Source organism: Polypterus senegalus, chromosome 1 (assembly GCF_016835505.1).
Source record: "Polypterus senegalus isolate Bchr_013 chromosome 1, ASM1683550v1, whole genome shotgun sequence".
In the NCBI taxonomy this organism is placed as follows: Eukaryota; Metazoa; Chordata; class Cladistia; order Polypteriformes; family Polypteridae; genus Polypterus; species Polypterus senegalus.
The window spans coordinates 35956657-36028745 of NC_053154.1; the positions used below are offsets into that span (position 1 = coordinate 35956657).

At 37.9% G+C, this 72089-nt stretch overlaps 1 protein-coding gene across 1 annotated transcript; it reads left to right on the forward strand.

Moving 5' to 3' along the window:
• The first annotated feature begins 10105 nt into the window (after positions 1–10105).
• Positions 10106–46962, forward strand: mettl3 (methyltransferase like 3). The gene is made up of 11 exons (XM_039746275.1): positions 10106–10431; positions 26918–27117; positions 27285–27854; positions 27960–28135; positions 30015–30228; positions 34589–34776; positions 36816–36854; positions 37182–37290; positions 37461–37526; positions 40541–40653; positions 46777–46962. Exons 1-11 carry the CDS (start codon positions 10329–10331, stop codon positions 46886–46888), a joined length of 1890 nt encoding a protein of 629 aa, XP_039602209.1. The 5' UTR covers positions 10106–10328; the 3' UTR covers positions 46889–46962.
• The last annotated feature ends 25127 nt before the right edge of the window (positions 46963–72089 follow it).

Below are 72089 nucleotides of genomic sequence, written 5' to 3' on the forward strand. Positions count from 1 at the left end.
TCAGTAGTGCAGTCAACAGCCTCTTCAATGTTCTCACTATGTGACCCAAGCAATATATTCCAGTCTGTAGTTCCAAAGTAGTCTCTCAGAGCCTGGTCTGCCTCAGGGGACCACTTCCTGAATGAGCGTGTAGTTGTAGGTAGCTCCTTCACTCTTGGTTTGTATTGAGGCTGAAGCAGAACCAGGTTATGATCTGCTTTCCCAAGCGCAGGCAGCGGGGTGGCGCTGTATGCGTCTTTAACTTTTGCATACAGTAGGTCAATAGTCCTGTTTCCCCGGGTGTTACAATCCACATACTGGGAGAAGGCAGGTACTGTTTTGTCCAGCGTCACATGGTTAAAGTCTCCAGCGATTAGCACAAGCACCTCAGGGTGCTGCATTTGTAGTTTAGCAACAGCGGCGTGGATGATGTCACCCGTTATCTCCACGTCCGCCCGAGGAGGGATGTAAACAATAACAACAATGCCATGTCCAAACTCTCTGGGCAAGTAAAATTTACAAATATTTATGGATTTCTTATAAATATTTGTAGTACAGGCAAGTAAGTAGTGAGATGAGTTAAAAGTAATGATGGCGCACAGAATGTGCAGTTAGTCAGAATAAAAACCTACTGCCATGTGTCTGATGGTTTCTCCTGTAGAACATCAAAATATAATCTGACTCCAAAATAAGACATCTTTAAGAGGTCAGGTGTCCAGTTCACTAGGAAGGATAGAAGTTTTAATCTCCTGAATTCTTAATTCAAATACTGTATATACATTCAGGAAAAAATGCATTTTCAGCAAAATAACAAGGAAAAACTAAAATGCCTCACACAATCAGAGGCACTGAAGTGTATTTGTGGTTATTTCCCTACCTTGGTGTATCAATACTTTTCAACTACTTCAAATTATACTCCAATTTAAATAATTTAAACTGAAACATCTATGTACATAAACGACATAAGAAAGCAAGAGAATGCAATGCTATTCTTCCATGCAAAACTCCACTCTTTGGTGTTTCGATGATGGTGCTTGTCAGTCAGGCCCCTGCCACTCGCCTCTCATTTGCCTTCAGTGCCACCGTAACCCCGTAAGGACCTGCTTGAACACTTACATACACAAGTACGCTCCTCCTTTTCATGGTAAGAAACTGAATAAGCAGAGATAGGCAACATGTCCTGATAAAGCTAGGTAGGTTACTCTGTGCTGTCCCATGTGGAAATAAAGCAGGGTCTAGGATAATTATTGCTATTAACTCCACAAAAACAGTATAATTAATATTTGTGTACTGGATGTGGAAGGAAGCAATAATGTCTGCATACAAGCCACACGCATGTCTACATTGCTCATAATGCTAGCTTTCCAAGCTGACTTGTTACATGTATTACCTGTTCCCCTACTTCAAAAAGCTGTAGAGATTTACACCATAGCTACGTTTAATGGCACACGGGATTCCCTACCTACAAGCTCAAGCGAATTGCCACCGAGCAAAGCATTGAAACGCTGTAGGCGTTTGTGAGAATGCGTCTCCTTGTCTGCTTGTGCGTCTGCTCACTTGGCAAAGAACAGACAAGGGCCGAGTCTGGCAGCAAACGCATTCAGGTAACACATTCTGGTACACTCTGCATACTCGCGCACAAATCACAATAATAATATTTCCAAAACAAGTTTCAGTTTCTGGAAGTCTATACCCCATTGCCTGTATCAACAGCAACTGCTGAAAAGAAGAAGACATTGCATTTATTTAACGCTTTTCAAGACACTCAAAGCACTTTACATTGGTTGGGCCCATTTAAACACCACCAATGTGCATCCACCTGGATGATGCGACGGCAGCCATTTTGCACCAGTATGCTCATCACACATTAACTGTTAGGCGAAGTGGTGAGTTAGATAATTAGCCAGTTAGAGATGGGGGATGACCAGAATGACCAGGCTGTGATGGGCTATATAGTCAGGACACCAGGATACACCTTACGCTTTACAAAAGATGCCCAGGAATCTTTTATGGCCACAGAGAGTCAGGACCTCAGTTTTACATCTTACCCAAAGGATGGCACTATTTTTATAGCACAGTGACCCCATCTCTGCACTGGGATCCACAGACCACAGGGTAAGCGTCCCCTGCTGGTCTCCCCAACACCTCTTCCAGCAGCAACCCCTGCTTTTTCTAGATGGTCTCCCATCCAAGTACTGCCTGGGCCTGAACATGCTTACCTTCAGGTGGATGACCTCTTCTAAAGTGCAGGTGGCGTGGCTTCAGGCCATTTTGTTCAAGTCCAAAATCAGAAATCCTTGTGATCTTATATGATCTTCAGAATCTGACAAAAAAGATATCACTATTAACTATTATTATTATAATTATTAGATCAAGTCATTTTAATTAATCATAAAACGGGGTCCAAATGGACGATTTGGCTATAAAATCCAAAAGCTGACAACACCTAGTTTCATTTTTCTTACTGAAGTTTTTTATACAATTAGTATATGTAATATCCTCTTACAAACATTGCACTTCACGGTTCTGGATCATGAAAACAAATCCTCCTCCATGCTGAAATTCACCAAAAATTAGGGTTGTTTATGGTGCCAGATGATCCGTCCTAGAGGCTTCCTGAATTTCTGAAACACTTTATGAAGGAAAAACATCTTTTACTGTTAAGGACCAGTTGGCGCTGGATGTAACTAAATGGGATTTCTTTTGGTTGCTGTTCTATTTTGTTAAGATGAGTTGTATTAGAAACATAAAGTACATGTGCAGTAGAGAGTGTATGATGTCTTTTCCGATAATCCATCAAGGACAGACATTTTTGTTAAGCGTGTGAATATTCTAATGCCCTAATTACATCCAAGTGAAATTAAAAGCACAGAAATAAAAGTAGACATTCATTTGTGTGTCTTAAATCCATTTTGGTAAAATGCCCCTTCTCCTCTTTTGAGCCAGTGCCCACTCTGTTGTCAGTGTTCTCTAACAGCTGCTTGGCATCTTCAGTTACTTTAAGCTGTGAGCACTGCTTAATATTCTGCCATATAATTATCTGTTCATACAAAAGTCTTTTTATACATTATAGAATTCACTTGAAAATGTCTTTAGCAAAGTACTTAAGCACATATACTGCAGTTCATGAATCCATTCATGGACTTGAGCAGGTATGCTAAATGTTGCTGATTACCAAACGTTAAAACAAACTGTGGGCAGCTTGACCCTTTATCTCTTTAAAATAGTGCATCACATACAAGAAGATTATTAAAGAATCATTCAAGGTTTATTTAAACCTTGGCATCCAAATATAAATGAAGAGCTTCTTTCCTCATCACAGAAATGACTACCAGCTAGAAATGTATTTCATTTTATTTAATAAATAACTTTTTTCATCCATCCATCCATTTCTTCACACAGAGAACCACAGACACATGGACTAAGTGACCAAGTAGTGTGGTAGACAGTAGGACCTTGGGGACTTTCAAAACTAGGCTTGGTGGGTTTTTTTTGAGGAATTAAGTGGCTAGGACTGGCGAGCTTTGTTGGGTTGAATGGCCTGTTCTCATCTAGAGTGTTCTAATGTCCTAAAGACACATGAAAACCCACGCTCAGATTATGAGAAACAATGTCATGAATGTGCAAGTGGGGAAACTCTTCCAGGCTCGACTGAGGTAAGCAATACCCCTCTGGGTTTAGAGGGGGCGCTGTTACTAATGGTAGCTTCTCTTTCCCCCACAGCCCTGAGAAGACGCCCAAAGAGGGCTCTCAACCCCAGCAGTGATGTCCTGAGCAAGCCCCACCCCTTCTGGTCAGGATGCTATAAAAAGGGGTTGCCCCAGAAGCTGCTGTCTCATTTGCAGCCTGAACTCAGGTTCAAATGAGCTCCTGAGTGAGAACCACAGGAACTCAAATGCTGCAGAGAACCAAGTAGTGGCTGATGTTTGGTCAGCGTCCCTCTTGTTGTGCCACTGGGCATTATTTTTCTTTTCTTTAGTATCAATTAAACAGGGATTACTGGGCTGGTTTCCCAACAATTTGTGCCATTCCCAACTCGTTACTCACCAGGTGAAGTGGCCCTTTTGACTTTGACATGCTCTAGATAGTAAAGTGGTTGGGATGAAAATCAGCAAATCCAAATTTAATGGCATGGTTCTCCAATAGAGAAGAGTGGAATGCCCACTGCATATGAGGACAAGTGACTAATTGACAATGGTGCCTAGAGTGTTATAATGGACTTTCGATGGAGATCAGACATACACGACATATCATCACTGTGCACTTCTCACCAGAAGTGTGTAAAAGAAAATGAGAATGAAGGATTAAGCATTGTCTCAGGATATATCAAAGGCAATATGGAGCCAGAGTGCTAGCACCATAGGTCGCCAGGTACAAACAAAGACGGAGGGGGCACCAGCATGCCACAGAGCCTACACCTGCAAACACACACACCACTAGGTCAATTTACAGTCTCCAGTTTGCCTCACACACAGGCCTTTGGGATATGGGAAGAAAGCCAAAGTACTTGAACGAACTTCACACAGACAGTGACTGGGTGATGGATTCAAATTTATGATCTACGGACCACTGATAGAGCTTGTTTCTGCCCTTACTATGTACGATGACAAATTCGAATTGATGTAAATGTGCAATTTATGATATTTTGTGTTTGCTTTTGGATTTAGTTAATATGGTGGTTGAGAGAGTACTAGAGAGTACAATTGGGCATCATGTGAAAGGTAGCAAAATGCAGTTTGATGTCATGCCTGGGAAAAGAACAATAGTTGAGATCAGGCAAATCTAGGAAAAGCATCAAGAAATGGGAAAAGAAGTTACATTATGTATCTGAAGATGGCATTTGACAGGGTGCTGCAAGAGATTGTCCAGTGGGCTTTGAGAATGTTAAGTGCTTGCAGTGATGTCGGTGTTAAAGGAAGCATGAATGGTGGTGAGGGCAGCAGATGTGGACAGAGAAAGCTTTGAGGTAAAGCTGGAGCTGCACTTGGGAAATGTTTTGAATGTATTGCTTTTTGTGATAGCAGTGGAGGTGGCAACAAGACACGTGAGAGCTCCTGTATGCTAATGGTTTTGTATTAAAGACAAAAAGCGAAGAAGAATTGAAGGAGAAGATAATGAAATGCAAAGCTCATTTGAAAGCAAAACACCTCAATGTAAATGCAGGGAAGACCAAAGCTTGTGCAGTAGAGGTGTTGGACTGTCAGAAGTGGGTGCAGTAAAGATGTAGTAGTATAAAAGGTAGTCTGCTGTGTAAGAGAGGGTGCAGAATGCTAATGTGGGAAATGTAAATTCAGAGAGTGACAGTGAAGCTCTTTTGGAGAAAGTTGGCAAGTTCTGCTTGTCAGGTGGCATGTGGGGTGCTGACAGATGTGTGAGCACACCAGCAATAGCGAGGGGGGTGAGAGATGACCCTTATTCTGACTCCTAAAGGAATCTCTCTCTGGCATTGAAGGGTCATTTTTTATGAAAGTTGAGAGACCCTACAGGGTGCTGTATGGGAGTGAGACGTTGCCACTGAAAGCACAACATGAAGAAAAGGTGGAAAGAATGGAGTTGAGAATGCGCAAGTGAACAAACAGAGTGTCACAGTGCAAAAGAAAGATGCATACCAAGTTGAAAGGAAGCTTGGTGTGAAGATGATGGAAGACGTGCCGAGTAGAAATAGAGAAGGTGGTGGAGTGAAAGTGAGGGTATGACTTGATAAAAAGATGCAACAAAATGAATGTGGAGGGGGATGAGACCAAGAGGGAGGCAGAAGAAAAGATGGCTGGAGGTGGTAGAAGGTGATGTGAATAGAATGGGTCTCAACCAGTAGGATACCTAGACCCGTGGAGAGTGGATGAACAAAATGTGAGGAACAACCAGCTAACCTGGATAAACTGTCAAAATAAAATAACTTTTAAACCAGTCATGATGATGAAGATGTTGTTTGGGAGTATGTGTATATTTGGACTAGAGCAGATAATTAGTCTTTCATGCTTGGTGCTTTTTGTCTTCTTTATTCCAAATTGCTGCAGCATCTCTGTATGTGGTCCAGTCCAGAGGTTTCAAGGTAAGGACCATGTTTGACTAGTAATATTTGCTGAGTGAGGCAACATGTTGAATGTTGGAAATACATACAAAGGAGAACATTACTGTACTCTGTACATGTAACTATAAATGAATCTTCCACAGTGTGGTACAACACGACTCCTGAATATTCAAATATGAGACATCCATCCATCCATCCATTTTCTAGCCCGCTGAATCCGAATACAGGGTCACGGGGATTGCTGGAGCCAATCCCAGCCAACACAGGGCACAAGGCAGGAACCAATCCTGGGCAGGGTGCCAACCCACCACAGGACACACACAAACACCAAGCACACACTAGGGCCAATTTAGAATCGCCAATCCACCTAACCTGCATGTCTTTGGATTGTGGGAGGAAACCCACGCAGACACGGGGAGAACATGCAAACTCCACGCAGGGAGGACCCGGGAAGCGAACCCGGGTCTCCTAACTGCGAGGCATGTTGCATGAAATGATTAAACCTTTAGTATCCATTAGAAGCCTGTGTGCAGCAGGCACGTGTTCACTACAGCAATGTGAGACTGTGAAAAGAATAACAGGAAAGCTATGTGCCTTATCAAGAGTCTGCTAAAGAATGCAATGACCATAAGGAATTTGTTTGTGATTCCCTAAGCCACTGATACATGTTGACACAGTTTGCTGCACAACCCTGTGAGAATTTACCTGGCAGCATGGAGTACACCACAGAGTAAAAATGAATAAAAGCACGTTCTTCTTACTTTATAGGAAGTATCAGGAAAGGGCACAGCCCAGAAGGGAAATGGAATCCATAGGTAAGTGACCCCCACCTTGTAAGGTCCAAGTCAGGGGACAGTTTGTCACTTCCAGTTAAGTATAAAGAAAACGATGTGAGAAACACAGCCAGTTTGGATTCAGCAGCCAAACAGAAGGAAGGTGCAGGATGGGTTCCAGGTGTATCACTTTTGTAGAAGACCTGTTAAACAAAATAACCAAAACTACACTTCTTACTATGACTGTGTATAGGGGCCACCTCAGAAATAAGGGAGGCAGCAGGAGAGACATTGATTGAAAATCTGTTTGTTTTGATTTCATTTATTTGAATTAAGGAAAACATGCAAGTTAGTATTGCACTGTACTCCAACCAGGACGATAGACTTGTATGTAATGAAAGCATCTCTGCATTTGGAGTGGAAATGTAGTAAAGCATCTCATATTCTGGCTGTCTGAACCCCCACAGCGGTCACAACAGTTTCCAGTCACTCCTCCTCATGTTAGTTTATACTGTATTTCTCCCACTATACAGTATCTTTTATGGTCTCTGTTGTCAGTAATGTGGGTCACATGTGTGAGGTTTTAAGGGTACATGGAAAGGATTTTGTGGTTGCACAACTTAATAACTATTTGTCTTTTCTGCTCTCAGTCTTGAAGAGCTGGAACCAGATAACAAGCCCTGACTCCACCTCTAGCCCTCTGTCTGACAGGGTGGAAGACCTAGAATTGGATGAAAGTGTTGCAACATCCCAATGCCAGGGGATGCTTTGACTTTTCCTGACATTAAAGGGTAAGTTCATCATTTTTGAAGTTGAAGTTATTTCTTCACAATCAACCTTTGTATGAGTTTGTCACATTAGGTTGCATTAAAAAGTAAAATATATTTTATACATTAAAAAAAAAAACTAACCTGCTGTTGCAATTTACAATAGAGCTTATGGGTACCAGGGTCCTATTGTAAAGAAAAGTTTTAAAACTTACTGAAGACGTCAACTTTGAAGCAGCAATAATATCATTTTAAGAAGACGTGCCTTCCACATCTCTGAGGCATGCAACAAAAGTAAAGGGAAATAATCAATTTTTATCACAGATCCTTGCCAATATGTTATTGAGGGAAGGATGTGTTTATTACTAACTTGTCTGGCCGCAGGTGTTGTGGATGGAGCTATGATAACAACCACTGCCTTTGCCATTAGTTAAGTGGCATTAAAATATAGTTATATTCTGCTTATTATCCCACTTTTGCTCCCATGCTTCTGCTTCTCCAGTGGTTATGTTCTGACATGGCTTGTAATAACAAGACAGATCTGTGCTCAAATCATATTATATTCTGTGCTGCTAATTTAAATCGCCTATGAAGTGAGATGCATGCCAGCTGGCAGTGTTGTGGTGAGCAGCACTGATAAACTGTATAACAATAAATCTGAACTGAAGTTACTACACAATGTATTTTTAATAAAGGCCTTAGATTTTTAAGAGTCAAGTCACCTCCATGTCACACTTTTCGTGATGTGCAATGTGCACCCACAATAAAAAAAAATACTCCAAAAATGGAAATGACAGAGTGTGTGCAACAAACCAGCTACAGAATTTCATTTAACCAGTTATTTAATGATTGAAACCAGCTGACGAGTCACTCTTGCTGAGGAAATAACAATTAAAAAATAAAGATGACAGCTTTTGTTTTACCAATTAATCCGTAAATACACAGGAAGAAAACATGCAGACTCCTTGTAAAGTAGGAATAACAGATCTGCACTAATACTCTGCCTAGGCGAAATTATCTGTACTGAACTTGCTACACTTCAACCTTATTAAACAAATATATGCCACAACTGTTAATAAATAACTCTGCCTTGACAAAGACCAAACCTATCCTTTAAAAAAAACACCAATTAACGTTCCAGTCTTCAGCTTATAGTTGACTTTGCACATAACGATGCTTTTTCATTTTGGATTAACATTGTAGCCTCACAATCAAAGTGCCATTTCTAAAATTTACTTTTCCTAACGAACATAAAATCTGCCTGAGAATACTGCAGAAATCAAATAATCATTACTTTAAAAAACATGAAGATGTTCAAAATTTATAGCAGGAGTTGGCAAACATTTTGGTGGTTTGCAGAACTTTTAATGACTCGCATAGTGAGCCATATAAGATCTCAATGTACCAATTGGACCCTGGCAATCCAGCACAGGTGTGAAAGACCAACATTATAAGGGGGCTGTCGCATTTTTTGCTTAATAGCACAAAGTAGTCCTTCATGTGGGAGCTTTGAAAGAAATTGTGTGAAACAATGCATCACTTCTTTTATAAATCACCAAGGAAGAGTGAACCAGACAGGTTACAGTACAATATTTTTGGTGATCTGTTGTAGTACTCTTGTGCCTAGTATGCAAATTTCTGTGTGGGGAGGGGGGTGATTATTTTATCTTTATTAAAGCTATCATTTTTACAGGATGTGTTACAGGGTGACATTATTTTTATATCCAAATTCCCATTATTCTTACCTGTTTCAATTCAAAAGAAAACAGTTTCCTGTAAAATTAGGTTTTCCATTGACCATAAACAAAAGTCAAAAAGTTAGACTCCAGGAAAAACATGAATCTACGGCACAAATGTTTTACCTGTGGCCGACTGACTGCGTGCAATATATTCAAGAGGAAGGAAAGCTCCGGTGAAATAATAATAGTAGCCCCTGGTAAAAAATGAAGTATTCAGTTAGTTACATAGTACTTCTACTACATCTGACTAACCGACACCACGAATTCCACTGTCTTATGAAACTTTCACAGCTAGCAAGTAACAATAGTAGCCTTTATTCATATTTCTTGTCCACTTCGGCGCAGCAGGTACCGGTAATGCGCCTTGAACAAATGCAATGGTTCGCGTATTCTCCCGCTCGTTTAAACTAAAAGATTCCAGCTGCAGACCTGCACAGTTTTGTTTCGTTAACGAGGCCACCAAATGATATGACTCCGACAACGTTTAGCTGCATTTGCACTTTAGTTATACGTAGGAACAGTAGTTTTCTGCAAAAGTTTTTGTATATTAAAATCCTTTACACATGCTTTGATAATACACCTAATTGTTTCTGTCTTAGTTTTTCGTGCTATCCCATACAAATCCGCAGCTCCTGTAGAACGAGTTGTATATTTACCGGAGTCCTTATATTTACCTGTTCTTTATGCTATGCACAAAAACGTTTAAGGCTCTCTAAATCATATGACGTAAACGCGCAACTCGATTGGCTGTCTCGTGGACGCCTGCCTCACAGAGCATAGCGCCGGCCCTTTTCGATCACCCGGAAGTACTTTTGATTTTGAAGGAAGGGGTCAACATGCCGAAGCACACAGATTGAATGATTTCTTTTTCTAGACACTGCATCTTCTACTTTTTTCTGCTGTTTTGTTTTAACACCGTCTGGATTTATGTAGATGCACAAGGAGAATATGCTTTGGAATCGGGTTAGCCGCTGTGCGAGCTGAAACGTACTTTATTTCTATTGTGTAAATTTAAGTTTTTATTTTTATACGCCTCAACATGTCGGATACCTGGAGTGATATTCAGGCTCACAAGAAGCAGCTGGACTCGTTACGAGAGAGGCTACAGAGGCGGCGAAAGGAAACCAGCCAGCTTGCACTAGGTAACAAAAGCCGGAGATCGTGCTTATTCCACACACTGACAGCAAACCTAACCGTGATTTACTGGGGGGGCTGAGGGGTTGCGGCGGCCGCCCGCCAGCCCAACCAACCGTGGTGTTCCGTTCCATAACATAGCTTTGCTTTTATTTTTTTGTTTGTTTGTTTTATGAAAACACATCTCACATTAAAGCGAAAAGAAACCACAGTTCCAGCATTATTTACCTTTTACACACATCCACACATATATAATCAAACTTACTTATTTATTTCAGTATTTTTTTACACCAAAGTGACTGTTCGGCTTTTTTCTTGCAGTCAAACGTCATTCTGCAGAATAGCTGTTTCTTCAGGTAGCTGTTTCATTTGACCATTTTTGAACACACAATTGAATGCCATTACATCGCAACCCAAGTGGAGGGAATAACAGGTTTCACTGGTGTGTGCTAATGCAATTACAAAGGTTTTTCTAATTTACTTTACATGTTTAACTAGGGATGAGCTAAGGGAGTTGACCATTAGGGCACAGAAAAAATGGCTGCTGAAAACAGGGTTTGTGGTTATATGTGAATAATAAATTAAAAATCATTTCAGAAGTAATTTTAAGCAGTAATAGCCATTATCAACAGTAGTAATGCTTTGGCAACATTATTACATAAATGTAATGGTATCCTGATAAGAAACACACCAATTTCTATCATAAACAATAACATTTCATCAGTGTGCCCAGACTTTTCACTAATACAATATATGAAGAGTGTAGTCAACGTTCAGATGTATTTCTGAAGCTGAGTGAACTGATTCCATCATTAAGGTGTTGGCTAACATTTTCTCACTGGATGCCTCACCCGTCACTAACCCCTGTCTGATTTTTTTGTGTTTGAATCTGACACCAGGTTGGGCTGGTTTGCATACACAGTTTGGTTGTATGCCAGAGAGAGAAACAGATAATGCAGTCTTTGTACCGAGATGGTTCATAGAGAATCATTGAGAAAAATGGTAAAGTGTGCATATGGTGTTTATTGATTTGGAGAAGACTTATGGTGAATGTGCCACATTTAGGGGTCTGGAGGTGCATGAGAGAGAGAGAAAGGATTACCAGAAACATATATGACAATTGAAGTTAAAAAAAGAAGGCCAATTATTTGAGTTTTAATGAAAATTAGAAAGTTAGTCTGCAGGGAGAGCTATTGAAAAGCTCAAGATGGAGAATTGCTGTAGATGCAAAGACAACCCACAGAGTGCAGTGTGAGTGGAAAAACTGGAAGGCGGTATCAGGGATCTTGTGGGATTGAAAAATTAAGGTGAAGATTTTAAGACCGTGGTAAGTCCAGTAATGATGTATGGAGCTGAGACCTGGGCAGTAAAGGGAGCACAGGTGAAGAAGTTAGATGTTGCTGAAATTAGAATGTTGAGGTGAATGTGTAGAGTTACAAAAGAGGAGCAAATAAGAAATTAGACCATTAGAGGTACAACAAAAGTGGGAGAGAGAGATGCCTAAGAAAGCAGGTTAAAGTGGTATGGGCATGTGATAAGGAAAGACAAGGAATATATGGACAAAAGAGTGATGGGAATAGAAGTACAAAGGAGGAGAAAGTGAGGGAGGCCAGAGTGGAGGTACATTCATAAAGTAAAGGACGATATGAAGGAAAAGGGTTTGTCTGGAGATTGAAGCAGGGCCAAGCTGTATGGAGAAGGTTGATCAGGAATACTGACCCCACATAGAAGTGAGAAAAGATAAAGAGAAGGAAAAAGAAGAATTCAAAGTCCAAATATTAATGTAGAACACCCTGTGTAACTTAGCGTGTATTGAGAAAATGTTTTTACTAATTAGATAAAACCTCAGAACTAGGTGAACTAGAATGGGTCTATTATGGTTTTAAAATTGTATGTTAATTTTTTTCACAGCTAACATAAAAATGGCATAGTGTTATTTTTACATTCAAAAGACATATAGTTCTTATTGAATGCGTCATTTATGAGCCTCGATCGTCTTCAACTTGCTTATCTTCCTTTATCAGCCAAACATGTGTCCTACAAAAGTCTGTAAAGCTAATGAGTACATACTGAAGCTGAGATAGAAATCAGATTTGCTTTACAATCAGTTAGTATATAAAACAATGTTGTCATTGTTTTAACATGACATTCTAAATGCACTTAATTTAAATTGGTGTCATGACAGGTCAGAGCCTATCCCAGTACCACTTGGTGCCAGCCCATTGCAAGGCCCATTTGCATACACTTCCACTTTGCTAAAAAAGCTAAGCACTACCTAAGAACATAAGAAATTTGACAGACAAGAGAAGACCATTCAGCCTATTAGCCTTGTTTGTTCAGCTTGTTTCCCAATATGTCCTTCAGATAATTCTTAAAGATGTCAAGGTCTCTGCTTCAACTACATGTCTTGGTGGTTTGTTTCAGATTCCCACAATTCCTAAAGTAAAGAAGTGCTTCCTGGCTTCAGTCCTAAATGCACTTCCCCTTAATTTCCACTGGTGTCCCCAAGTATGCGATTCATCGTTCAGCTGACATTATTGTGCTGGATCTTCTTTAGCAATACAATGGAGGATTTTGAACACCTGGATTAGGTCCACACACAGTCCCTTCCTTTCAAGACTAAACAGGTTTAATTATCTGAGTCTGTCCTTCACTCCTGGGATGCACTTCGTTGCTCTCCTCTATGCAGCTTCAAGTTCTGGTATCTTTTTCTTGTAGTGTGGTGATCAGAACTGCAGACAGTACTCCATATGCTTTCTTACTAGTGTATTGTACAGTCTGAACATGGCTCCCCTCAATTTATATTCGACAATTTTTACAATATAACCTAACCTCTTTTGACTTTTAATTTCTTATGCACACTGATTGATAATAAATGGGTCACATAACCCCTACATCCTTTTTAGAGGTGGCTTCCTTTAGGACAGTGTCATTTTGTATTTAGAATTGATGTTACTTTTGCCCACATGTAACACTTTTCTACATTAAACTGCATTATCCAAGTGCTTATCCATTTCAGGAGCTTCTACGTGTCTTTTTGAATTGTTTTGCTGCCTCCTCAGTGTCTGCCATTCCTCCAATTTTAGTGTTGTATGTGAATTTTGCAATTTGCTAATTACAATATATTGGGGTCTGGCCAAAGACAGACTCCTGAGTGACCCCACTGATGACATAACTCAATGTGGTGTATTTTCCTCTTATCTGTACTCTCTAGTTTCGAAGGTTAACTCTTCTGTTACAACTTTTATGTTGATTTGGGAAGAAAAACCCAATGAATCATGAGATGAATGTGCAAAGTCTGTATGGACAATGTCCAGGCATGGGATTCAAACCCAGGACGCTGTGAAATCTTTGCAGCAATTGCAAAATTAAAAAAAAAAAAAAAGTATTAGTATATACTTATACTATAAACATGTACAATTTTTACTTTCTGTGTAATTACTATACTAATGATTAAAAATTTGAATCTGCACTTATACACTCACATTTGTTCCAAAACACTAGCAAGATTTACATCCTAAAATTATTGCAGTGGTTCAAAGTAACACTAAATCCAGTACAGTTTCCAATCTAGCATTAAGTGAAGTATAAAAACAGGTTACTTGATCAAAACAAGGTTTTAAAATTCCCCCTTAATGCTTTGATATTAATGGTTTTATAAACCAATAAAACAAGAATTATAAAATAATAAAAGCAGTTGCTAATAGTACACAGTCAAGAGTTCAGAGTGTTCAACTTCCAATAGAAACATGATTAAAGATTACTTTATATATTGAATATATCAGTTGCATTTGCTGTTACTTTTTAAAATGTCCATCGATAAAAGTGACTTGTCTTAAAAGCAAACTCAGAGTACAAAGTGCCCTGTGATTTTTACTGTTGACTCATAAATTTATTTGTTCAGTGTTTGTCTCATGATAAAAGCTTCTTAGATTTTTGTTGATAGATCAATGCTGTTAGAGAGATATTAATTATAAAGAGACACGGATCACATTAAAAGGTGCACCTCCCAGCAGGCACGAGAGTGTCTATTATGGGATGTTAAAAAGGCGAAGAAGGTGCACGAGTGCCGCAATAGTCAATTCCGCATTTGTTTGATATAAGTAAGAATCAGCAGTGTACCGAGTTAAGATAAGTGTGCGTTGATGACCAGAGGTGAGTTCGTTTGCATTTAACTTGTATTTTATGTTTTTTATATGTTAAGACGTCAAGTCGTTTACATGTACTGATTGCGTTATTGATTTGGATTCTATACTGCCGGTAAGCTAGTGCTTAATTTCAGTAATACTGCCATCTAGTGGACTTTGGGTACTTTATCAATAAGTTTTATGTATTCCTTTTTAGTAGACCACACATACAAATCCACCTATACCTATTCGAGTACAGGTGTATATCTCCAAATAAATGAGTTCAATTTCAATCTAAGCTGCTGTGTGGAATTCTCTGCATCATTTACCAGTGTCCTGATCGACACTCTGGAGTGAACACAATAAGTCCTGAACATACTAAAGATATAGTGGTCCTTTGTTACAAAATTTGGTCCTTCGAGCCGGATAGTGTGTTTACAACGGAAGAAAGATGTCAGAGTATCAGTCCTACAGTAACCGTCCTCGACGCTTGACCCGTCCACCAGCCTATCTTAAAGAATTTGAAGTTCAGTATCCTGGTCAAGTTCCATTACCATCTGTGGCCCATACAGCACGCCCATCACCTGATAAGGAAAGGTATCAAGAGTATACCAATAAATACTACATCCCAATGAAGTCAACAAATCACTTTGCAGCCTCATCTCCTACCAGTCAGTACAGTTCCTATGGAGGAGAGAATAGATTGCACACTACAGTGGATCGGTGGGATGTACAAGATGTGAAAACACCTTTACTTCAAACAGAAGATGCTGATTTCTTACCACTGAGATACAACTTAGTTATTCACGACCTTGAACTTGAGAATCAACAGTTAAGACAGACTACACAGTCCATGAGAGAGGAGATCAGGCGCTTATGGGAGATGCAAGTAGGCATTCAAGAGCAGTTAAAAATAAATCAACAACTGCCCTCAACCCAAAGGCAACTGACCCAAGATCAAGTTCCCCCCGTGCCTGCACCCAGAACTCGTATTAGATCAGCTGAGAAGATTGCCTTTAACTTTGATCGAAATACTCCACCACTACCCGCTCCGCGGCATAGACAAGTGGCAGATAAACAAGAAAAAACCTCTCTTGATGACAGTGAACCTAGTATGCGGGCGAAACTTCATTCATCATAGACCATCAGGAGAGCAGCAAGCTCTTATGGTTCCAGAACCCCCAGGCATTCAATACGTATGTGAAGAATCTTCTCCTATGTATGGATCTGTAAACCATTGTTCCCCACAACCAAGTTATTTGTTGCATACTCCTATTAGACAATATCAAGATATTCGGAAGTCGGAGCCACTAGAACTGACTCAAACCTATTCAATACCTCACGAACAGCACTGTTCTTATCCTCCCATGTTGCATTCTGCTCAAACAGGACAGCAGCACAGGGTTATTAAGCAAGAAATGATGTATAGAGGTCCAAAACCAACAATTCCACATTTCAGTCATAGGGATCCCAGTGAGTTTGCCCGTCTCAGATTAGCTCTGGTGAACCTACTGCCAGAAGATGCCACCGAGCTCTTTAAATATCAGGTGTTGTTGGATCATCTGAAGCTAGAAGAGGCACGTCTAATAGCTGACTCATTTCTGAACTCGGTTACTCCCTATACAGACACAATGGCAGCATTAACAGAAAGATTTGGACAACCTCATCACCTAGCTTTGAGTAAAATAGCCACAGTTATGGACTCGCCTGATATTCAACCTGGTGATGCAGCAGGATTTGAAAAGTTTGCCCTTCAGATACAAGCCTTAGTGGGCCTACTCCAAACTTTAGGTCCAGAAGGTGATATCGAATTACGTTGTGGCTCACATGTCGCTCGTTTACTAACCAAATTACCTTCGGAGTTGCGATCATCCTTTAGAAGACAAATGTGCTACCAACCGGGCACTATTTATACCCTTCTGGATCTAGCAAAATGGCTTAAATTTGAATCTTGGTGCCAAAACTATGAAGGCCAAACCAGAGGCAAAGGACACAAGGATCGAGCGATGCACAGACCAGACAACAGAAAAGATATAGGAGCTAAAACCCGACAGACCACTATCTTTCATGGCACAGAGCAGTCTTCAGTGTCACCTACTTTGACATCATCAGCATCCGTGTCACATTCTACAAGTAAGAAGCCTGAGAAGAGCAAAGTTTTCTGCCCATACTGTGATAGCACTGAGCATTACCTGAGTCAATGCTCTCAATTTCAACAGCTTAATAAGGAGCAGATAATCAACTGGATTAAAACTAAAAATAGATGCTGGAGGTGTGGACGAGCCCATCAAGCTGCTCAGTGCACACTGAAGAAACCATGTCATCTCTGTAACAGGAAGCATCTTCAAATCCTGCATGAAGTAAACGATAGATCACCAAAGGAAGAAATTTGTTTAGTGAGTTCTACAAGTGAAACTCTGTACCTAGATAAACCCGAAGGCTCCAGCCGCGTCCTCCTTAAAATAATCAAAGTTCGTCTACAACACCAAGATGAAGTTTTAGACACTTATGCTATTCTTGATGATGGATCAGAGAGAACAATCCTGTTATCTGATGCTACCCAGAAACTAGGTCTGAAGGGAGAACCAGAGGATCTAATACTAAGGACCATTAGACAAGATGTGAAGACACTGCATGGTGCTTCAGTATCCTTCAGAATAGCTTCAGTTTCAACCTAACAAGAATTATCTTATCACAAGAGCCTTTACAGCTGATCAACTGAGTCTGGCAGAACACTCATACCCAATAGCAGACCTACAGCAACGATACAACCACTTAAAGGGTCTTCCACTACAACCTGTTCATAAAGCATTCCCTCTCTTGTTGATTGGAGCTGATCATCCACACTTGATCACCCCTATTGCACCTGTGCCTTGGACCACCAGGGGTCCTGCAGCAGTTAAGACCAGATTAGGTGGACATTACAAGGTCCAGCGCAACTACTTAAGGAGAACCTGCAACCACAGCAATGCCTTCATATTACCCTCACCCCTTCAATGTCTGAACTTTTCAGAAATGTTGAAAGACTCTGGCAAACAGACATCATACCTTACAGAAATGAGAGACTCCTAACAAGGTCTAAACAAGATCAAGATGCCATAGATCTACTGCATGCAAAAACGATAAAGGTAATGGTAGATGGTGTAAACCGCTATGCCACACCACTGTTACGCAAGAAAGATATGCCTTGTCTACAAGCATACCAAGAAGCTGTTATGCCGAGTTTACGAAGCATTGAAAGACGTCTGTCAAAGGACTCTACAAAGGCAGCTGCATACAATGAAGAAATTAAAAAATTGGAGGAGGCTGGATATGTTGTTAAGTTACCAGCAGAAACAATCACCTCCTCTGAAGAATCTTGGTTTATTCCTCACCATCTGGTTCAGCATAATGGTAAGAACCGGGTTGTATTCAATTGCTCCTTTAAATATCATGGACATAGCCTGAATGAATACCTGCTCCCTGGGCCAGCCCTCAGTCCGTCCCTATTAGGAGTGCTCTTACGTTTTAGGGAACATCCTGTAGCAGTAGGTAGCGACATTAAAGGAATGTTTCACCAAATCCGCCTTTTACCTGCAGATAAACCTCTTCTCCGTTTTGTATGGCGTAATTTGGAAAGTAGCATTTCCCCCCTTATCTATGAATGGCAAGTACTTCCCTTTGGCACCACCTGTAGTCCTTGTTGTGCCATTTTTGCTCTTCAACGACATATAATGGACAACACTGAATCAGGGGATGAGATCCGATCCTTAGTTGAAAGGAACTTCTATGTAGACAACTATTTGCAGAGTCTACCATCAACCCAGAGGGCAAAGCAACTGATAGACAAACTAAGAGATCTTTTGTTAAATGGTGGATTTGACCTTCGTCAATGGACTAGCAATTTTCCCAAGATACTAGAACATCTGCCACAAGAAGCTCGTTCAATCAGTACAGAACTCTGGTTGTCTCAGGATCGATCAGATTCCACAGAATCCACTTTAGGCTTGAAGTGGCATTGTTCCTCAGACACGTTCAAGTACAAGTCTCATCCAGTGCAGAAGACAACGGTTACTATGCCACATATACAGAGTACTCGCCAGTCAGTATGATCCTTTGGGGTATATTCTTCCATTCACCACACGTGCCAAAGTCCTGGTCCAGAAATTGTGGGATAAACAAAGAGATTGGGATGACCCTATGTTGCCTGAAGATCTATTAAGAGCCTGGAATGAATGGGAAGGAGAACTTCACGCTCTGAATAATATTAGTATCCCAAGATGTTATACGCCTGTTGATATGGACTTATTCCCTATTACCAGACAGATTCACATATTCTGTGATGCCTCGAACAAGCTTATGGGTCCGTTTCTTACCTAAGAACCGAAGATAAAGATGGTAATATTCATCTTACCTTCATTATGGCCAGATCTAGAGTTGCACCAAAGCGTCGACAAACCATACCAAGACTAGAGCTGTGTGCTGCATTAAATGGAGCACAGGTAGCTAAACTCTTAGAAAATGAGCTTACTTTAACAATAAACCAAGTGGTTCTGTGGTCTGATTCCACAACTGTGTTATCCTGGCTTCAGTCTGAATCCTGCCGCTTTAAAGTATTTGTGGGAACCAGAATAGCCGAAATCCAAGAATTAACTGATCGCCATTCTTGGAGGTATGTGGACTCCAACAGGAATCCAGCAGATGATATCACACGGGGTCGAACACTAGCTGAATTGTCTGTACCACACAGATGGAATCAAGGCCCATTATTCCTTTATGAACCTGAGTCAGAATGGCCAGTAAGGCCGAATATTACGGTTCCAGAAGTTGAAGCAGAGCAACGGAAGAGTGTCTTTTGTGGTAGTATGGTGACGTCTCCTCTAATTCCTAACCCTAAGGAATACCATACATGGAGGGAACTAGTAGAAGCTGTAGTTCAAAGAAGGGGTGATCAAACTAGTCCTACCGCTGAAGACTATCGAATGTCAGAATTTCTTATCTTTCAAAATTCACAGTTAGACAGTTTTCCTGAGGAATATATGTTGCTGAAGAATGGAAAGCCTGTTCCTGCCACCAGCCGACTTCTTACTTTAGCACCAGAGTTTGACACATCATGTCAGCTTATCCGAGTTGGAGGGCGATTGCGCCGTATTGAAGAGATTGAGCAGTTATCAATTCATCCTATTGTTTTAGACCCTCACCATCCAGTAACTAAATTAATTATTCAAGAATATGATGCCAAACTTCATCATCCAGGTCCCGAGAGAGTGTTTGCCGAATTAAGGAGAAATGTCTGGATCCTAAGAGGCAGAGAAGCAGTTTGCAAATTCCAACATACTTGCACTGAGTGCCGTAAACAGAAGGCAAAGCCCCTTATCCCTAAAATGGCAGACCTACCCCTAGCAAGATTGAGGCTTCAAAAGCCTGCCTTTTTCAGCACTGGCATGGACTGCTTTGGACCGTTTCAGGTTAAGATAGGTAGGCGTTGTGAGAAGAGATGGGGCATTATCTTTAAGTGTCTCACTACCCGATGTGTGCATTTGGATGTTCTCAATAGTATTGACACAGATTCCTTCCTAATGGCACTCCGAAGGTTCATAGCTCGAAGGGGCACACCCTACGAGCTACTGTCTGACCAAGGCACAAATTTCCATGGTGGAGAGAGGGAGTTAAGAGAAACATTTTCCACCCTTAGTTCAGAGCTTCAGAAATTGCTTGCAAAGCAAAAAATCAATTTCCGCTTTAACCCACCAGGAGCACCACATTTTGGTGGCGCATGGGAGAGAGAAATTCGGTCTGTGAAGCAGGCCCTTTATACCACAGTAGGTTCACAGTCGGTGTCTGAAGAAGTACTTAAAACCGTTCTCATCGAAATAGAGGGAATCTTGAACAGTAAGCCTCTGGGGTATGTGTCATCAAACATTGCCGACTTGGACCCAGTTACACCTAATTTCCTGTTGATGGGGCGGCCTGATAGTTCTCTACCACAGGTTGTCTATCCCGTTAATGAGCTGATGGGGCGGAGATGGAGACAGAGTCAAGTGCTTACTGAACAATTCTGGTCAAGTTTTGTCAAATACTATCTACCCAGTTTACAGGCCAGACAGAAGTGGCATAAGGAGCCTCAAAACCTACGAGAAGGAATGGTGGTCATGCTCGTTGATCCTCAGCTTCCTCGAGCACTTTGGTTAATAGGCCGAATTGTTAGAACCTTCCCAGCCCAGATGGTCATGTAAGAGCTGTAGAGGTGAAGGTGAAGGATAGACTCTATACTAGGCCTGTTGCTCGTCTTATTCCCCTTCCGGACATTGAACATCAGGACTCTGATACTAATAAATCATAAGTTTAATATTTTTTTTTCTCTGTTTGAAATAAATAGCAAATATGCATAGCATATTTGGGGCGCAATGTTAGAGAGATATTAATTATAAAGAGACACGGATCACATTAAAGGTGCACCTCCCAGCAGGCACGAGAGTGTCTATTATGGGATGTTAAAAGGCGAAGAAGGTGCACGAGTCCGCAATAGTCAATTCCGCATTTGTTTGATATAAGTAAGAATCAGCAGTGTACCGAGTTAAGATAAGTGTGCGTTGATGACCAGAGGTGAGTTCGTTTGCATTTAACTTGTATTTTATGTTTTTTATATGTTAAGACGTCAAGTCGTTTACATGTACTGATTACGTTATTGATTTGGATTCTATACTGCCGGTAAGCTAGTGCTTAATTTCAGTAATACTGCCATCTAGTGGACTTTGGGTACTTTATCAATAAGTTTTATGTATTCCTTTTTATTGTAGACCACACATACAAATCCACCTATACCTATTCGAGTACAGGTGTATATCTCCAAATAAATGAGTTCAATTTCAATCTAAGCTGCTGTGTGGAATTCTCTGCATCATTTACCAGTGTCCTGATCGACACTCTGGAGTGAACACAATAAGTCCTGAACATACTAAAGATATAGTGGTCCTTTGTTACAAGTAGAGGGGTTACATATAAGACTCCGTGCATATCAGTGTTTTAACTGTCTAAGGTTCAGTGCTTAAACTGTATTGACGGGAATTCAATATACTTTAAAAGTAACAATGTCTTCTTAGGTACAGAATCACATAGTGGGATAAGTGCTTAATTATATTGTACATTCTAATTTCTGTGCATACTATATTCTAATTATCCAGTGTGTGATCGTATATAAAAATATCCTGTAAATATTTATGTAGATATGTTTCCATATCATTAAGTTCACAGTAATATCCAATGATCAGCGTGCAAATTCACCGATTGAGCCAAACCGCAATTGAACAGAATAAAGCATGAATTTTTTCTATGGCTGTTTTTAGAATGAGATAGAAAGAGAACAGGTTGGTTTTGAGTGAGTAAAAGTAATTACTTTTATTTATTTATTTTTGGACAATTTTCATACCCACTGTATAATAAGGCAGTACTAATTTTAGGCTTTGATGTTATTGCAGAGTTGACATTTTTTAACAGTTTTTAATCTTTAAATTAATCAACTTTAAATCACCTTTGTAACATTATCGATTACTGCTATTTCCAACCAACACCACCCAACACTGTGACTTTGTAAATAACTAACTGGTAATTCACATCACACTAGAAGTGAGACATGTGCCTGGCATAATCCCTCATCTGTCTATTTAACACGGCCTCTGCTCTACTGAAACACTACAACCAGGAGTAAAACTGCAGCCTTTGTAGTTTTCTTTTGTGTGAATTATTCAATGTTCATGTATGGAGTAGTCTGCATTACCGGCCATTTTATTTTGTTTAGCAGGTGAATTGAGATTTCTAATTACAATATCAGGGCTTCAGACTGCTACTAAATTGGTCGCGAATGCAACCAATAATAGACTTTGACGATTATCATTTATACTTAGATTGACAGTGGTAAATGAAATCATTGAAACTTTAAACTAATTATATTGTAAAAGATGCAAAAGGCCTTTTTTTTTTTTTGGAATGGATGTGGTATTATCGTATGTGTTGGTATGGCAGGGGTGGGCGGTGGTAGGTTTCCCCCTTGGAGATCGACAAGTCACATTCCATAAAAGGTTGGCTTAATGTTTGATGCAGGGACACATGGTGAAAATGAAATCAGACTGGTGATGCGCATGCAAAAATAGTTTAACTACATGGCAAGGCTGATACAGCAGCCATGTATTCCAAATGTTGAATCTCAAAGAGAAGCTGGTTACTCTTGTGCCAGAATGATGAATGAAGAGCTGAGTAAGATGCAGCAGGTCATCAAAATGCAAGGTAGATTTGCAAAAGCATTTGAAGTTCATCTGCCCAACATCTACGTCCCCTCTTATGAAGATATCTGTTCCCCATGGAATTCAGTTGTTCTTTTTGACTTGATTCATGTGTCCTATGTTGTGATTGTCACAGATCTCCTTGTGTTTGTGCATTTTTATGTGCCGTTTCTCTTTTGATTTAACGCATGCTCCATGCAAAATGCTGGCCTGTCCTTCAGTGAACATGCCTGCTGTTTCTTTGTGCACAGCAATGTCATTAAGTCTGTGTTTTAAGATTGAAGGTGTATTATACGTTATTGTTGTTTTACTGGGGTGCTCTGTGATTAGTGGTGAACAGTAAACTTTGTTAAAATGTTTCGATAAATACCACTAGTTGTTACTTCAGTCATTTTGGCGTGCACACCATATGTTTTATTACCAATAAATTCTTCAATAGGAGCTCATCAACAGAGAAACAAGGACAATAAGATTTAACAAAATAAATTATTAGTAATAATTATAATTAATAATTAATTAGTTGAAATCCAAGAATTCTGTACAAATACAATTAAAAACAAATCGTTAAAAAAAATTTTTTGGTGAAAAAGAGGAAAACAAAAACGTTTCCACAGGAAAGGCTTTGTTGTGGAGCTCAGATGTCGTATGAATGATTAAAACCATGTGAATTAAATTGTTTAAGTTCTGTCAGAAAAAAAAAAAGAAATTCCCTTGCCTCTCATGACCACTGCTTTAAATTAGGGGTTTCATTTTCAAAACAGGAGTCATTATCCTCTAAAACTTATTTTCTAGTTGATCTAGTAGTTCTAGGTGATCATGGCAGATTAAACACTGGAAAACACTACAAAATAAACAGTAGGTAATTAAAATACTGCACAGTGTCTTTAATAAGCTTATCAGGCAGTCTTCAATTGCATGTCCATATCTACTGTGTCACTCCATCCCTTCCCACAGTGGGGGCAGTTATTTCCACAGCTGAGCCTTTGATGTAGAAATGTGTACCCCTGTAAGCTGCTTATAAAATAAAGACTATATAGCTAAAATTGTTCAAAATTGTATTTTAAACGACAGTAGACAGTCTTCTATTTCATATTTAATGTGCATCTTCATCCCATTCACTGGAGGGGACACTCATTTTCACAGCCGAACCTTTGTCGTTGAGATGCTCTTCTGTTTACAAAATGAACACTGGACAGCTAACATTGAACTAAACCTTTTAGAAAAAAAATCCATTGTCGCTTTTTTCACTCTGCCAGTTTGTCCTATCCACTGGAAGGGACACTTATTTCCGCAGCTGGAGCAGAGCCCCCTTTTTGCTGCTTACATGAATGAACACTGGACAGCTAAAACTGTTTGAAATGTATTTTAAAAGGTTGTTGGCTCACTTCAAACAAGAGGAAAAGAAGACCAAATTGCACTGAATGGCTTTCTGACGCGGACATTCAGTGACAGAGACTTAGAGTCTGAATAAAATACACTATGGCTGCACATACAGTAGTGTGAACGATATTATGACATTCAGTTACCCAAATCATCAAGATGGACATAAAAGTACAAGGGAAAGATGCTTTGTACAGAAGGAAAAGAATTGGGCACACATACATAGAGGATGGAAGGGTACTAGACTGAAAGATTAATATTTTACACATCTGATTATTTGGTACCTGTATCAAAGCTATTGGCTCCTAATTTTTTCTTGCAGGAACTACTGGCTGCTTGAGGTGAATTTTTGTCTGGAGCCCTGATTATTGGATATTTAACATTTATTTCATTTGTTTTGAATTAACATTTATAAATATGTTGTCCTGGTGATCTTTTTTAATTTGTTAAGATTATTAAAAGTCATATATACAACCGCATTACTTTGTGAGCAGAAGTTAGTATTGGCAAAATGAAATATAAATAAATGAAATTAAAATCGGTGTGATTTTTATAATGCCAGATTTTATAGGGAAACTATTTATTCAGATTGAACGTGAAAGTAAAGTTGATGTTTAACATAGTTGAAATGGTTCAGCGTCCAATGGAATATCACTGCCCTACCTGGTGCTGGCTGTGTAAAGTACTTATAGTATTTATACTGTAGAGAAATAAGCTATTAAGAATACTGGAGGCAAAACACAAATTGCCAAGCCACAAAAGCATTTCTTATGCTGATGAATGTTATAAATTAAACACCCTGCTCATTATACAGTGTGTTACAAACAAGAAGGAGCACACACACACACACACACACACACACATATATATATATATGCAAATAGAAAGTATAGAACTTTTACAAATGATGTAAATCATAAAAATATATGTAATATACACACATGTACTGTACATGTATTATGATCAGTAATTAGCTTTGTAATGAACTAACAGCTAAGTCTTATATAACACAGCATGAGAAAGAAAAAGTTTACTGACTGACATGTTTCATTATAAAAAGAAAAAAAAACTATTTTATTAGCTAATATTTCCTATTAATATTATGAGATTATATGTTTATATGAAGCCGATCGTCCATCGTTAATGTGTTTTGGGAATGTATCGAAGTATTGAATATCGCATTTTGGGTCAAAATAATCCTTATATCAGTTAAGGTCCATATCACCAAGATTTAATACAGCTGAGTTTGACAAGCAATATCAGTAGAGGTTTCTTGCTTCTATACTTTCTGTTTAATTACATTTGTTTGTGAATGCAAATCTGCCTTCAAGTGCCCCAATTAGCTATGGTGAGAAAGAGACAGCCTGAGTTTGTAGATGACAGGATGTGAATGTGACAAATTGTACAATTCATATTCAACTTATAAAAATCAGAATAAACTCAATAACTTGACTACAATGTGAACTTATTTGGTATAGAAGTTGTTGAACAAACTTGATGTTTTCTGTGCACCGTCAGTTGGAATATAGTTTGTACCAACAAAATCCATTGCTTTTACATTTTTAGAGATTGTACACTGCAAACCTTAGAAATCCTGCAGCAGTTTTTGTCCCTGTTTCTGTGACTTGTTCAAGTTTAAGTCAAATATTTAAGTTAATTATGGTTTTCACAAGCAGAAATATTTCATCAGTGCACAAAAGCAAAAAAAAAAAATAAAAAATCATATGTGGCCTCAGTGTACCTATTATATATTACAATGAAAATACTTGGTACAGTCTGATACTCACACAATGTCTCTTCTGTATGACATGTCTCCATGTGGTTTCGCAAATGAATGTGTAAAGTATGCATGCTTTTTGCTTGAAAACAGTGCACAATTTCAAGTAAAGTGTGAAAGCCCTTGCCTGTCATTTAGAGAGGCATGGTTATGCCCTCTTGACACTCCCAACTAGTTTTCCAGATATAATGGGATGGTATTATAAAAGTGGAACAAAGTACACCCTCCAGAGCAGCTCACAAAGATCCTTGTTTTTCATTTCACAGAAATTAGCAATTTTCTTTGGAAGTAATACAAATAGTTTGCTCCCAGAGGTGATGTGTGTTTTACAACATGGCGATCTGAGAAATCACATAATACTGCATAGTTTATAGTAATTCAATGATGAGACTTTTTATTTTTTAATATTTAAGCTATAAGACACAATTCAATGTATTTCAAATATGAATGTAATAGTCCATTAATTCCTAGTACATAGTAAGTTACATATCATTTTGCATAGTACATCCCTTTATAAAGTTACATAAAGGTTTTTTGGTATCTACTACTATCCAATGGATTTAATGTTTCAGGTTTTGATGTCACTCCTGGTTGGTGTCTGTGAGGGTTTGGATTGATTCTCACTATATTCCAAAGTCAACTGGTGATATCAGATTGACCCAGTGTGAGTCCCTGGTATATGTATCAATGAGACCTGCAATAATATCTACAAATAGACAGTGGCCAGATAACCTTTACCCTGTAAACAGGCAAACTATACAATCAAGTTAACCGGAAATTAAAAAATATACTATCAACTTGTAGAAAGTGTTTTCTTTGTATTGAATGCTTCACACAGTTTTATGTTTTAAAGATGGAACTAAGAAAAAATAAATTGTCAGTGCAAAAACAGTGTACCTCCACACTGCACATTCCAGTCTTACATTTTCAATGTGTGTCTTCTTTTTTATAGATATTGTAAATCCAGATGCCAGTCTCACACGAAGTGATAGTCCTGGTCCCCCAGCGGCTCAGAGCCAGTCCAGAGCTGCATCTGAGAGCCAAGAAGTCCGAATTGACCCAGAACTGGAGAACAGACTGCTTATGCACCTGTCAGATCTGGGGCTTACACTCCCCACAGATTCTATCACTATAAAGAATGCATTGTCTACGGTGAGGTTACCATGTCTAAACATGTTAATTTTAGAAACGGCTGTGTAATTTAAATAATGTGGTGTAAAAGGATTTGTATATAACCAGTGAATGTGAGCTAACCTGTTACATTTTAATCTTATCTGAAATTTCATTTTCTTTTTGTCCTCATCTCTACCCAACTAAAGCCAGAAGATCCAGTGAGTCAAGCCAGCATTGAAAGCCTTCTCCTGAAATTTTCTGCACAAGAACTGATTGAACTTCGTCCCCATAGTGCTTCTCTTGACCCTAGCCGGCCTACACCACCAACATTAGTGACTAGTGCAGACCACACTAAGTTGTGGGCAATGATGGGGGCAATTACAGGGACTGCAGGATGCATTGGGGCAGGCACTGTCGGTGGTAGTGGACTGAAACGCAAAGGAACAGACCTTGATACCATGTCTTCTCCATCAAGTTCATCATCAGTTGCTGGCAACTCAACTCCATCATCTTTACATTCCCACCTCTCTGGGAGTGTAGGCGTGCCACCTATGTCTTCTATTTCCTTTTCTCCTTCCCCCTCACTCCTTCATCCTTCTTCTCTTTCTCCTTCACTCTCTTACTCCTCTACTGGAGATAAGAAGGGTTCAGGGACTCTAATGGATGCCCCTGCAACAAAAAAGGCCCGTAGCAACAAGCAGCAGGCCTCAGACTTGGATCTGGAGATTGAAAGTCTACTAAGCCAACAGTCGACAAAGCAGCAGCAAAGCAAGAAGGTAGCTGTACACAAATATGGAACATTTCATGGTTTGCCTACTGGCTTGCGTTTTTCTCACGATTAACTTTATCCTTTTCTTCCTGCTGTATGTGGAAAAAATTAGGTCAGCAGAGAGATTCTGGAGCTTTTGAACACAACAACAGCAAAAGAACAATCAATTGTGGAAAAATTTCGATCACGTGGTAGAGCACAGGTGCAGGAATTTTGTGATCATGGAACCAAGGAGGAATGCATGAAAGCTTGTGAAGGAGATTCGCCTTGTCGAAAACTTCATTTCAGGTACCTACAGGACTTTAAGTACACCAAACTGAGAAAGGGGTTGGAATATTATACCCACAAAGTATAGTCTACTCATGAATGTTCCATGTAAAATAGCGAGGTGCACAACAGTAAAATGTTCTTTTATGCAAGAAAACAACAAGCTATTAAACCAGACAGAGTTTCATGACCATTTCTTTATCCACTAAGTAAGCTATGTAATTAAGCATAATGACAACATACCGCCTTAGATTTACGAGACATAACTGAGCACGAAAGTAAAAATAGTATAACAGTATCGACCCTATCAAAAATTATGTAAATAAATTCCATAATTCCAAACTGCTCCATCAACAAATTTTTTTAAAAAGTGTATAGAATGCAGGAACATAGATTTTTCAATGACAAGTATATGTTTATAGTAAAATATGATACAAAATTTGATGTGGTTCTATAGAGATGCGCATCAAGAACATTAAAAGAAAATAAAATAACTCTGCAGAGTACTGTACTTACAACCTCAAAACACCTTAATAATTTCAATATACATCTGAAATAATGATGAAAAATTAAGTTCTAAACAGTAAAAGTGCCCAAAAATGAAGAAATTATAAAATGTCCAGTAAATAATATATTTTTCATACATGATTCAGGTTAGACTCAGACCAAATGTAATGCTTACAAAATGAAAAGTATACTTGTATCTGCAATTATTATTATTATTTTTTTATTATTATTTAACAGAAGCTTTTGTCCAGATGTGACTTACTGTACATATTATATAATAATTGGAGTCACTATGTTAAAGAAAATAATAGAATGTGTTTGGGATGATACATTTCCTGTACACAGATGCACCTCAAGAAATACCCCAAAAAGTAAAGCAAAACAAGTCATTGGTAATCTACCAGCATGTACTTACTGTTACCTCAATAACACATAAATCAAAGAACAATAAATAAATGTGTATATATGTGTAGCATGCAGCAATGGTAGAGGATAAAGAAAACAAGTATGTGTTGTTTCAAAAAAGCCTTAGCCATCAAAATGATTACAGTAAATTAGGTTTAAAGGGAAGAAGCAGAAAATAGATAGTCTGACTACAATATACCCCCACAGACATTCAAGGTCAAATATTTAGTTTAGCAAAAATATCTGCATTGCTATAAGCCAGGTACATAGGTTTTTTGTTTGTTTTTTTTTATTTAAACCAGTGCAGAAAAATTTAATTACAAAATGGAAATGCAGCAATTTAGCATAAATTACCTTATGAAAATAAATAATTGCCTTATGAAACAAACATGGAGTGACTGCACGAGTTTAGATGCCAAATTGTTATATAACTGTAAACCAGGGATTTAAAACTCTATTTGGGGGGTAGCTGCAGGTTTTTATTCTAGCCATTTTCTCCATTATTAACCCATTATTTATGCTGCTAGCACAAATTATGTTGACTTGATTTTAATTGACTTCCATTTTAATTGTTTAATTTCTTCTTTAACGAGAAACCAAACTCTAATGAGATGAAAAATGAGCCGAAAGATGAGCAGGCAAAAAGATCTCATTTTCACGTATGTCCTTCAAGCAGTATCTCTCTCTATAAAATATGTGAAATAAAAAAATTAAAAAAAATGAAGGTCTGAGTAATACTGATCAGCTCGGGTTCCGAAAATTTTTGGATTGTGTTCTTAGAAAAAAGACAATCAGTGGTGTGGAATAAGAATACTAAAGAACCATCAAATTGAATAATAGGATTCATTAACAGCCAAATAGGAGATTGTTTGGAGTGGAAATCATTGCCCTTCAGGGCACCCCTCAGTTAGGTGGTTATCTTTTGGCTTACTTTTTTGACACTCCTGGTATAAATGCACACTTTTATGTTTCCTTTTTCCAATGGTAGACGCATAATCAACAAGCATACAGATGAAAGTCTGGGTGATTGTTCTTTCCTCAACACCTGTTTCCACATGGACACCTGCAAGTATGTTCACTATGAGATTGACTGCCCGCCTGAAGGGGAGAGCGGGGCTCTAGGGCCTCAAACAATAGGCAGTGAACTTGGCCTTGCTGGTGGAGTGACTGATCCCACAGTTGGTAAACTTTTCCCTTCTCAGGTAAGAGAGCAAGTCTTAATGTTGCATGCTGTGATCCACTAATATTTTCGAATGTAGTTTCACCAGCTATAAACACAGGTTTAAGCTGTAGTAATTTGAGAATCTTTTTTTTTTAAATTATTTTATTATCGTAAAATGAATCTTACAGCACTAAGGGAATATCATAAAGTAGGGTCGGTAGCCTTGCATTATTTTGATGTTACTCTAGGTCAGTTTATTTTCTAATATTCTGACTAAATCCTTCTTTGTATCTGCAGGTTTCATTGGGCTTTGTGCCTTCCTGTTTTGCACTCATTCTGTTGATTCAAATGGATTTTAACTAAGGTTTTGTCTTTTAGGGTGTGAGAGTTGATTGTCTTCCTAACTTGTTTTATTATTGTGCTTTTCTGAATGGTCTTAATTTGAATAACCATAAATGAGTTGCTTTCCTGGTAAACTCTCCTCTCTGTTTGCTCATCAGCTAGGGTCCGCCTTTATTAAAACAAGTGAAGCCCAAGTTTTAACATGAAAATCTGTTGTGCACAGTAAAATATTTCATTGCCATTCAAAAACAAATAAATAAATGTCAAGACAGACCAATTAAAAAGTGAACTTAATTGAAGCCAGTAACTTATCTTTGAAGTAAAAAGTTTGTGTTGTAATAAGAATCTGTAATCCTAATGGAGTGCCTATCTCTGTTAAATAATATATGAAATATTCTTGACATTTGATTTTGATTATGCATGCTCATCATGCATAGATACTGGTGAGAAATTGGGAATATCTTTGCAGTATTATACACATCTAATCAAACAGATTAGAGAGACTTAAAATCATTGGCTGTTTCACTATAGTGGCATACTGTAAATGCAGTGCTAGAGTCTTTCAGGAAAACAATCAAGCATTGTTTCATGTGAGTTTGTATTTAATGTTTAATATTTAACTAATGGTGAACTCAGTATTACTTAGTCAGATATACAGATATCAGTGGCTTTTAATTCTTGGCAATGCTATTAATGTTGAAGTACATTTATAACTTGAATTTAGTTTGATTTTAAATATTACTTTTTAATAATTTATTGGGAGAGGAAATTAATACCCAAGTTTCATAATTAGCAAGCAAAACCTCTGGATAAGTCATTTATAGCTTTTCATCTGTTATTCTTCCTTAGCTTTATATTTAACTTCGAAGAAACGAGTCAAAAATGTTTAATTTTTTTCTCAATAACAAAAAATGTTATGACATGTAACAAACGTATACATATCAAAACAGCAACATAAATACAGCAGGAAAGGTACATCTAGTGTCTATTGCTGTACTGATGCAAATTTAGTATACAGGTATGTCCTTCACGTGACTTTTTAAAAACAGTTACCAATGCACAGCCCTATGTTGCAATCAAGATAGTAGCAGCATGTTTATTGTGCACTTGTGGCTTGAGCATGAGAGGGCAGAATGACAGTGCCTGATCTGCATAACTGACACTCCCCTTGTGTTATTGTAGGCTAGTGACCTTCACATTGCCTTATGCATCGGTTTGACTATCTGAGTCAACATGTGATAAGTAGTTCAGTTTAGGGGTGGGTGGTATGGCCACAAATGTACAGTATGTTGTGATATTAAAAATGTGTATGTACTTTGTAGACTGAATTCAGTATTGGCTAACAGAGGGTAGTTGCATTGTGATGTTTCCTTTCCTAAGGACTATTTAATCTACTAATGTAATAATGATATTAATAATACATTCTATTTATATAGTCATTTTGCCATGCAGAAAGTGCCTCACAGAATTTCAGAATGAACCACAGGGAAAAACCATATAAAAGATCATATACACAAAAGTATGCACAAAAATAATATCATTATAAACACTAAAGATAAAAACAGTAAGCACAAAGCTTTGAATTAAAATAACAAGCAATAAACCACAATAAAATACAAAAATACAAATACTACAAGAAAAGCCTGCTCAAATAACAGAATTTGTGATACAAATGCAAATTCAGCTGAGCACTTGGATAGAGGGGTAAACTGAAAGAAAGGGTCAGAAAGCCATTAACAGGGTCAGTTAAATGCCTTTTTGAACAATGTGTTTTAGGTTGTTTTCTAAAATAATGATTTGAGTCAGCTGATCTAATCAATATATATTAAAAATATATTTATTGAGCAACATGAAATAAAAATATATTGCAAATACCTTTAAAAATACACAGAATCTTTGAAAATGTGCTGTATAGATGTTAAAAAAGAAAGATTTACAATAAAAAAAGAAATATTCAAAGAGCTATTCTTCCCAATTCATTTGGTTCCCAATTGAACAGCCTTTACACTTATCACATGACTGATTTCCAAAGTCCTCTTTCTGCAGAAATCAAAGTTGGTAGACAAATTTTTTTGAAGATATTCTAATAAAGACACATCATTATTTGTATGAAACAAAATGTGTCTCATTCCATTGTTTTCTGACTTTTAAAATATGCATCATTTCAACATACGATAATGAAAAGATGTGAAAACCCTGAATTTTCCTTGCTGCCCCAAGCATGTGCTTATTTTGCCTAATGATTACTCCAGGGGTACTTTATTATCTCTATCATCAGTGGTTGAAGTGGAACAAATAACCATACTCTTTTTATCCGTTTCTTCAACTAACACGGGACTGAGGAAATGACCCTCTTCAAACTTCAAAGGCACAATCACATCTAAAAGAATTTTGGGTGGGGGTGATATTGGTAAGGGAACAATTCGGAGCCAGGGGTGTAAAAAGTTGTGTGCTGTGAGAAGTGCCATCTATGGCAGTGTTTCCCAAACTCGGTCCTGGGGACCCCCTGTGGCTGCAGATTTTTGTTCCAACCAGCTTCTGTTTTTAATTGAACTCCTGGGCTAATTCAGTGAACTGATATTTCCCAAGTTCTGTGTTTAGGGAACAATATAAAAATTAGAAAAGTAAGTTTGCTAAAAAAAAAAAATATATTAAAATGTGCCAAGCAGTTATATAGGAATAATGTATTTTTTTTTCTTTTTAACAGTGTTTTCATCTTGATTTTCATTCTACTTTTCAAGGTGTTCTAATTGTTTCATTAATCCGTTATTTACTAATTAGTGGGTCTGACGCCAAAGTAGTTACAGCCTTTGATTATGAAGTGTTGTTTGCCTGGGTGTCTGATCTGCTTGTTTTAAATTGTCATTATTAAGATACAACGAAGGGGGAAAAACTGCGCAGAGAAAGGGCAAAGTATAATGAAATAGACAAAACAGAGTTAAGCATTTAAATCTATAGCAAAAGAAGAAATATTTCTAAATGTCTTATAAATGTAAAATCATACTGCTATGCTTTTCTGAATGTCGAATAAAAGACAAAATAATACCAGCTAATTAAATGAGCTCAGTGTTATCAGGTGTTGTCACTGATTAGGGATCTGGTTGGAACAAAAACCTGCAGCCACAGGGGGTCTCTAGGACCGAGTTTGGGAAACACTGATCTATGGTATGTTTGAAGGTAACTGGACTCCCATTCCCCACCACACACCGTCACTTTTGCAACAAATAACAAGGCTTCTTCCTAATGTATTCTACTACGGTAAAAAAAATCTGGTTAACAAATTACAATTGGTGTCTCATTTCTATAATTTCTGCTGATATACCGCACACCACTATTTCAGTTTCAGTTTGTTCAAAAACTGAATTTACAGCTTCTTGTCTTTTGGTTGAAGGCTCTGCAGCAATATTGAATACTGATGAGTTTTTAGAGTGGCAGAAGGCATAGAAATATTCATGATATTTTTTCAGCATGTTATTTTTATCCAATAGATGGCAGCAGAATACTGTCCCAAGAGTTGTCATTGATTAACAGAGGATCATTGGGGTTAACACTAAGGAGGTTACATTGGTTTTCAGTATTTTATATGCTGTAGATAACACTTCTGAAATGGAAGCCAGTGGTCCTGCATTAGCAAAGTGTAAATGAGTTATTAGCAAATATGAAGTCTTGCAAGTTAATAAAATAGTAATTCCCTGCAAGGTCCACACAGCTCTTTCTTGTAATTGAGTAGCCTGATCATAAAGTTGCAAAAGGGATTAGCATCTGTTAATTGTTAGACAGCTGGAAAGAAACAAAGGACTACCATGGTTCTTATTTGCTTATTTAAATATTACATTTGTACTACAGATTCTTTTTAGTATTATTGTTTCTAATCTAGTAGTTCATAGCCAGTTATCGTTTAGAACATACAGACTTGTGTGTAACTATTCTAGACACATGTGCAGTTGTTAACTCTTCAAATAGATACCTTAAAATGTAATGTCACTGGCCAGTTTGATTTTTCGTTGTTTTTTTATGTAAATTTACCATGACTTTGATGTTCCTGTTCTGTTTTCTAGTGGATCTGTTGTGATATCCGTTACCTGGATGTTTCAATCCTTGGAAAGTTTGCAGTGGTGATGGCTGATCCACCATGGGATATCCACATGGAGCTTCCTTATGGTACGCTTACAGACGACGAGATGAGAAAACTAAATGTCCCTGCGCTGCAGGATGATGGCTTCCTTTTTCTATGGGTCACTGGCAGGTCAGGAAATCCTTGTGGATGTGCAAAATTATTGATAACAAACAAATTTGTCCTCTTCCTGTGTTCTGATTCTATTTTTGAGTAACTTCAAGATTTATTTACAAGTTTGCAAGTTATTAATGGCAAATTCTAAAACTTTCCTCTTAAGTTCAAGTGCAAAGTCGGGTCGATAAATGTTAGTCTTCAAAACATGGATGTAAGTTTTTTATTTTTTTTTAAACCGGTGTTAGCACAGTTATTTTCTGAAATTATTTCATTAACTGAAAATCAAGTAATATTATATGTTAAAAACTAGACTTAACATAGTGATTTATGTGTGTTTTAGATGAAATGCTGAATATTGTGTGGTTGCACCATAGGTTTCTGATTCCTATTTATTGTCTTGAATATCAATAATAAGGATCTGCTTTATTCCCCTACTGTAAACATTAAAAGTAGTTAAATGGGATGCACATTATTTTTCCAAAAACAGATACTGTAATGTAGAGATTTGATACACTGTTAATAACATACATCGATGCAGCTTTTAGAGTAGTCACTTCAAAAATAAGCATTTCGGAGAAGGCTTATGATTATTACATGCTATTAAAATTTCTATTTGAAATAATGATTGACTGGTCATTATTTAATAAACATTCAATAGATTTTTTAAAATTATAGACAAGAAAATTGGTTCCAGAATTATTATTATTTTTTTTTTGCGAACAATAACTCTGGATGGTTATTAGCACGTTGATTACATCAAACATTAGAGGAGGATATACAGCATGTGTATGAACCCACATCATAGATACTTAGATGTTAAATATTCTGGTAACACTTAAGTTTTAATGACACTTACAAGGCATTAATTAAGTGGTGTTTCATCTGTACAATGTGGTTTACTACAATAACTACACTTTAGAATGGTCGGAAATGTTTTAAGTGAGATGCTGCATACTGGTAATTTAACCAGCATATCAAATGCTGCACTGCACAGAGATGAATAACCTATTTATAGAAGGTTTAAGTGTCATTAGCACCACAAGAAGCCTTTGTTAAGGTCTTGTTACATAACAGTAAATGAGTAATAGATGCATGTTTGCAGTACCTAAAATAAAGTGTTACTAATGTTCTGTTTTGCCACTTTGTCTATTTTCAGGGTATGCAATTACTGTCCACTGTACTTTCCAATCTGTACTTCAATGTCATTTAAGTAAAAAAAAAAAAAAAAAAAGATATGCTCTAAAACAAAATAGGAAATTCTAAGTATTAATTGTTAATACTTATTTTTTTACTTAAAATGTACAAAAGAAGAATTGGGTTTATTTTAAATAAATATTAATTAATTAAATTAAATATTATTTTAAATGATTGTTTAACAATATTTTTGTAAGGTATGTAAAAATGGGTCATGCAAGGGAAGAATATCTATTCAACATGTTCTCAGTCTGAGAATACATTAGACCATAACTCCTAAACATTTAACCTTACAAAAATCTTGTAATTTACCAGTTAATAAATACTTGTTTACACAATATAATTATTACTAGATTGGCATTGAACAAAGAATATAGGATAAAATGAACCATTTAAAGATGTTTCATGTTGTTTTTTGTTTTGTTTTTTTATGAAGCAGTGATTCCTGTAGATTCAGGGGGAAAAGTTCAATCCAATGCTTTAGCACAGGTTGGAAAATGTATTTTTAGCTTCTGCACTCTTGCACCTTCCCAACTATCTGTCTTTGTCTATGTAATATTTTGTAGCACCAAATAGAAGGGAAGCAGGACAGGCAGATATAAGAATTTCATGAAAAGTGTATATTTGCAGTTTTGAGGAATCACAGTGCCATTTTTTTTTTAATTGTTTTGGTGGCTTTTCTTCAATGAGCTTGTCTCTTGTTTTTTTATTACTGCACAGTGAGATACATACTTTTTTGCATTGTCTCATTACTTATGAAGTAATCCATGCTAGAATGGGAATGTGAAAGGCTATTGTAGAATCTTCAAGGTTATGTCGGCTTGCACAATGTGTAACATAGTCCCTCTGTATCTTTTCAGAGCGATGGAACTTGGTCAGGAGTGTCTTAAATTGTGGGGGTAAGTTTTCATATTAAAGAAGTTGTTTTGGGGTTAATTGGAAATCTGGGGCTGTGTATATCTAAGTGTACTCTGTGATGGACTGGTATCCTATCCATAGTTTCTTTCTTCCTTACACCAGGAGACGAGATCTCACTCCCTTACACCCACCTTTTAATGAAAAAGTATGTTCAGAAAATAGATTGAGGCTGAAATAAGCTACTATTTTTGAAAGTTTGGGGAAAATGACGCAATCAACTGTGAAGCAATTTATTTAAACATAGCAGTATGCTATACATAGCCTGTGTGATTGATTTTTTTTAAATACTACCTTTATTTATTCTTCAGGTATGAGCGTGTAGATGAGATCATTTGGGTAAAGACTAACCAGCTACAGAGAATTATCCGGACAGGAAGGACTGGTCATTGGTTAAACCATGGGAAAGAGCACTGTTTGGTAGGAATATAATTTGATAGCATTCAATGTCCAGCTTGTAATATTTTTTAATTTCTCTGCTATTTATGTCGGTTCTGTGACATAACAAAGGATGCATAGTTTGCTGGTTGTTGGTAAGTTGAACAGGCCTTTTTAATTTTTTTTATATATTTTTGTTCTCTGGTTCATAGGTTGGAGTGAAAGGTAGCCCACAGGGATTCAATCGTGGCCTTGACTGTGATGTCATTGTAGCTGAAGTAAGTCCAGCATCCTTCAATTTAAATTTGAACCTCTACCAATTCATATAATTTATATAAAGGTTGGACGGTACAGTGATAATATTATGTCTATATGTAAATTAGGGCTGGGAATTGCTTTTAAAAAAATTCATTGCATAATTATAGGAAATTCATCATGATTAATCTCATCTAACATTAAAACATACAATCATAAAATAAATACTTTAATCATGAAGTAAATATATGCTGAATCACAAAATGAATGTGGAATCACCACAGAGGAATTTTTTTAAATTTAATGCCATAGTTTAAACTTAAACTGTGACCTGCACCTTGAACTTGTATTTTTAACAAAATAATATTTGAGCAAGTACATCTTGAATTTAAATGCAGTCCTAAAAGGCAAGTTGAAAACCATGTAATAAGAAAATGAGGCCAGTGTTTTAATTCTGAAATTGTTATGGCATATTAGACACAGACGTGTCAAAGTAAAATTAAGCATTCAAAATGACTAATAATGTGGATAATCCATTACACTTGTTTTATAGAATTTTGTCATTATATTAGGGAAGTAAGCACTGTAAGCTAGCTGACAGACGGGCAAGTTAAATACATAGGTACAAAAGACTTATTTTGGTTTTAGTGCCACTCAAAGAAAATGTACAGTATTTTGCACGTATGTGATATGACACTGATTCAACTCTTACAGAAACATGACACAAAAAAAAGAAAACCCCCTGTTCTTCCCACTCCCCTGCACCTATGTCGGCATGCCTAAATCAAGGAAATGAATATCCGTATCATTTAGGGCTGGGCAATATGGACCAAAAATCATATCTCAATATTTTTTCGGTGAATGGTGATATGTGATATATATCTCAATATTTTTTCTTCTCCCATAAAGTAATAACAAAAAGACAGTTCTGAGTCAATGCCACACATGTCTCAAATGTCACACAGGCACTTTTATTAACATACAGCTAAGCTGTAGACGTACATGAGAAATGGCTCAAAAATAAACTATCAGCATATATTAAATAACAATACTCTTTGAATAAAATAAAATAATGTTCTTTTCCTGCATAACAAAAGTCTCACAGCTGTGCAGTTAAGAAAATGTAAACAAAAACGATACAGAGCAAAAATAACAAAAAGCTCTTTAAAAAGTAGGTTTCGACTGCAGTCGAGAGTTCTTTCTTTACCAACGTGCTTCCTCCTGTGTGTAGTCCTGTCTAAACGTCTACGACTTTGTGCAAAAAAAAAAAAAAAAATGTAATATCTAACTAAACAGAACAAGTGACAACTTTCTTACATAGATAAATGGCCCAGGTGATGTGGGAATCATCTATACTGTGTCCTGTAACACAAAATAAAAACTTTTAAAATCACATTCATTTTTATGTAAAGAGGCAGATCACTCAAAGGCAAATTAACATCCATCTGTGTTTAGTAGGGATGTATAAGATTTAACTATTTGTGTAAACTGTGTTGTGTAATGTGCAGCCTACAAATGGTTTTAGTTAAACAATTCTGGTAAAATCACCAGCAAACAAGTGAAACAGATATATATTTTTAGACCTTTTTAATCTCAAAGACTTCTGAATTTAAAGAGTATCCCTGTCTCTTCTTAAGCAACATGGTAGCTCTATGGTAAGGATTTGTTGGTGGTCACTAGTTCGAAGCACTTTGAGCTACATTTTTTTTGTATGAAAATGTGCTATATAAATAAATGTTGTTGTTGTTGAATCCCGCAACTGCTAGAACACTTCTTTGAGTACTTGAGCAAGACCCTTAACTGCAATTGCTTCGTCCTGGGTATGATGTTAACCTGCAGGCTCTGGAAGTGGTCCTCCAACTTGCAAGGAAAATGTGGGGGTTGGTGGCAGAATTGGCACTCCAGCTGCTGTAAAAAGCTTCACACAGCTCCACATGGAATTGTGTGGTGGTTAGGCATCACCTTTTGCACGTCATGTGTGACGGATGCAGCCACGCGCTGTACACAGTGCACGCTTCCCTTCTCTTTCCTGTCTTTTCTCAGCTGGGGCTCTCATTCATTGTCACAATCCTCAGTCTAATACACGCATACACACACACTCCAATAGGGCCGATAGTTTAGTTTATGTAACAAAGTTCCAATTTCATAAGTGGTAGCTATATAAGCCTAAACCATTTCAAATAGATTATCTTGTGGTTAACAGGCATATATTTAGCTCTGTAAGTGGTTCTATAAAACATTTTACTGAACCCTTTTAGGGCAGGCAGAGCGCAAAAAAAAAAGCTGCAAATGTCGATAAAACTCACCGTTACATTATAGGTAGGCCTTTTTTCCTTGGAGGACTGTTAGACTCGTTGCCTTGACGTCAAATCCCTGCATGTGTGAGTAGCATAGAGTAAACTACGTCTAGAATGGCATCGACATTGGGTGAAAGAGTGAAGTGAATATGCAAAGCAAAATACTCAGTGGATGACATTTTGTGTATATTTTATTATTTTGTTATCAAAAAGCACGTCATTAACTACTCAACAGCGAATATTGAAATGTTACATTTGGTCAGCTCTTCTGTATGGTTGTTAGATTTGGGTCGATTAGCAAAGCTATTGAGGCATCATTAGAAGCAGTGGAAATGTGGTTTCTCAGAAGGATGATGAATATATCCTGGATTAAAAAGATTGAAAATATAGAGGGGCTGCACAGAGCTGTAATGGCTCCGGAATGCTAGAGGTTGTTGTGAAAAGACAAATTCAATTTGTTGGCCATGTGTTGCAAAAAGAAAAATTGGAGGAATTAGTATTGACCATACAGATAGATGGTAAACGGGCAGAGCGTCGTCCACGATTAACGTTTCTTAGCTTGCTACAAGTAACTGGAATGAACGCTGAACATATTGAGGAATCTCAAATACAGAAATGATAAAGAAGCCATAGCTGCTGCCCATGTTATGATTCTGGCACGGAACTTTGAATAAATGAAGTGCAAGACTAAATGTAATCTGAGCATCATCCTCAATTACAATGTTTTTTATATCTCATAGGTGCGCTCAACTAGCCACAAGCCTGATGAAATCTATGGTATAATAGAGCGTCTATCTCCTGGAACACGGAAAATAGAGTTATTTGGAAGACCACATAATTTGCAGCCCAACTGGTGAGAAACTTTAAAATACAGTTTTATTCAAAAATACCTGTTTAAAATAGTACTGGAATATACACTCTGATGATCTAAGTGACACGGGTAGCAAATATGGTAACATTTTTAAGTTTTTAATGTTTTACTTGTATATACACAGACAAGAAGTTTAGTTCAATTTGTTTAATATGGAGTGCAAGAGAGGTGAATCAACATGTAAACAAGACTGTCTTAAAAAAACTGTCTCTGCCGTGCAGTATGTCTCTGATACCTATGTACTACAAGTATTAACTTGTTTGTGGCACCTGATTTAAAATTACCTGTCCATACTTTATTACATTGACCAGCTAAATCAATCTTAAGTTCATTTCTGTACTAAATTAGTTAATATTTTCTAGATGAAATGTACATGCTTGTTCTCTCTCATTGCATTATAAATGTGCCTTATATATCTGTATACACTTACATTTCTGATAAATTAGTAGAAAGTCAAAAATTCATGAATGAACAGCTAGTTAATCTGCCGTTAAGTGTTTAAATAGAACTACTATGTTGTGATTCAGAACTAGTCTGTATTACTATGCAAATGCACAAACACCGCCATAAAGAGTAAATTATAATAGTTTATGGTCAGACCCATGTAAATTTTAAATGTTCCCTTGGGATAGTAGTACTGTTTCATTATCTGTAATTGGGATCAGTTCTTAGTAGTTTTCTGATATATATTATATTTGAATATTAGAGAAAGACAGATCTAATGCCCCTCTTACTCATACTGGTCCTGCCCTGACCCATTTAAATTTTGTTTTGCTTTTTTTCCTTCATATTTGAGATCTCGGGCATTTACAAATGCAGGTAAAAAAGATAATTTAGGGAAACATACTGGGAATGTACACATTTGATGCTTCATTCATTTTAAGATTGCTGGTTCAAATCCCGTAAATGCCAGAGGTGATTCCACTCCATTGAGCCCTTGAGCAAGCCCCTTAACTTGCAATTTGCTCTGTCCTGGGTATGATGTTAACCTGCATCCAGCCGTGAAAACAGGTCCCCCAACTTGCAAGGGAAAGTTTGGGTTCTGCTTTGACAAGAGATGGGTAAAACAATTTTGTTTTGCCTGAAATCAGAATTTTCTTTTGGTCTGGCCATTTATGATTACAGCAGGGATGGACAAATTACAAATGAATATGCTAGTCTGCTGGACTACCGGCTTTGCAAAGGGCAGAAGGTTACCTGCCACTTTTTAAAGCAGTATTTTCTTATAAAATTTTGTTGCCCTTGTGTACTTAGCACTTTTTAAATGTAAACACAATCAGTATCCAGGAAGAGAATATTTTTTGAAAATAGATGATTTTTAAAGATTATGTCATGCTGATGCATGGTCTTTTTCCAATGTCCACTAAAATATATTTTCTAAAATTTAACTAAATGCAGCATTAGTATTCTCAAATTTTGTTTACAGACCAAATTTAGAACCCGCCAATTATTTTCTCTGTCAAAAATATCATCAGTTTGAACATCAGGGTTTTTCAAAAGCGCAATATATCCTTTACAGCAGGGGTCTCAGTCACAGTCCTGGAGGGCCGCAGTGGCTACGGGTTTTCATTCCAGCCATTGTCCTAATTAGAACTCAGTCCTTGCTGATAATGAAAGTTTTTGTTTAACTCTATGCCTTGCTAGTGCCTTTATTCATCAAATACAAATTTTAGTCACTTTGTAGATCAGAGGTCCTCAATTACGGTCCTGGAGGTCTGCTTTTGGTTGCAGATTTTCACTTTAACCAGTTTCTTAATTAGAACCCTTTTAATTACTACTAAAGCAATACATTTTTAGGCTTAATTTTAGTTCTCTTGTCTGTTACCATTCAGAACCCTTAATTGCCTATTTTAGATTTTAGCAGCTGCTATTAAGTTTTCATTGTTGCCTGTTTTCTTAATCAGACTTTAGTTAATAATGAGATACTGATAACCAATAAACCAGCAGCTCTCCAGCTAACGTGCTTACCATGAAGTATCTGTTATAAAAAGTGAATGAGAGGGGAATTGGAAGGACCATTAAGTTTAAATATGATAACATGGACAATGTTCTCACAGAAGGAAACTCTACAGTGCAATTAATTGCTCTTGGATGAATGCAAGCATTAACAGGCTAAATAGTTCAATACTAAGTTTCATCATCAGCATAGACTGCTTTCTAATTAGGAAACTAGTTGGAATAAATACCTGCAGCTTCTGTGGCCCCCCAGAACTGTGATTGAAGACCCCTGCTTTATAGTGTCATACATCTTTAGATGACCACAGCCAGTGATCTGTGTATACAGCTACATTAAACTTGGTCAAGCTCAGACCATTAAGTGGGTCCTTATGTTAGTAAAGATGAGATTTATGTCTGTAAAGGCATATTCGTAGTTTGCAGTGAGGAATTGTCAAATGATTCGGCACAGGGATGTAGCACTCACTTGAGGATTAGCCCCAACCTATGCTAAAGTCATTACCTCATCATTAAAATTGGAAGGAAAAACCCGGAGGAATGATGAACAGGAAGAATAAAGACTAGTTTCTCAAAGATCAGTAGCTAAAAGCCTAAGTTCTTTGAACGAGTAGGCAGGAGAGTTCCGCCATGGGTTAAGTACTACATCAGCATTTTCTAGATCTTGCTGGCTGACTAGCATAGCAAACAGTCTAATGTTACTATGCTTTCTTACCTTTTGCCTGAAAAACAAAGGATCACTTTTATATGTGGATTTTTGGTGTTCTCTGCATACAACACGGTGCGGCAGTCAGCTACTTTGTTTAACATTCTCTGTATTTAATTAGCTGAAAAAGTTCCTCCAGTATTTGAAAATACCGCTCCTTTTAATTATGATTCCTTTCACTCATAACTGGTATTGAAGCACTAATGGTCCGTTTTTTTAAAAACACATAACAAAGTATGTGTTATTACCTTATTTTATTACCTTATTTATATTGCACCAACATTTGAAAATTTTGCCCTGATCATCATTGAGATGTTTCTGCAGCTTAATTGGAGTCCACCTGTGGTAAATTCAGTTGATTGCACATGATTTGGAAAGGCACACACCTGTCTATATAAGGTCCCACAGTTGACAGTTCATGTCAGAACACAAACCAAGCATGAAGTCAAAGGAATTGTCTCTAGACCTCCGAGACAGGATTGTTTTGAGGCACAAATTTGGGGAAGGTTACAGAAAAATTTCTGCTGCTTTGAAGGTCCCAATGAGCACAGTGGCCTCCATCATCCGTAAGTGGAAGTTCAAAACCACCAGGACTCTTCCTAGAGCCGGCCAGCCATCTAAACTGAGCGATCGGGGGAGAAGGGCCTTAGTCAGGGAGGTGACCAAGAACCCAATGGTCACTCTGTCAGAGCTCCAGAGGTCCTCTGTGGAGAGAGGAGAACCTTCCAGAAGGACAACCATCTCTACAGCAATCCACCAATCAGGCCTGCATGGTAGAGTGGACAGACAGAAGCCACTCCTTAGTAAAAGGCACATGGCAGCCTGCCTGGAGTTTACCAAAAGGCACCTGAAGGACTCTTAGACCATGAGAAACAAAGTTCTCTGGTATGATGAGACAAAAATTGAAATCTTTGGTGTGAATGCCAGGCGTCACGTTTGGAGCAAACCAGGCACCGCTCATCACCAGGCCAATACCATCCCTACAGTGAAGCATGGTGGTGGCAGCATCATGCTGTGGGGCTGTTTTTCACCGGCAGGAACTGGGAGACTAGTCAGGATAAAGGAAAAGATGACTGCAGCAATGTAGAGAGACATCCTGGATGAAAACCTGTTCCAGAGCGCTCTTGACCTCAGACTGGGGCGACGGTTCATCTTTCAGCAGGACAACGACCCTAAGCACACAGCCAAGATATCAAAGGAGTGGCTTCAGGACAACTCTGTGAATGTCCTTGAGTGGCCCAGCCAGAGCCCAGACTTGAATCCGATATACCATCTCTGGAGAGATCTTAAAATGGCTGTGCACCGACCAACCTGATGGAGCTTGAGAGGTGCTGCAAAGAGGAATGGGCGAAACTGGCCAAGGATAGGTGTGCCAAACTTGTGGCATCATATTCAAAAACACTTGAGGCTGTAATTGCTGCCAAAGGTGCATCGACAAAGTATTGAGCAAAGGCTGTGAATACTTCTGTACATGTGATTTCTCAGTTTTTTTATTTTTAATAAATTTGGAAAAACCTCAAGTAAACTTTTTTCACGTTGTCATTATGGGGTGTTGTGTGTAGAATTCTGAGGGAAAAAAATGAATTTAATCCATTTTGGAATAAGGCTGTAACATAACAAGATGTGGAAAAAGTGATGCGCTGTGAATACTTTCCGGATGCACTGTAAATGCATTTTGATTGTGGATTGCATGCGCACTTTTGCATTGCTGTCTGTGTGCAGGCTTCACACTCTTAAGTGTAAACAAGACAGTCTGGCATGCTATAAGCAGCTGACATCCACGTTAAGATCGTACTCGAAGAATTGGAAATTATTGCATGGACCAAAGGCGAAACATCTTGTAGTCTGTAGTTTGGTTGTCCTGATTAACATCTGGTCCCAGGTGTCCAAACTACCAGTTTGTCCATTCCTGTTACAGGTAAACCTAAAACATTTGTTGCTGTCCAAAATGTACACCTGTTTTACATTTGCTATGTAAAACTTGGTAAGATGGAGTTTGTTTTCTCCAGTTCATGCTTCACTTGATAGCTCATGTACTTGCAAGATAGCCAGCACAAACAAAATGATAAGATAGTATGAGTTCTTAAGCTTGAAGATATAAGTAATGAGTAAACTGCTTATGTTACAGCAGTGTTTTAAGTTAGAACACAGCTTTCTTAATTTGCCTCTACAAAAGGATGAAAAAAGGTGAAAATGTTGAGTAACATAAGGTTATTGTTTACTACCGTAATTCCCAAAATACTGCAAGAATTTGCTTTAATTATACTTGAATGCACACAAATACACATTGTCTCCAACTTAATAGTTACTGCATGCCTTTCCAAGTCCCAGGCAATTTGTATGTAAAATATAGTGTACTCTATAAACACAACTGTTATTTCACTTCAGTTCTCTGGCTATTACCACAAATTCTGTGTGTTTCAGCTCATTTCATGTTTTATTTTTTTAGTATGATGAACAAAGCATACTTTACATGATAACCATAACATATTTTAAAAGAAAACTACATTTAAAAATATATAACTTAAAATTAAAGCTTTGAAAAGTTTAAATCCTCTGTAGTCCTTGGGCATATAATATTTGGTAGCTGCCACATTTTCAGTTATTACAACCTCACGTCTTTTGTGTTATATTGTAACTGGTTTTCACATTTTGCAGTTTAATATTAGTCAGTTTTTCCCCATGAAATCACTCAAATGTTTGCAGATTAATTGGGCAACAATGATGTGTAGTAAACGTATTTTGTTGTCATTGATTCTTCATGGGATTCAAGTCAAAACTTGAACTGAGCCACTCCAGGAATTTCACCTTATTTTAAGCCATTCACAAGTAGCTTTGCCTTTGTGTTTCACATTATTGTCCTGTTTAAATAATGGCATGATAATGATGATGATGAGTATGCTAATAATTGCAAGAGCAAAGAAACTGATGGTTATCAGAGTGTAGATGATGGACGGGACACTTGCATCTAAACCAGCAATGACGGAATGGTCAACATTTTAAGAATACATACATATTAGCTTTCTCACCTTAACCCTTTATACGGTTATGCCTGGGCAACACCAGGTACTTCAGCTAGTTATTAAATAACATCATATATCATCACTGGGCAAGCATTCACAGATTTGTATTTAGTCCAATCAGTACTGTCCCTTAGCCATGCACAAGATGGGATGTTTCATAGTTGGAAAGTGAGGGTTCTGGGCTGGCCTACCGACTCCTTTAAACTCAAGTTTGAAAGTTGTCGTAATTAAATGAATAGAAACAATTAAATTGGTGTGTCTGTGAGGGCACATTTTAAGGTTAATCACTTTACAGGAGTGTATAAAAGTTGACAACTATTTAGATAGATGATACTTCTTGATCTGAAGGAATATGTAAATTGTAACCTTATAAACCATTTGGCTGTAATGATTGATGATGATTTGTGTTGTTTCTCTTTCTAGGGTGACCCTAGGGAATCAACTGGATGGCATCCATTTGCTAGACCCAGATGTGGTGGCCAGATTTAAGAAGCGTTACCCAGATGGTGTAATAACTAAACCCAAGAACATGTAGATGGTGGTTACAATTATAAACATTGTTTATTTTTTTAACTTTTTTTTTTTAACATAAAAACAACAGTGATGGACAATTTAATTTTTATTACCTATTTTTTAGAAAAATGATTTTTGTAATGTTTTATTTTTTATTAAATTGTGTACAGTTTCCTCTCATTTGTCTTTTTATGGATGGTTAAAAATTACATTTATGTTCTTCGTGAAGTTTATTGCCCAAAAAACCTTATCTGCCAAACTGAAATGCTGGAAGTGTTTAAAACAAGCACCACCATAACTGTACTGCATAATGAGTCCTCTTTTATTGCATGTCATGTGAGATTATAGGGATGTTATCCAGCTAGTCCTGTTTAGAAAAGGCCTCACATAGAACATTTAGCTGACTTTCTGATTAAAGTATCAGATCATCTTTCTAGGTATGGTTTGCAGGTAACAAATGTCATCTTTTAAACCCATTGTAGAATTAAAGACAATGCCAATGTTAAGTCCACATAGTTTGATTAGTAAAATGTTCTAAAATATGCCTTTCTCTCGAAACATTTTTTTTAAATCAGTTTAATGATTAATCTGTCCATTTGCCTTGGGTCACGCTTACAAAGAAATTGTTATCTTTCTGTATATACAGGGGTGGAAAAAATAAACGAAATACTTCAAATATATTAAGGATCTAATACAGATCTGGGCCCCCTCCTTTTTCAGAACAGCTCCAGTGCATCTTGTAATTCTTTCTCATATATATATATATATATATATATATATATATATATACATATATATATATATATATATATATATACTAACAAAATACCCACGCGGAGAAGTAGTGTGTTAAAGAAGTTATGAAAAGAAAAGGAAACATTTTGAAAATTAACGTAACATGATTGTCAATGTAATTGTTTTGTCACTGTTGTGAGTGATGAGTGTTGCTGTCATATATATATATATACTGTACATATCCATACATACATATATATATATATATATACACATATATATACATATATACACATATATATACATATATATATATATATATATATATATATATATATATATATATATATACACATATGTATATATACACATATATATATATACACACACACACACACATATACACATATATACACTCTTTGGGGTGCGAGCAACTGTTGCTGGGGGTGGCAGAATCCATCAAGGAAGAAAAATGAAAAACATTATTTGTACAAAATCTTAATTTATTTATCCATTCCTAAATAATTAAATGGGCAGGCTATTTCGTATCAGTGCAATACGCTGTTTGTTACGTGCAAGTCTGTGTGGATATTATGAACTATGGTATCTGTTCAAGTTCTATTTAAATTTTAAATAGAAGGAATTTTTATTTAGTCGACAGAAATATCTTTGGTAGGAATGTAAGTTAAATGTAGGCATCATTGCATAAATTTTTCTTCACCATACAAATGTAAAGAGTAAATACGCCTTACATTCCAACCAAAGATATTTGTGTCGACTAAATAGAACTTGAAAAGATATATTTTTTCGAATGTGATCGTGCAATTCAGATCGAGTTGACGGGCACCGACGCATCGAGCCCGCATGCTATTGTGGTTTCACCTGCGTGCCTCAATAAGTCACCCTCCCCTCGCTCTTACTTTTTTACCGTTCATCTAATGAATACACTGAGTATGGCTTTACCAAAACAATCATTGATGACGAATGAAGTATCCATTATTCATAAAGCTTCAATTGGTGATCTGTCTTTCTGCGTTAACCGCATATTTTTTCATACATCTCAAACCAAGGGGATGCGAGGGTAAAATGAATCGGGAAGCGCGCGTATATACTCAGTGCAACCCCTCTCGGGAATCGAACCTCGGCGCTAGAGTCGAAGCCTCTACCATTGTGCCACGGCGTGTGGTTTGTCTATTTGAGAGTATGTAGATCGTGGTATATATATATACATACATATATATATATATATATATATATACACCCGCGCTTCTCAGCGGAGAAGTAGTGTGTTAAAGAATTATGAAAAAGAAAAGGGAACATTTTAAAAATAACGTAACACGATTGTCAATATACAGTAATTGTTTTGTGAGTGTTGCTGTCATCAAGGATTTGATTATCATTTCTTTCAATCAGGTTCGTATTTGTAGGATGTGTTGTGTTCAAGTTACATTCCGTGTTTGTCAATCGTCGTAAAGATAACAGGTTTTATTCATCGATTCGTTTCTTACTGCATCAATAAACAGCTCGTCTTCCTCTTTAAGACGTGACACACTGCATGCACGGGTTTTTTTTTTTTACACTGTCTTCCTTTAGCGAGACATTGACTTTTTCCACCGTGTGCTTTGTTTCCGCAGTAGCTGCACTTATGAATATGATTGTATGTATCACACGTTTCATATTTTTTTGCTGCCTTCTCAATTGTATAATTCGTTTTTTGTTCAGCACTCTTTGGAACTGTTGCTTTTTGTCTGTGCACTGCGTCAGTTCATGTGAGGCACTTGGTGTGCATGCATCGAAGGTTCCCAGCTGTGCTGGTGCCATCTCGTGCGATGTCCACGGCTGTATTTAATGTTGGCTAAGACCCGGCACTTAAAAGTTTCTTTCGCAGTTTCGCTGAGTTTGTGCCAAACACCACCCTGACCATCTCATCTTCCTCTGCATAAGCACAGTCCTTCACCCGTGAATATTTAGCGCCAGTGTTTCTATTGGATTGCCGCTGACGGATGGCCTTATATGGGCATCGAGCAGAAGTCTATTATAGCATATGGACGAAAAAATAGGTTCCAGTTATTTCCATTACACGTAGAATTTCGAAATGAAACCTGCCCAACTTTTGTAAGTAAGCTGTAAGGAATGAGCCTGCCAAATTTCAGCCTTCTACCTACACGGGAAGTTGGAGAATTAGTGATGAGTCAGTCAGTCAGTCAGTCAGTCAGTGAGTCAGTCAGTCAGTCAGTGAGGGCTTTGCCTTTTATTAGTATAGATTTATATATATATATATATATATATATATATATATATATATATATATATATATAAAAAATAAATTCATATATAGATATTTATTCATATATATATATAGAGAGAGAGATAGATAGATAGGGATGCAAAAGTTTGGGCAACTTTGTTAATAGTCATTATTTTCCTGTATAAATCGTTGGTTGTTACGATAAAAAATGTCAGTTAAATATATCATATAGTAGACACACACAGTGATATTTGAGAAGTGAAATGAAGTTTATGGGATTTACAGAAAGTGTGCAATAATTGTTCAAACAAAATCAGGCAGGTGCATAAATTTAGGCACCACAAAAAAGAAATTTAATCAATAATTAGTAGATCCGCCTTTTGCAGAAATTACAGCCTCTAAACACTTCCTGTAGGTTCCATTGAGAGTCTGGATTGTGGTTGAAGGTATTTTGGACCATTCCTCTTTAAAAAACATCTCTAATTCATTCAGGTTTGATGGCTTCCGAGCATGGACAGCTCTCTTTAATTCACACCACAGATTTTCAATTATATTCAGGTCTGGGGACTGAGATGGCCATTCCAGAACGTTGTACTTGTTCCTCTGCATGAATGCCTTAGTGGATTTTGAGCAGTGTTTCGGGTCGTTGTCTTGTTGGAAGATCCAGCCCCGGCGCAGCTTCAGCTTTGTCACTGATTCCTGGACATTGGTCTCCAGAATCTGCTGATACTGAGTGGAATCCATGCGTCCCTCAACTTTGACAAGATTCCCAGTCCCTGCACTGGCCACACAGCCCCACAGCATGATGGAACCACCACCATATTTTACTGTAGGTAGCAGGTGTTTTTCTTGGAATGCTGTGTTCTTTTTCCTCCATGCATAACGCCCCTTGTTATGCCCAAATAACTCCATTTTAGTTTCATCAGTCCACAGCACCTTATTCCAAAATGAAGCTAGCTTGTCCAAATGTGCTTGAGCATACCTCAAGCGGCTCTGTTTGTGCTGTGGGCGAAGAAAAGGCTTCCTCTGCATCACTCTCGCATACAGCATCTCCTTGTGTAAAGTGCCGAATGGTTGAACGATGCACAGTGACTCCATCTGCTGCAAGATGATGTTGGAGGTCTTTGGTGCTGGTCTGTGGGTTGACTCTGACTGTTCTCACCATTCGTCACTTCTGTCTATCCGAAATCTTTCTTGGTCTGCCACTTCGAGCCTTAACTTGAACTGAGCCTGTGGTCTTCCATTTCCTCAATATATTCCTAACTGTGGAAACAGACATCTTAAATCTCTGGGACAGCTTTCTGTATCCTTCCCCTAAACCATGATGGTGAACCATCTTTGTCTTCAGGTCATTTGAGAGTTGTTTTGTGACCCCCATGTTGCTACTCTTCAGAGAACATTAAAGGAGGAGGGAAACTTACAATTGACCCCCTTAAATACTCTCTCTCATTATAGGATTCACCTGTGTATGTAGGTCAGGGGTCACTGAGCTTATCAAGTCAATCTGAGTCCCAATAATTAGTTCTAAAAGTTTTGGAATCAATAAAATAACAACGGTGCCCAAATTTATGCACCTGCCTGATTTTGTTTGAACAATTATTGCACACTTTCTGTAAATCTCATAAACTTCATTTCACTTCTCAAATATCACTGTGTGTGTCTCCTGTATGATATATTTAACTGACATTTTTTATCGTAACAACCAACGATTTATACAGGAAAATAATGACTATTAACAAGGTTGCCCAAACTTTTGCATCCCACTGTATATTCATATTCATATAAAGCTGGAAATTGCACCTTTTTAAGAAGGAAATCATGCAAACTGGAGAAAATCTATTTTGCACTTTGATCTTCCGATAAAAGTTTGATTTTTAAATTCAGTATTTGGAGAGGCTCTGGAAGGTGTGTGGGATCATTTTGTTGTTCATGAATCATTCTTTGATTAGTTTACTCATTCTTGTAGCGACATTATCATCCTGGAATAGTGAAGCATAATAAGGGGACAATGTTTGCAACTTCAGGTACACTAAGTCCTGAAAATACTGCCTTCTGTTTCTTGCCTTTTGTACAAAACGCAGGAAATCTACAGACCTGAGGAATTGGTTGGCTATACCACTATGGAGTACCACCCAACACATATTTAATAGTATGCAGCAGACAGTGTGGGAGAAGGTATCCTTTAACTTTAAACCTGTCCAGGTGTCGTAAATAAAGTGAAAGATTACTCATTAGACTATATTACCTTTTTTTCCTTTATTCAGGAGTCCAGATATTGTGCTCCTTACAAAAGCAAAAAGCATCCCCCTGAAGTAGTTGTAGTTTCTGAAAATGGGTGAAAGTGATTCAATGACTGTTATTCTGTGGCATTGATCAACTGTCCAGTAATTTATCCTTCAAATATCATAGATGAGCTTCAACTTCCATCCTCTGTTTCTAATTCATATATCCTTTCATTGTTTTTAAAACTATTCATTTTGACATACCATTGTGCAGTTTTTGTGGCTGATACACCTGCATTTTGGGCACTGCCTATCTGGCTTCTTTGGAACTTTGTTAGTCGTTTGAAATTGTTTTAAAAACTCTTACATCAATGTGCTAGTTTATCAGGCCACTTTTATAGCTGACGCATATTGGCAATCAGCATGACTCACTTTAGAAGATGCATTTGTGTTTGTGATTTTGTTACATCAAAGTAAAATTCCTTTTTCATGTTTCCATTATTTTATCTCTCCCCTGTACATACTTAAGAAAAATTAAATGTACTAAACCAACTTATGGTGCATAAAATTTTCATTTTTCCTACTTTGAACTTTCAAAGTTAAATTAGACTATATACAAAGATGCATTTGCCAGACATGGAAGAGGTTCAAATTCACGAAAGATGTTGAATCAGTAGTATGAAAGGCTGAAAGGCTATCTTCCTAACAAATAATACTTGTCCATGAAACATTAAGCTCTTCTCTTGAAAACATCATTAGTAGCAAGACAGCACAAACTAAACCCGTTCCAAGAACAATATGGGTCATAACATAAGCATTGATTTTTACAGAAATGTCTGTTTTGAGCGGCTGATTCAGACAAGAACATAAACTCGGTTCAAATTAATAAACTGGTAAATACAACAAACAGAGGAAATATAATCTCACAAATGAGACTGGATCTCCTCAATGCATCCCGTCAGTTTTTCAAGGTAAAAAGGCTGCTAAAAACTGACAGTTTCCTTGTTAGAAGATTATTGCAATTCTCTTCTCTATATAGAAACCATCTTGCATAAAATGCTGCAGTTCTTATAAACAAATACCAAATATAAATACTTTTGAGCTTACAAATTCTTTCCTCATCTGTTTTGTGTCATATCCATTTTATATCATCCTCCTTTCACTAGCATTAATTTTTCTAACAATCAAACAACTGAGTGTGCATGATTTATTGTATCTGGTATCTCAGTTACATGGCTACAGCTGTTGGTATCTCTATTATAAAATGCAATTCTGTACTCTTTTCAGATGCTTATTCCTTTTTATGATGCCACTCTCTCAATGTAGTTCTTGTGTCTGTTAATTTATATTTGTAAGTTTATTCAGCACTTGCATTTGTCCAAAAGGACTTGGAAATTATACATCTATTAAATCAAAAAAGAGTTGAGCCATAAAATTATTCATCTATAGATGTAGGTATATATTTTCCAGCAATGTACATAACCAACTAAATACAATTGTAGTGTAGGATTACAAAGCAATCAATTCCTTTATAATGAGATAATGAAAAATGCATAAAAGTAGAATAAATTATTTTAGAAGCAGAATACTAAAAGGTACAAAATCATATAACCACAGATGTTATATCATCCTTTTTCTTTTGAATCATGTATCTGAACATTTTAGAATAACCCCACTTTTTCTGTTCTCTCTGACTGTACATATTGAGATGGTTGGCTGCCAGCTGCTTCCAATTGGTCAGGTGTTTCCTGTTGGATTGATTGTGCACATAAATAGTAAATAAACTTTGAATGCATAGCATTGGAGTTATCCTTTACTTTTTCTTTTGATATCTGCTTTTGAAGTCAAGTCAGTTTAAACAAGCATAAATCCTATAGAACTTGTCTGGAAAAAAAGAAATTAATTGGATGCCGAAGAAAAGAATTCAATGAAAGCGCTGCAAAATTAACAAATTGAAATATTTTGCAAAAGAAAGAAGCCATGTGTGTGCCTCACAATCTGCAAGGACCAGATCAACCTTTCTGTCCAGTGCCCATAAAGCTATATAGAAACAATGCCAAGTAACTATCCAGCTGAGTTGTTTCAGCTCAACAGTGATTCGTGTACTCAAGGACACCAATGGAAGTTAAGGGAAAACACAATTAGGAAACCAGGACACACTTCTTTATGCAATCAGTTGTAGGAATCTGGAGCAAACTACCGAGTCATATAATTGAAGCAGAAACCTTGACAACCTTTAAGAAGTATCTGAATGAGATATTAGGACTTGGATATTATACAAACAGATGTCCTTTATGGATGAATAGTCTCCTCTCGTTTGCTAAGTTTCTTATATTCTTATGTACTGAAACTTCCAAATTAAGTTTTCACAACTTGGTGCTCACAGATAACGTTTGACTTCAGAATTATAAAAGCTATACCACAAAATGCAAAACCACCACCAAAATTAAAAGGCCAGACTACCTATAACTGAAACATAGAGGATGAGTCAGTACAGCTGTAGTGCAAAGTTTTATTGAGAAGTAAGATCATAAACCTTCAGCCAACTAAATGTGACAGAAAAACATGAAGTTGATACAAAGTATTCCACCTGATCTGTGAAAATTAGGGCAAGTAGTGTATTTGTGTCATGCTTTAGCCATTGTTGATGGTATAACTAATTATTATGGCATTATAATGACCTCAAAAGTGCACTGAAACATGTTCTTTTAATCAAGAAAAGTACGAAGTCCAACACTGACCAAGTTGGACAACTGATTCTAATTCAACTAAAGCCCTACAGCCCCTGGAATAAACCAGCAACTGAATATTGCTACAGCAAAGACTTGAAAAGCAAATGTTAATTGTTTGAGTATAGTAAAAAAAAACAATTTTGACTTCACTGTCCTAATAATTAGCTAAAGTACTTGCAGAACTTACAATAGTTTGTATTAAAAAATGACTAAGATGTATGTCATTATTTTCAGCTGAACACTGGATGGCACATTTATCTGAGACAAAAAAAAACATGATTTTTTTTTTGTGCTAAACAGTGAGATATATGCAGCTACTAGGTCCATTGTTGTATAGCTGAGGAGTAGAAACCAAACAACTGAAATCATCACGTCCATCACTGCTTCTCTGACATGTGAAATGTTGATAGCAGCAAGAAGCTGTTCCCAGGTGGCGCCACAGACAGACCCATGAGCATTCACACAATGCAGCAGTAAATAAAATTGTTCACAGACCTGACCTAAAATGACATTCTTTGCAAGCCAGAGGAAAAACTGTCATTTTTCTTGGTTTTGTTACTCTTCCACATAAAATCATACATCATCAGAACTACATCACAAAGCTGAACAGAGGTTGCTTTAATGCAAACACTATAATTACTGCAATGTGCTTCTACTTAATATTAACCAAAAAGGTTGACTGCCTCCATGTATTTTGTAGCTGAATGTATACACAGTGCCTTGCAAAAAACACCCAGACACATTTTTCTCCAGATATTTTCAGTCCAGACACACATGTTCATATTGAGAATTTTTACAGACACAAACATTTTTTAACTCACTTTTTTCATTACAGGTTTGAGGAGAACAAGATTTTTAACAAAGCAGTAAAAGGAGAGAGTATAAAAAAAAACCCTGAAAGGGAATCCAACTTGACACTGGACATCCTTAGGCACACACCCAAATTCATTGCACCAATTTAAAATTGTCTTTTTTTTTTATCTCACACACGCATATTTTTGGGATGATGAGTTAAAGCAGGCTACACAGGGAAAACCTATGCAGACATACACTGTGACCAAGTTGGAAACAGAACCCCAAAAGTCTATAGAACTACTACGTAAATGACTGCCCCATTTAAAGAAATGTCAGCATCATTTTTATTACTAATCTTTAATTAGTCAAATAAATGAGCAGAACATTGTAATAAATAGAAACTAGCCTGAGAAGGGACATAGAAAAAGATTGTTTCTCAATCCAGAACGCTACACAAAAACAGGAAGTACTAGCCACAAGGGGAGTCTTTACCAGTCAAGCAGAGAAAACAAGGCAAAAAAAGATTTCCAACTAAGGGCAAAGAATAGTTCAAGATGATTCCAGCATGAGGCTAACAGCAGTGTTGCTGCCAGAAAAGCCAACATTATAAGCCCCCACTACAGAGAAGAAAAAATAAAGTGGAAAAGTCCAGCAACGCCTTGGGACAGAACTATAGAGTAAAATATTAAAGAGTGAGAGAACCCACAACCTAAGACTAAAGAGATGCCATGGAGAGCAGTCCCAGAACATGTGGAGAAACGTTCTAAGAGTGTTCAGGGTCCAAAAGTGGCAAATGGGCAAGGAGGTCACAGTTGATTTACAAAGTTTAAACAATGTGCTGGTGGTCAGGATATTTTGAAGATTTTTTTTTTTAATGCTTTGGAAAATGTAGTTGCAGCATTGCTGGAATAAAAAAGAATTTAAGATCTTGACCTGAGGGACTGGAATGTCTTCATCCTCTATCCCCAACCCCATCACCAAAGACATCTCAGGAATGGGAAAAGAGCATCATTAAAAGCAGTGTTGTAAAATAATATAGTAGTTATACCATCTCAGAGATGCTTCCAAACATTTTTAACACTTTAACAAAGCGTTTACAACAGAAACAATGAGTCCAACCATATTGGCAAGTGCTTTAATCCTATCTGAAAGAAATGGGAGAGTTGAAAGAGAAGAGAGGGCAGTGCAAATATTTTGTGTTAAAAGCCATGATGTGATATGTGGATAAATTGATTCTTCTCCAGATCATTCTGAGGGTGAATGCCTAGTTGTACAATTCCATGTCCAGATGAAATCTCTCTATTTGACCTTGAGCGAAACAATGTTGTATCTGAGTGGCAGGTGTTTCCCATTGTATAAGAATGAGGATATCAAAGATCCAACCAACTGCGTTCATGATATCTCAGATCTCACACATCAATTAATATCTGGCAGAGGTGCTTCTGCCTGCAATAGAACTGGAAATTTTATTAGCCAAGTTTCTCCAGGGTTTGCACTTTGACAGTAATTTGCACTTGAACTGAGTTAAGGATAGAACTTTGACTTGTCCACTCAAACACAATCATCCTTCATAATCTCTATATAATCTTTATTGCTTAGGTTCTGTAGTTTGGATCATTGTACTGCTGGAAGGTGAATTTTTACTACAGCTTCAGTTTTAGTGACCAAAATGCAAGTTTTGTTTGGAGTATAGTATGAGTTTTGATAAGTCCTTAAAGATATGACAAATTTTGCAGGCTCTGCTGATATTGCTACCGCTATGCTACATTGAAGAGAAGGGGTCTGAAGGACCTCTGACAATATCAGGTTTATGCAGTATAATGTGCTTTATATTTTGCCTTAAAGCATTTGTTTTAGTGTCATCTGACCACCACACACTTTTTTGTTTTCTTCTCTTCCTGACAAACATAAATTGATTTTTTTTAAGCAATGGCTTCTCTCTTGTTATCTTTTTCAAAGATGTTAGTGGACTCATGGTGGCATTCCTGCTGATCATACAATTTGAGAGGGACAGCCTTTTCATACTTGAGTCTGTTTGCTAGGATATTACTCTTTGCAGTGGACAGAGCTAGAATCTTAAGCCAATCAGGGGCGGCCTTAGGCATGTGCAAACTGTGCACCTGCACAGAGCCGCCAAATCCCAGGGGCCGCCACGCCAATATATATTGAATATAAAACAGAAAGAGAAAATAATGACACAGCTGAAGCGAAGCTAGTGCAAGTGGGCGAGTCGTCTTACAAGTTCATGCTTCACCTAGTTTTAATAAAGTATTAGTGTTAGCGCAATAGTCATAGTGAATATCTGGTTGGATAGGGGATACCCATTCTAAGCTAAATGAAGAGATTTCGAGTACACAAATCTGGTTATTCGAAACGAAAGAGAAAGGCGGCTCAGGAGGCTTTCATTGCGTCACAGGAAGGAGCAATCCTGAACTTTATTATAAGTTAAACGCTTGTGTCATGAGCACGAGGCGGCTATGAAGTGTCCGCAACAGATGTGGCCATCCGCCATGCATAAGATACCATATTGACATTGGCGGGCAAAGGGGCCACCGATTCTTTCTCTGCCCAGGGCCGCCCCTGAGCCAGTGTCACATTACTTGACTTTTTTGTTATAGGGCATGTCAGATTTCTCGTTCAAAATCACTGATGATGATGCTGCACCATGTCAAATGATGTGAATGAAAATCCATAGGCATGTCTACTTTACCTAACCAGGTTACAACTTTCCATCACAGTCGTACTTGCCCTTTTTTCTAACAGCCAATAGCATGCTGCCTAGCTAAGCCAGCTCTTTGCAAAGGGTCAACAGCTGCAACAAATACAGCAGCACCTTTGCCTTTTTCTCCTTTTCTCCATTGTGCTATGGTACTTAAATCCTGACATATCAGACAGACAAGCCTACCTTCTGGTTGTGAGGCCCAAAGGCCCACTGCTGCGAGATGGAGCCTACGCTGTACAAAGGGTTAACAGCTGCGTTGAGCTAGCCACAGCCTTTTTTCCATTCTGTTTTAATACGTAAAACATGAGACACCAGAAAAACGAAATTCTCTTCTGTTTGCGAGGTTCAAACCATGCATGTTCCTTATTTCTTGTGGCTACATTCTATGCACTGAAATTCTGGATTAGTATTCATTTGTTGTCAGCTTTCCTGTGTATGCAGCCCGCACCTCCAATTAAAGAGAAAATCAAATTTGTTTGGTTTTATCCTGGCCAGTTACAAACTAGTTGGTCTCAGTCATACTGTCTGGTTAACATTATGTAAACTAAAGCTACCACTGAAAATCATTGAAAAAGTCTTGTGATAACATGGACTTAAGAGTTAAGTTTCTAGTCCAGAGGAGAGGGAAAAAAAACAAGTACAAGGTGACAGAATGAGATTAGACCAGGACAAGTGTATCTCCGGTAACCGATCTTACAGTGCTGCCAAGTTTGGATGAATAGAAACACTGCATGTTAAAAAATGGTGTGGAAGGAAAATCTATGGCTTCCCAAGTCATTATGTGGGAAAAATTATTCCAAAGAGAAGTTTTATCTGTCATTTTTACTCAATGGTGTACGCAGGCAGCCTTGGGTGCCTGGTCCTTTAGAGAAATATCAGGGCTTAGGAATGCAGTAACAGAAATTAAAGCCCTACATCCACTCTGGATCTTGTATATCCATGTCGAATGGAATGACTCCCCCCACTTCCAGACCTACCAGTTACATCCAAGCACCCCACTTCTCACTTCTGTTTCAATACCCTTTATATTCTCGTTTTTTTATTTCAACTATTGCCACTTCCTCCAACCAATTACAATACGTCTCTGCCTAAAATACTCTTTGCAACTTTACACCTAATGTCTTACATGTGGTGACTTAAAATCCCCTTACTGTATATGGGTGGGTGTTGAATTGAATTTAGTTTTGTTAAGTTTGACTTGATTGTATGGAATGTTACATGCTTTTAATAAATTAAAAAAAAAGTAAAAAAAAAAACCTTGCTGGGTCACTTTGTGTATTGTTTATGATGCAGGAGCAAAAGGGTACAATTCACCCTAGCATCTCCTAATGCCTCTGAATCCTTGACCCTCCATTTGCCTTTAAACTGCTGATCATCACCTCCCACAAAAAAACGATGTTTCCATTGCTACCGATATTTCCTGATCTCTCCACCCTTATTCCTTCTCTTTCAGAACAGAGTATCAGACATTCCTGGCATCTAATGGATCATTTGCTCATTAGAGCTGTTCAATTTTGAAATAAATATCCAATTGTAATATTTATTGTGATTTAAATTACTTTTTGTTTTTCTTTTCCTATGCTAAAAGTATTAGATGAAAGGATGCTGTTGATGCACCTGTTTACTTAAACAACACTCTTGCATAGCTGGGGCAGCATGGTGGCACAGTGGTAGTGCCATTGTCTTGCAGTAAGGAGACCGGGTTTGCTCCCTGCATAAAGTTTGTATGTACTCCCTGTATCTGCATGGGTTTTCCCTGGGTTCTCTAGTTTACTCCCATTGTCCAAAAATATGCAGGTTAGGTGTGTTGATGACACTAAATTGGCCTATATGTGTGTATTCACTCTGTGCTACACTGGCACGCCCTGTACTGGGTTTGTTCCTGTCTTGTGCTTTATGCTAGCTGGAACAGGTTCCAGCACCCTGCGTGACATTGGTCTGGATTAAGGGGGGGTTAGACAATGACATGACATACACAGGGTTTTCAGCTTTCTAGCAGCCTCTGCTTTTTTATTCTAACGAAGTAAATCTTCTCTGTTACAGTTAATGCAGTAATAATAAGATATGGTGGCACCTTTTGCTTTTATTCCAGTAGTAAGAGTGAGAAGTCAGTCTCCTTTTCCCATCTTTACAATAAAAGGCTTACTGAAAACCTGGAGCCCCAGAATCAGAAAGCAGCAACTCACACAGATACACTAAAGGGAACTCCCCTCACTTACCTGGGCGAGTGGGCCTCTGCCTTCTTAACCGCAACTCTGAGGATGTCATATTGCACAGTGGTCTTGCTATCTCTCTCGTTTTTCAGCCTCACTACCCCCTCACTACAAGTAAGTCTCTGTTTACTTAGCAACCCTGGATGTTGCCATAGTTATCCCACTATTCTTTTCAGAAGATTCAAGCTCACTAAAATTAAGACAGTGACTTCCATGCTGGTGATCTTATTTTTTGTGAATGCCCTGGAAGTAATTTCTCTGTGGCAAATGAAAACAGAAAAGGTCACTAGGTCTAGCAGAAGGTAGGAATTCCCTCAGATTCACAGGTGGTAGCAAGGGGAGCCTGCAATCAGCATATGGGTCCTAAATGCATATTATGGTGGACAAGCAGCATGGGGAGTCAGTATAGTTGTCCGGCCTTTTAATAAATAATGAGGGCTCAGGTCTGACAAAGGGAGTTCTGAGGAGACAACCAAGGATTTTCAGAGGCTGTTCTTGATCATCCTGGGTTCGCTTCTCGGGTCCTCCCTGCGTGGAGTTTGCATGTTCTCCCCGTGTCTGCGTGGGTTTCCTCCGGGCGCTCCGGTTTCCTCCCACAGTCCAAAGATATGCAGGTTAGGTGGATTGGAGATTCTAAATTGGCCCTAGTGTGTGTTTGTGTGTGTCCTGCGGTGGGTTGGCACCCTGCCCAGGATTGGTTCCTGCCTTGTGCCCTATGTTGGGATTGGCTCCAGCAGACCCCCGTGACCCTGTGTTCGGATTCAGCGGGTTGGAGAATGGATGGATGGATGTTCTTGATCATAGTACTGTGTTTGACATTGGTATGATATTCTTACTGTACAATGCTTTATTTGCTTTATGTTAGACACAATGAGACCTATGCCATCCAAAATGTTCTTTGGAGTTTTTTTTTTAGAATTATTTGTGAAGTCATAGATATTTTACAGTGTAAATAATTTTCACAGGCTGGACACTCCTGGAAATATTCACATATACTGTTTCATGTGTTTTCTTTTTGCAGATAATGACTCTCACTGTACTTCAGTTTAGTAACAAAACTTTAGAAATGGCTTTGTAGCTTTTTCCAGACTTATGTCAACATTTTTTCTGATCTCTTTTCTCTTGTTGAATCTGTGTGCATGATCTTGACTCTCATGATAAGGGTCAAATTAAGTTAGGCTTATGTTGAGTAGGGCTCAGTACAATCTAGCCTGACAGTGTTCAGTCAAATAACTCTAATTATCACTATAACTGGGTTGGTTTCACTAGAAAGCAATTACAAAGATAAGTCTTTTAATCAGATGAATGAAATAAGTAAAAAAAAGTAAAAGTGTATCTGGTGCTTTGTATGTAGTATTAGATTTGGGCTGCAGACTTATAAACATTTAGCAACAAAAATGTTTAGTAGCTGAAGATATCAGAAAGATGGCAAATATTATTTCCCTCATAACTTAAAATACTATGAAAAAGTATTTTCCTCCGTCTTGATATCATCTATTTTGGATATATGCCACAAGGAATGGCTTCAAATCTTTAGTTGAAATGTAATTTTAGACAAAAGGAATCAGAATAAACATATAACACCAGTTATAAATTACTACTTAATATATTTAAGTAATAATATTATGCAACACCTGCACTACCCATGTGTATAGTTAATTCCCCCCTTAGCTACTCACTCAAACAGCTCAATAAAGTTAATTAATAATTAGACTCAGTTGACTGAATACAGCCAGACCTGATTGCAGCCAGCCCTGGTAATCTAAACCTCACCATAAGGATAAGGATTCTAAAAGAACACTATGTATTGATCAAGGTAAATTCCAGAAGAGATGAGAAAATAAAGTTGTAAAAACGTACCAATTATGAAATATTTACAAAGCTATTTCTAAGGCTTCTTGTCAAAATGGAGAACATGTGGAACAGTGGTGAACCTTCCTAAAGAAAGGCCAGCCTGCCAAAATTACCCCAAGTGCACAGTGACAACTTATTTGAAGAAGTCACAGAGGATTTCAAAAGAATATCCAAAGAACTGCAAGTCTCAGCTAAGGTTCCTGACACTACTGAGCAAGGATGTCTAACTTCAGCACTTATTAGGGCAAAGCCCCTCCTCTCTGATAATGCTGCCCGTTTAAGATAAGTATTAGATGGAAAAGTATCCCCCAATGGAGTTCTAGTGGTGTTGACAAGTATCGTAGTATTCAGAACGCAAAAAGGGAAGTTGAAGGACTGGGCTCTCAAAGAGCGGGGGCTGGAAGGGGTGGGGGCTCTCAGAGATCAGGGGCTAAAGCCCCAGAAGCATACCTCCACATGACACCACTGAGACTGTGTAAAATGAGAACATACTAATGTGGAAACCTCTTTTATCCTAGAGTAACATCAGTGCTAATCTCATATTTGCAAAGAAACACCCGGATGATCCTAAAGCATTTTGGAATAATGGTCTATGGACAGACAAATCAAAAGTTGAGCTTCATGGATGGCACAGTTCCCACTATGTCTAGCATAATATAGCATACGAGAGTATGAAGATCATCTATACTAATAAAAGGCAAAGCCCTCACTGACTGACTGACTCACTGACTGACTGACTGACTGACTGACTCATCACTAATTCTCCAACTTCCCGTGTAGGTAGAAGGCTGAAATTTGGCAGGCTCATTCCTTACAGCTTCCTTACAAAAGTTGGGCAGGTTTCATTTTGAAATTCGACGCATAATGGTCATAAACTAGAAGCTATTTTTCTCCATTTACTGTAATGGAGTTGAGCTCGAAAGCCGTGGGGGGCGGAGTTTCATGTGACATCATCACGCCTCCCACGTAATCACGCATTACGTAAAAAACCAGGAAGAGCTACAAAAAGCGCTGCAGAAAACATGCATTATATAATTAAGAAGGCAGCGAGTGACATATAAAACCATATTCAGCGGCTCACGTAAACTGACGCAGTGCGCAGACAAAAAGCAACAGTTCCAAAGAGTGCTGAACAAAAACCGAATTACACTGCTACGCTCAAATAGACAAACCACACGCCGTGGCGCTAATAGTACAGCCTCGCCTCTAGCACCGACGTCTGAGGCTCGATTCCCGAGAGGGGATGCACTAAGTATGTACGCGCGCTTCTCGATTCATTTTAGCCTCGCATCCCCTTGGTTTGAGACGATGAAAAATATGCGGTTAACGCAGAAAGACAGATCACCAATTGAAGCTTCATGAATAATGGATACTTTATTCGCGATCAATGATTGTTTTCGTAAAGCCATACTCAGTGTATTCATTAGATGAACGGTAAAAAAGTAAGAGCGAGGGGAGGATAACTTATTGAGGCATGCAGGCAAAACCACAATAGCACGCGGGCTCGATGTACTGTAGTGCGCTCAACTCGATCTGAATTGCGATCACATTGAAAAAATATTTCTTTTCAAGTTCTATTTAGTCCATATGTGTCAAACTCAAGGCCCAGGGCCACATCCGCCCGGCGTAATTATATCCGCCCCGAGATCATTTTATATACTGTATTATTGTTATTAATGGCCCGGGGATATGAAGCGCTGGTAACACAATAAACTACAGATCCCATAATGCAGCGCTTCAGCTGCCTTGCCAACACTTACGCGTTAATCAAGTCTAGCTTATGATGCTGCAAGTTATTGCGAAGCTAGCCCACACGATGCCAAAGAGAAAAGGTGATTCTGAACATAGAGCCTTTAAAACCGATGGGAGGCTGAGTATATGTTTACTGACATTGCCGGTAAACCCGTGTGTCTCATTTGTGGAGCTAATGTGGCTGTAATTACAGAATTTAATCTAAGACGGCACTATGAGACAAAACATCAAGATAACCTGAAAGACCTGAATGCAATGCACAAGATACAGAAAGCAGAAGAGTTAAAGAAGAATCTGACACTTCAGCAGACGTTTTACCTGCAAAATCACAAAGTGATTTCAAGTGAAGCTACTTTTATGGGAGACACAAATGCACCAGTGCAACTTGCCCCACTTTCCCTGTTGCCAAGTAATGTTGAACCAAGTCGACACAACGGTGTTCCCAAATACGCACTTTGCTGATAAACTGAGCGCACAGCGCACTGAGTTCGCACGGCGCTTTGGTGACTTTGAAGAACAAAAAAAGAATTTTGAGTTGTTTCGCAACCCATTTGCCGTCGATGTGGAAACTGCACCTGTGCAGATTCAGATGGAGGTGATTGAGCTGCAGTGTAATGGCACACTGAAGGCAAAGTACGATACTGCACGGCCGCACAGTTTATTCACTCCATTCCGCACAAATGCTCCAGCTCCGTCTACATGGCTCGAACCTTGTGCATGTTTGGTACCACATATCTGTGTGAGAAGCTCTTCTCAGTGATGAAGACTAACAAAACAGCACACAGGAGTCGCCTCACTGATGAGCACCTGCAGTCCATCCTGAGAATCTCCACAACACAGAACCTCACACCAAACATAAACGAACTTGTTGCCAAAAAAAGATGCCAGCGTCCAGCTCTGATAAAATGACATATGAGCAAAGACAACTGAATGATTTGATTTGTTATTGCTGAAAAGAACAAATTTTATTTATATTTCCAGGTTTTGTTATGCACCATGTTCATATTTGAATTTGTATAATTTTGACAGGATATATTTTTATGGAGAGCAAAATCTTTTGGGATATTTAAAATTTAAGTTTATTTTTATATAAAATTACATAAGAGTAAAGAAATTTGAATGTTTGTTCTTTTAACGTTTACTTTATTTCTAACTTGTATAATTTAGACAGGATATATTTTTATGGAGAGCAAAATATTATGAGTTATTTAAGGTTTGAGTTGATTTATTCCGGAATAATATTCTGTCGACTAAATAAAAATTCCTTCTATTTAAAATTTAAATAGAACTTGAACAGAAGCGATAGTTCATAATATCCACGCAGACTTGCACGTAAGAGCGGGAGTCATCCATTTTAACAAGCAGCGTATTGCACTGATACGAAATAGCCTGCCCATTTAATTATTTAGGAATGGATAAATAAATTAAGATTTTGTACAAATAATGTTTTTCATTTTTCTTCCTTCATGGATTCTGGCACCCCCAGCAACAGTTGCTCGCACCCTAAAGACTGTATATATGTGTGTGTATATATATATATATATGTGTGTGTGTGTGTGTGTGTATATGTATATATGTAGATATGTATGTATATATATATATGTGTGTGTGTGTATATATGTGTGTGTGTATATATATATGTGTATATATTTATATGTATATATGTATGGATATGTATATATATATGTTTATATGTGTGTGTGTGTATATATATATATATATATATATGACAGAAACACTCATAACAGTGACAAAACAATTACATTGACAATCATGTTACATTATTTTCAAAATGTTTCCTTTTCTTTTTCATTACTTCTTTAACACACTACTTGTCCGCTGCGAAGCGCGGGTATTTTGCTAGTTCATACAATAAAACATGGAGATGGTAATGTGATGGTGAGGGGATACTTTTCTGCTTCACAACTTGGACGATTTGCAAAACCATGAATTCTGCATTTTACTCAGAGCTTGAAGTAGGCCGGCACACATCACACGTTTGCAAAAACTGGCCCCTTTTTTCTATCTCATGTAAAGTTCTGTTGGCATATGTTAACCTCCTTCCCATCTTTGATTATTTTTTTTGTTACCTTATTTTGGCGCTCGAAACACAAAGAGGAATCCTCCCTACTGCTCCTCAGTTGACTGATAAAGTATTATGCCGCTTGAAAGGAGGACATTTTGCCCCTTTTTTACATTGAATAGATCAGTCTTAAACAGAAAGTAACTACACTTATATATATCCACTTCATGCACTGACTAGAATATTCTTAAATATAATGTCCAGTTATTTCTCAGTGACATGCAGATAGGTTGCGGGTTTCTTTTGAAATTTTGTGAGATAGTTGGTTGTGTTATCAGAAAGTTTTGAAAGCTGCTAGATCGATTTTTTTTCTGAAGTTATTGGCTCTAACTCTCACAACCCCCGTGTACTTTTTAACACATTGTGTTCTGTTCTTAATGTTTATGGACCTGTCTATCTGGAAGCTTCTTGGGAAACTTGCGAGAAATTTCTTTACTTTCTTTTAAAGAAGGTTGTAAGCACTAGGGCCCTAATTTCACCACCTTCTCATGATCCATCCATTTTAATACCCTGTTTGGCTGTGTTTGACCACTTCAAGCTTGTCACTCTCCCCATTTTAATGCAGCTGGTTTCCAGTATGAAGCCATTTGGCTCCCCCCTTGATGTTGTCCCTCCATGACTTCTTAAGGAGGTCTTTTCTACCTTGGGTCATTCTGTTCTTACTATTATTAATAGTAGTTTAACCTCTAGTGTGGTGCCTAAAAATTTCAAACATGCTGTTGTGCAGCCTCTGCTGAAAAAAACTGGGTCTAGACCACTCTGTTATGTCTAACTTTAGGCCTATTTCCAAGCTACCTTTTTGTCCAAACTCTTGGAAAAAGTCATCTACACCCAACTGACGTCCTTCCTGGATGAACACGCAATTCTGGAAGTGTTTAAAACTCACCACAGCACTGAGTCCTCTCTCGGTTTTTAATGATATTCTTTTAACAGTGGACTCTGGTGACTGTGTACTACTTATGCTTTGACACTATAGACCATGAGATCCTCATCTCCAGGCTAGAGCAGTGAGTGGGCATCACAGGTTCAGCTCTCCAATGGTTTAGGTCCTATCTCTCAGATAGAAGTTTTTGTGTCAGCATTGATGATTTTACTTCTGCCTCTCTTGCCCTCCCCTGGGGTGTACCACAGGGCTCCATCCTGGGACCTCTTCTGTTCTCCTTGTACTTGCTGCCACTTAGCACTATTTTCCAGAAACACAGTATTTCCTTTCATCTTTAGGCAGACGACTGTCAGGTTTATTTCCCTCTGAAGCGCCCTGGTCCATGTTCTGTCCAGCCCCTACTTGATTGCCTTATTTACATAAGGAGCTGGATGGCATTAAATTTTCTAAATTTTAATGAGAACAAGACACAAGTCATGCAATTTAGACCCAATGGCACCAGCGGGACCCCCTGCAGCGACCTTTACCACTGTGGCTCAATTTGAGAAATCCATAATCACATATTTAGGTGTGAAAATGTGTTCCACCTTATAACTTGATAGCCATGTGAATGCAGTGGTAAAATCTTGCTTTTTCCAGTTGAGGTGGCTGTCAAAAATCAAGCCTGTTTTGTCTAAACGCAACCTTAACACAGTGATACATGCTTTTATAACCTCTTGTCTAGATTACTGCAATGCGCTTCTTTTTGGAATTAGCCAGGCCTCCATTGCTCGCCTACAGCTGGTGCAAAATGCTGCTGCTCAATTTTTAACTGGTATGAGCACGTTAACCTGATTTTGGCTTTCCTTCACTGGCTTCCGGTCCGTTTCCGAATCCATTTTAAGATCCTTGTATTTGTTTTCAAATTCTTTAATGGTTGTGCCCCATTTTATTTGTCGGAACTGCTGCACACTTACTGTATGTACCGTCTCACTCTCTCAGGTCAGCAGACCAGATGCTTTTATGTGTTCCTAAGGCACGATGCAAACTCAGTGGTGATCTGGATTTTTCAGTTGTAGCTCCAAAACTCTTTGCCGTTGCACGTTAGGCAGGCTCTTTCACTTGCTGTCTTTAAATCTTATTTAAAAACGTACTTTTACTCCCTGGCCTTTAACCCAGTATACTGTCTGTATTTTTTATTATGAATCTCTTCAGCTCTTATGTGTTTATCTGTTTCTGTTTCGTTTCCCTTTGGTTATTGTTTGTCTGATATGTTGGGCTTTTATTGCACAGCACTTTGGTCAGCCTTGATGTTGGCTTTAAAGTGCTTTATTTATATAAATAAATAAATGCAGCTGAAGGGTAATTGGGTTATGCAATAACACAGTGACCCAATACACAAACAAAAGTCTACAACTGGATGGTTAAAAAAATAAAAGCTTTGGAGTGGTCCATTCGAAGTCCTGACCTGAGCCCAATAGAGATGCTGTGGCAGGACATGAAATGAGCAGTTCACACTCAGAAACCTAATCAGTATGTCTGACTGAAAGCTATTCTGCAAAACAATGCCAGCTAAAATTTCTCAACAGGGATATGAAAGAGTTATATTGAATTATACTGTAGAAAGTGTTTACGTTTCTATTATTGCTGAGAAAGATCCTGTAGTTATGTATTGAACATTTAGGGGCAATTACTTTTTCATGTGGGCGACATGGGTGTTGGAAAATTTTGTTCCCAGAGGAAAGAAAGTGTTGATTTAAAAACTTTATGTTATGTTTATTCAGGTTCTCTTTCTCTAATATAACATGTTGTTTAAAGGTCCAAAGCCATTGTTTAAAATATGCAAAAACCGAGCATATTTGGAAGAGGCAAATACTTTCACAGCACTGAATAAGGCCTCAACAAGCATGTTGTTTGTTATTGTAAGCATTATATAGCTCTAAGGCTGGAGTTATACTTCACGCCACGCGACGCATGCTGCAGTGGTCACTCCTGCTACGCAAGCGTTGTACTGTTTATACTTGGGCGCGTATTTTACGTAAATCTGGAGGAATCGCGAAATATCATCATGGTGAGAACAGGTTCGGCTTCGCTGTGTTGTGAGTTGCCTGGAACACCCATTAAATTCCGATGACACCTTACCGCAATATCTCTGAAAAGGATGTTTAATGATTAAATCCATCAATCTATGTGTCCATTTCAGCTAGCCTTGGGCTCGAGGCAGAAACAACCCCTGGACAGGGCATCAGCTCATCGCAAGGTGAATACAAGCACTCACATACACTAGCATCATTTTAGTGTAACCAAATCTGCATATCTTTGGAAGGAAACCGGAGCACACTGAGGAAACCCAGCAGGGAAACATGTAAACTTCAGGCAGGGAATATCCGTGACATGACTCCCTGCGAGGCAGCAGTGCTACCACTCCGCCACCGTGTCACCCACATGTATGTAATTATTAACAGCATTCATTATTTAAACTAAATTACGGATTTATCTGTAAAATGTAACATACATACTTTAATGAATTTCATCATGAAAGAGATACCAAGTATAAATCTAAGGATTCTAAATGTACAGAGAGTTGGAATATCATACATTTAATGTGCTCAGTGTGGCGATCTATTGCTGTTTGCCGCTACTGTCAGGACCGGAGGAAGCCATAGAAAGAAAGACGGCACAGAAGAAGATATGTGAGACTTTTAAAATGTATCGTGTAATTACGATCGGGAATATGCGACGCTTGAATATAAAAGCACAACAAATGTATTTGTATGTCGGCATTTTGCTTCACCACATCGAACTGTGGATGTAGATAGTAAACAGAGACCCTTACGTCACATTCCAACTTTTATCACACTACGCCCCCCCTACTTTTTGCTGGTACTGCAACTCACGCACGCGTGGTGTTAATTTCTGGGGACCTGCTCAGAGGACGTGTCAAATGAACGCTGGGAACACGTTGCAGCCAGGATGCGGGCGCATACGAGTTCTGAGCGTGAAGTATAAACGAGCCCTTGTGCTATAGGCAGAAGCAGCCTTAGTGGTGTGCGGGGCCTCGGGCTGACCAACCCCACGTGGGACCGCTTACGTCAAATGCTGTTAACGGTATGTGTGGGCTGTATAAAGTTGACCGTGAATTTAATAAAAATAATTTTAACATTTTCTTAATACAGTTTTCAGTTAAATTTTTGCAAGATAACATGCGGACTTTTTAAAATGTAACTGAAGAATATAACTTGACAAATCTTCTAGAAAGGGACACGCGGACGTCAAAAGCGGGGCCCCTTTAGGTGCGGGGTCTGGAGTGGTCGCCCCACTTGCCACCCCCAAACGCCGCTCCTGTCTACAGTGCATGTGTAACTATTATTCATTTTTTATTGTTTAGCACATGACATTATCCAAGGCAATTTAGAAACCAAAACACACTACCTATTTTGCACCTAATTTTGTTTTTATGTTACTGAACAATTAATGTGTAACTGATGCATGACACAAGCCCTTAAAGTCCATATTCATATTTTCTCAAGCACAATAAAGAGAAAACTGAAATTTTATTGATTGGCAATAATTGATACAATTGGTTATCAGAAATAAACTTGATGCATTAGGATTAAAAGTCAAGAAAGAAGTAAAAAAACTTAAAAACTGTTGACTGTAGTCTGAATTTTAAATCGCATATTCATCAGACCACTAGGACAGCATTTTTTCACTTAAGAAACATAGCAAAAGTTAGACCTCTTATATCATTGAAAGATGCTGAGAAATTAATTCACGCTTTTGTTTTCAGTCAACTAGATTACTGTAACGCACTCCTCTCAGGACTGTCCAAAAAAGACATTCTGTAAATCGTTTGCAACAAGTGCAGAATGCAGCTGCTAGAATCCTAACTAGGAAAAGAAAATCTGAGCACATTTCTCCAGTTTTGATGTCACTACACTGGTTACCTGTGTCATTCAGGATTGACTTTAAAATTCTGCTTATGGTTTATAAAGCCTTAAATAATCTCGCTCCATCTTATATATCTGAATGTCTGACACCCTTATATTCCAAATCGTAACCTTAGATCCTCAAATGAGTGTCTCCTTAGAATTCTATGAGCTAAACTTAAAAGAAGTGGTGAGGCGGCCTTCTGCTGTTATGCACCTAAAATCTGGAATAGCCTGCCAATAGGAATTCGCCAGGCTAATACAGTGGAGCACTTTAAAAAACTGCTGAAAACACAGCAACATGGCCTTCTCATAACTTCGCTTTAATTTAATCCTGATACTCTGTATGTTCAATTCATTATAATAACTATTCATGGTGGCTCCAAAATCCAGACTAACCCCTACCCTTTTTCCAGTTTCTTTGTGGTGGTGGCCTGCGCCACCACCATCTACTCAAAGCATCATGATGCTCCAACATTGATGGATTAAAAGCCAGAAGTCTGCATGACCATCATCATCAAGTCCTTCCGTGAGAACCCTAAATCCAAAGAGGACTGTTTCATTTATGTGAGGTAGAATGCCCAGAGGGGACTGGGTGGTCTCATGGCCTGGAACCCCTACAGATTTAATTTTTTTCTCCAGCTGTCTGGAGTTTTTTATTTTTTTTGTTTTTTGTTTTTTCTGTCCTCCCTGGCCATCGGACCTTACTCTTATTCTATGTTAACTAATGTTGACTTATTTTAATTTCTTACTTTGTCTTTTATTTTTCTATTTTTCATTATGTAAAGCACTTTGAGCTACATTTTTTGTATGAAAATGTGCTATATAAATAAATGTTGTTCAAAGTGTTACCCCCGTTATTTTTGATCCCTTCATCAATTTATGTAACTATACGGGGCGATATCCACACGATATAGGAACAAATGCGCTGTAGGGCGAGCAAAGCTACTTGTTATGCCACCGTACCACCCATATGTCCCAAGGCAAAAATGAGTCGGTGCAAACTTTCTCCAGCTGGAAGGTAGAAAAGTTTTAGCTTCCATGGCATTTTAAAATAACAAACAAGCCGCTAATAA

Bases quoted from the DNA above. Each gene is read 5' to 3' on its own strand.
- mettl3 (XM_039746275.1), top strand. From the start codon at position 10,329: ATGTCGGATACCTGGAGTGATATTCAGGCTCACAAGAAGCAGCTGGAC. The intron at 27,118-27,284 runs GTGAGGTTACCA...ACCCAACTAAAG, and splicing joins TAAAGAATGCATTGTCTACG to CCAGAAGATCCAGTGAGTCA. The intron at 37,527-40,540 runs GTAAGTCCAGCA...TATATCTCATAG, and splicing joins GTGATGTCATTGTAGCTGAA to GTGCGCTCAACTAGCCACAA.